General features: G+C 46.9%; 1 protein-coding gene and 1 long non-coding RNA gene across 2 annotated transcripts; both read right to left on the reverse strand.

The window, feature by feature from the left end:
- Window positions 1-12139: 12139 nt before the first annotated feature.
- On the reverse strand, window positions 12140-20847 carry LOC137313351 (NACHT, LRR and PYD domains-containing protein 3-like). Its single transcript, XM_067979477.1, has 7 exons — window positions 20802-20847; window positions 15280-16876; window positions 13635-13721; window positions 13308-13478; window positions 12933-13103; window positions 12500-12667; window positions 12140-12327 (listed from the first exon to the last, which is right to left on the reverse strand). Exons 1-7 carry the CDS (start codon window positions 20845-20847, stop codon window positions 12240-12242), a joined length of 2328 nt encoding a protein of 775 aa, XP_067835578.1. The 3' UTR covers window positions 12140-12239.
- A 663-nt stretch (window positions 20848-21510) lies between these two features.
- LOC137313333 (uncharacterized) lies at window positions 21511-35895 on the reverse strand. Its single transcript, XR_010961029.1, has 4 exons — window positions 35840-35895; window positions 33370-33445; window positions 24456-24551; window positions 21511-21628 (listed from the first exon to the last, which is right to left on the reverse strand). It is a non-coding gene; the product is annotated as an uncharacterized lncRNA (long non-coding RNA).
- Between the last annotated feature and the right edge of the window lie 36194 nt (window positions 35896-72089).

The following is a 72089-nucleotide window of genomic DNA, read 5'->3' on the forward strand; positions in this document are numbered from 1 at the left end:
TGGTCAACTATTGTAGACAGTGGATACCCAATATTGCAGTGGAAACCAAGCGGCTAACGCCATATACTAGTATGGAGAGCGAGTTCCAACTAGACCCTGATGCCGTGGAAGCATTTGAAAGGTTGAAGAAAGCCTTGTTACAAGCCCCCGCCTTGGGAAGTCCCTTCTATGACAGACCGTTTCAGCTTTACTGTACCATCCTTACGGACTGCTCAACAGCCGTCTTGACTCAGAAGCATGGGGACAAACATAGACCGGTGGCGTACTACTCCTCAAAATTAGATCCAGTAGCCTTAGGACATCCCTTCTGTACCCAGATTCTGACCGCTATTTATAATAGCTTACAATCGGCTGCCAATTTGACTCTACAGCAAGATATCACGGTATATAGTTCGCACTCGGTAACGACACTGTTGGGACAATTGCAGACCCAACTCCTTACCATGGCCCGACAAAATAAGTATGACATTTATCTACTGAACAATCCAAAACTGCAGTTTAAACATTGTACTACCATCAACCCAGCATGCTTCCAGATACATACTACGCCGGCCAGTGCAGCAAGGCTAAGTCCTGCTGAAATTATATATGGTAGGCCTCTCAAGACCCCATGGAACCAAAACGTTCTGAAAACCGTTCACTTTCACCACATGACGACAGAAATGACTAACTATATTTTTTCACTAACCAAGGTATTGAGAAGCCTCCACTCCCGGGTTCGAGCCGCCTACGTCGAACTTCCTACTATAGCCAGTCCATATAAAATCAAGTCCGGAACGTACGTATTGATCAGGAATTGGACAAGGAAAGGACTGGAACCTCGTTGGGAAGGGCCCTACCAAGTCCTACTCACCACCCCTACTGCTGCTAAAGTAGAGGGGAAGAGCGCTTGGGTTCACCTCTACCACTGTAAAACTATCAGTAAAACTTAAAATGCTAACTTCTCTTTTCTTCCAAGAAATCTTCCCTATACAGATGTGTCGTGACCAGCCATGAGGGCCTTGCTATGGATCTTCTGCCTTGGACTCTTGCCGACCCTGGCAGTAACCAGAAAAAGAACATGTCGACAGGACCAGCCTGAACGCATACACCATCTATGCCAAGGAAGACGTACTTCGGTGCAACGATGATGACCCAGAAGGATTCGGAAAGTGGGACGTCACCAGGATAGACGGATATACCTGGCTCCTGAGGCAGCCCCACCATACACTAGAGTTGGGAGGTCGATTAGATGGCGGTCTGCCGTGTCATTGGACTGAATAAAGTAGATGTGACCGAGTATTATGCCCTACCAAGAGGGGTCCAGGGACCGATGTACTGATTGGTTATCATGGAATGATAAAAGGAGGGAATGAGAACCTTAAGCTTAGGGACCCTAAAAGAATGCTGACATTACCCCTTGCTAAATAGCTCAGGACCACTGTATTGCAACATGCTGAGAGTAGAACAATAGAACAATGTGCTTCATTCATTACAAAGTATCCTGTTATGTCCTAACAGTGCAGGTGACTTGATAAGTTCAAGGGTCTGGTTGAGTTGTTTACTGGACATTGTGCAACTGGAACATTATGTGGTTTGGAGATGATTGTCTTGTTGAGTTGTTTACTGGACATTGTGCAACTGGAACAGGTTAATGATTACCTTGACCTTTAAGTGTTTTGAACTATGTAACCGGGGCGTGACTACCAGAATACTGCTTATGATTGGCCCTGATGATTGTCAGTTATGTTAGTGCTCTTGCAAAAATTGTATAAGAATGTAACCTTTTGACTGAAGTTTTTGCCTTGCTCTGCTGGACTCGAAGGACTCTGGTAGGAGTCACTGTCCATGCACTAGAGTAAAGCCCCGCGGAAAATAAAGATCTGTTTAATTCTGAAGGTGTGTTCGAGTCAGTGTTTGCTGAACCAGACTGAGGGAAAAGAATGCAGATCATCAATACTATCTAACAGGCTTGTGGGGCTGATTGGCCACCTCTTCCTGAGTAAAAGGCTCGAGGATTTGAATTGCCTCCTCTTGTTGCTACCTGACAGGCTTGAGGTGCATATTGTCCTCCTGTTCGTGTGGAACAGGCTCGAGAGTCCAAATGGCCTCCTCCTGTTCCTATATCACAGACTCCAATGGCTGAATGGCCAATTCAAATCCTCGAGCCTTTTACTCAGGAAGAGGTGGCCAATCAGCCCCACAAGCCTGTTAGATAGTATTGATGATCTGGATTCATTTCCCTCAGTCTGGTTCAGCAAACACAGACTCGAACACACCTTCAGAATTAAACAGATCTTTATTTTCCGCGGGGCTTTACTCTAGTGCCAACTAACAGGCTCGAGGGGCTGAATGGTCTCGTCCTTTTCCAATGTAATAGGCTGGAGGGGCTGAATGTCCTTTAGTTGCACTATAGCAGGCTTTAAGGAACTGAATGACCTTCTCCTGATCCTATCTAACATGTTTGTGGGGCTGATTGCCCACCTCTTCCTGAGTAAAAGGCTCAAGGATTTGAATTGCCTCCTCTTGTTGCTGTCTGACAGGCTTGAGGTGCAGATTGTCCTCCTGTTCGTGTGGAACAGGCTCGAGAGTCCAAATGGCCTCATCCTGTTCCAGTGTCATAGGCTTGAGGGGCTGCATGACCTCCAGTTCCTGCATCATAACAGGCTCCAAGTGCTGAAAAGCCTCATCCTGTTCCTTACTAACAGGATTGAGGGGCTGATTGGCTTCCTGTTACTGTCTGATAGGCTCGAAGGGCTCAATGGCCTCCTGCTGTTCCTGTACCGTACTTGCCGCCATTTTGTCTCAGATGGCAAAGGCACTTGCCGCCATTTTCTCGAAGATTTTGTCGAAGATATACCAGTGACTATTTTGCCCAAGATGGCCTCCGTACTTGCCGTCATGCGGACAGTGTGTAAATACACACATATACATATTTATGTTATAAATACAGGCTGTTGTTGCAGTACGAGTTGTTGTGGTCGAGATACAAATATAAAGACTGCCACTCTGCGATCTCTCTGGGGTGACTGGTTGCACTCTGGGATCAATGGGTGCACTCTGCAATCACTGTCGGGTCACTGTGGGTCACTGGAGAGGCTCTGCGCGGTACTTGCATCCATGTTGTCCAAATGTCAGCACCTACTAGCTGCCATTTTGTCCAAGTTGGCCAAAGTACTTGCTGCCATTTTGCCAAAGGTGGCTGCGGTACGTGTTGCCATGCTGGCCATGTGTAAATATACACATATATATATATATATATATATCGTATATCTATATGATACATATCTTATAAATACAAGTTGTTGTTGTTGTGGTCCTGGTCTAAATATAAAAACTGCCACGCTGGGATCACTCTGGGGTGCCTGGGTTCAGTCTGGGATGCCTGGGTGCAGTCTTGGACCACTCTGAGCTGACAGGATTCACTCTGGGATACTACATGCAATCCGGGATCACTCTGGGGTGACTGGGTGCAGTCTGGGATCCGTGATTGCACTCTGGGATCAATCTATGGTGACAAGGTGCACTCTGAGGTCACTGAGGGTTCACTGGGACATACTGGGATCAATGTTGTATCACTATCGACACTCTGCATGGTAATGTCCACCGTTTTGTCCAGGATGGCTGAGTGGTTGCTGCCATTTTATCCAAGATGGCTGCCGCATTGGCCGCCATTTTTCCATGTTGGTGGCCTTGCATGCCGAAATTTTGTCCAAGATGGCCGCCGTTCTTGATACCGTTTTGTCCAAGACCGCCGCCGTATTTGCCGCCATTTTGTCCAAGATGGCGGCAGTAGTTGACGACCTTTTGTCCAAGAAGGCTGCACGACTTGCGGCTTCTTTTCCAACATGGCCGCCGTTAAAGCCGCCATTTTAACCAGGAAGACCGCATAACAAACCCGCCTTTTGTCCAAGATGGCTGGCGTACTTACAGCCATGTGGGCAGTGTGTAAATTCATATATATATATAAATAATAAATACAAGTTGTTGTTGTTGTTGCAGTTGTCGTTGTGGTGGTGATCTAAGTATAAAGACTGCCACTCTGTGATCCATCTGGGGTGCCTATTGCCTCGCCGTGAGGGGACCGACCGGGGCCTTCTCCACAGGCTGCAACCAAACAGGGCCCACGTGAGTTTGCTCTGTTTATTGCCCTGGGGTTTAATTTCCTCTCTGGGCCCTGGCTTTGGGGCCTCGGTTTAACATGTTCCTGTTCGATTGTGGCCAGTCTTGAGAAGTGAATTAATCCAAATATTGCTCGCTGAACTGTCTCACATCTCCCAGTTCATATTGAATATGTTCACCTCAGCGACCATTAATTAGGATCCCCACAAGCCACTGAGTGAATGGATTAACACTTTCATACCAAATCATCAAAGAAGAAGAAGTCAGACAGCAAGTCATGCACAACAGTGATTTATTGACTTGGAATTCATAATTATCATTATTTAAACATAATTACTGGTATACTCAATTACATATTAACAGTTACAGACAGGGTCACCTCGCAATTTTAGTAATATAATTAATATGCAGATACTTAACACAATGAATAACCGATTGGAAAAGCAGCTGAGAGTATCATCGCAATTCAGCCTAAGCTGGATCACTGATTATCACATTATAGTTTAGATCAGTGTCTGACATGACTGCAGATTGGTGACATTAATTTCAGATTCACTATTTAGACATCTGATAATTTAACCACATTCGATCGCCAGTCAAGGGAATAGATTAGAGAATAAATTCACGTCAGGCGTGAGAGCAAAATGGGTGATAGTTAATCGGCAGCTCGTTTTCCACTCTGCCTGATTTTATTTTCCATTGACTGTTGCGATCACCGATGAGATGCTAACCCAGGGCCCACTCTGTCTGTTTCAGTGGACGGAACAGATCCAGCAACACGAACAGAAGAAGAGATGGGGAGTCACCTGGTGTTCCGATGAACATTGATCCAATCTTGACCCGGTGTGCCACTGCAGCCCAGTCTGAGCCCCACCCTGGGCCCTTCCTCTCTGCCCATTGACCCAGTGTCCCACGGCAGCCAAGACTGTACCCCACCCTGGCCCCTTCCTGTCTGTTCATTGACCCAGTGTTCCATTGCAGCCCAGACTGAGCCCCACCCTGGGCCCTTCCTGTCTGTACATTGACCCAATGCCCCACTGCAGCCCAGACTGAGCCCCACCCTGGGCCCTTCCTGTCTGTACATTGACCCAATGCCCCACTGCAGCCCAGACTGAGCCAAACCCAGGGCCGTTCCTGTCTGTATATTGACAGAGTGTCCCACTGCAGCCCAGATTGAGCCCCACCCTGGGAGCTTCCAGTCTGTACATGGAGGGAGTGTCCCACTGCAGCTCAGTCTGAGCCCCACGCTGCGCCCTTCCTGTCTGTACATTGGACCAGTGTCTCACTGCAGCACAGACTGAGCCCCACCCTGGGCCCTTCCTGTCTGTACATTGACCCAGTGTCTCACTGCAGCACAGACTGAGCCCCACCCTGGGCCCTTCCTGTCGGTACATTGACCCAGTGTCACACTGCAGCACAGACTGAGCCTCACCATGTGCCCTTCCTGTCTGTACATTGACCCAGTGTCCCACTGCAGCCCAGATTGAGTTCCACCCTGTGCACTTCCTGTCTATACATTGAACCAGTGTCCCACTGCAGCCCAGACTGAGCCCCACCCTGGGACCTTCCGGTATGTTCATTGACCCAGTGTCTCACTGCAGCCCAGACTGAGCCACACCCTGGGCCATTCCTGTCTGTGCATTGACCCAGTGTCCCACTGCAGCCCAGACTGTGCCCCACCCAGTGCCCTTCCTGCCTGTACATTGACCCAGTATCCCACTGCAACCCAGACTGAGCCCCACCCTGGGCCCTTCCTGTCTGTACATTGACCCAGTCTCCCACTGCAGCCCAGACTGAGCCCCACTCTGGGCCCTTCCTGTCTGTACATTGACCCAGTTTCCCACTGCAGCCCAGTCTGAGCCCCATTCTGGGCCCTTCCTGTCTGCACATTGACCCAGTGTCCCACTGCAGCCCAGACTGAGCCCAAACCTGGGCCCGTCCTGTATGTACATTGACCCAGTGTCGCACTGCAAACCGGACTGTGCCCCACCCTGGGCCCTTCCTGTCTGTTCATTGAACCAGTGTCCCACTGCAGCCCAGACTGAGCACCACGCTGGGCCCTTCCTCTATGTACATTGACCCAGTGTCCCACTGCTGCACAGACTGAGCCCCAACCTGCGACCTTGCTGTCTGCACATTGACACATTGACCCACTGCAGCCCAGACTGAACCCCACCATGGGTCCTTCTTGTCTGTACATTGACCCAGTGTCCCACTGCAGCCCAGACTGATTCCCACCCTGGGCCCTTCCTGTCTGTACATTGACCCAATGTCCCACTGCATCCCAGACTGAGCCCCACCCTTGCACCTTCCTGTCTGTACATTGAACCAGTGTCCCACTGCAGCCCAGACTGAGCCCCACCCTGGGAGCTTCCTGTCTGTACATTGAGGCAGTGTCCCACTGCAGCCCAGACTGAGTCCCACCCTGGGCCCTTCCTGTCTGTACATTGACCCAGTGTCCTACTGCGGCCCAGACTGAGCCCCACCCTGGGCCCTTCCTCTCTGTACATTGACCCAGTGTCCCACTGCAGCCCCACTCTGGGCCCTTCCTGTCTGAACATTGACCCAGTTTCCCACTGCAGCCGAGACTCAGCTCCACCATGGGCCCTTCCTTTCTGTACATTGACCCAGTGTCGCACTGCAGCCCACACTGAGATCCACCCTGGGCCCTTCCTGTCTCTACATTGACCCAGTGTCCCACAGCAACCCAGAATGAGCTCCACCCTCGGCCCTCACTGTCTGTACATTGACCCAGTGTCCCACTGCAGCCTAGACTGAGCTCCAACCTGGGCCCTTCCTCTCCTTTCATAGAACCAGTGTCCCACCGCAGCCCAGACTGAGCACCTCGTTGGGCCCTTCCACTCTGTACATTGACCCAGTGTCCCATTGCAGCCCAGACTGAGCCCCACCCTGCGCCCTTGCTGTCTGTACATTGTCCCAGTGACCACTGCAGCCCAGACTGAGCCCCACCCTGGGCCCTTCCTCTCTGCCCATTGACCCAGTGTCCCACTGCAGCCTAGACTGAGCCCACCTGGGACCGTCCTGTCTTCACAATGTCAATGTGTCCCACTGCAGCACAGACTGAGCCCCACCCTGGGCCCTTCCAGTCTGTACATTGACCCAATGTCCCACTGCAGCTCAGACTGAGCCCCACCCTTGCACCTTCCTGTCTGTACATTGACCCAGTGTCCCACTGCAGACCAGACTGAGCCCCACTCTGGGCTCTTCCTGTCTGAATATTGAACCTGTGCCCACTGCATCCCAGACTGAAACCCACCCTGGGCCCGTCCCGTCTGTACATTAACGCAGTGTCGCACTGCAACCCAGACTGTGCCCCAACCTGGGCCCTTATTGTCTGTTCATTGACCCAGTGTCCAACTGCAGCCCAGACTGAGCACCACGCTGGGCCCTTCCTCTCTGTACAATGTCCCATTGTCCCACTGCAGCCCAGAATGAGCCCCACCCTGCGACCTTGCTGTCTGAACATTGACCCAGTGACTCACTGCAGCCCAGGCTGAACCCCACCATGGGCCCTTCCTATCTGAACATTTACCCAGTGTCCCACTGCAGCCCAGACCGAGCCCCACCCTGGGCCCTTCCTCTCTGCCCATTGACCCAGTGTCCCACTGCAGCCTCGACTGAGCCCACACTGGGCCCTTCCTGTCTTTACAATGTCCCTGTGTCCCACTGCAGCCCAGACGGTGCCCCACCCTGGGCCTTTCCTGTCTTTACAATGTCCCTGTGTCCCACTGCAGCCCAGACTGAGCCCCACCCTGGGCCCTTCCTGTCTGTACATTGACCCAGTGTCCCAATGCAGCCCAGATTGAGCCACAAACTGGGCCCTTACTGTCTGTATATACAGACAGGAAGGACCCTGGGTGGTGCTCAGTATGGGCTGCAGTGGGACACTGGGTCAATGTACAGACAGGAAGGGCACATGGTGGGGCACAGTCTGGGCTGCAGTGGGACACTGGGACAATGCACAGACAGGAAGGGCCCAGGGTGGAGTTCATGTCTGGGCTGCAATGGAACACTGGGTCAATGTACAGACAGGAAGGGACCAGGGTGGGGCTCAGTCTAGGCTGCAGTGGGACACTGGGTCAATGTGCAGACAGGAAGGGCCCAGGGTGGGGCTCAGTCTGGACTGCAGTGGGACATTGGGTCAATGTACAGACAGGAAGGGCCCAGGGTGGGGCTCGCTCTGGGCTGCAGTGGGTCACTGGGTCAATGTACAGACACCCAGACTGAGCCCCACCCTGTGCCCTTCCTGTCTCTGCATTGACCCAGTTTCCCACTGCAGCCCAGACTGTGCCCCACCCTGTGCCCTTCCTGTCTGTATATTGACCCAGTGCCCACTGCAGCCCAGACTGAGCCCCACCCTGTGCCCGTCCTGTCTGTATATTGACCCAGTGCCCACTGCAGCCCAGACTGAGCACCACGCTGGGCCCTTCCTGTCTGTACATTGACCCAGTGTCCCACTGCAGCCAAGACTGAGCCCCACTCTGGGCCCTTCTAATCTGTGCATTGGCGCAGTGTCCCAATTCAGCCCAGATTGAGCCCCTCACTGGTCCCTTCCTATCTATACATTGATCCAGTGCCCCACTGCAGCCCAGACTGAGACCCAACCTGGGCACTTCCTGTCTGTTCATTGACCCAGTGTCCCACTGCAGCGCAGACTGAGCCCCACTCTGGGCCCGTCCTTTTCTGTACATTGACCCAGTGTTCCACTGCAGCCCAGACTGAGCTCCATCCTGGGCCCTTCCTGTCTGTACATTGACCCAGTTTCACACTGCAGCCCAGAAATAGCTCCACCCTGGGCCCTTCCTGTCTGTACATTGACCCAGTGTCCCACTGCAGCCCAGATTGAGCCCCACCATAGGCCCTTCCTGTCTGTACATTGACCCAGTGTCGCACTGTAGCCCCACTCTGGGCCCTTCCTGTCTGAACATTGACCCAGTTTCCCACTGCAGCCGAGACTGAGCTCCACCCTGGGCCTTTCCTTTCTGTACATTGACCCAGTGTCCCACTGCAGCTCAGACTGAGCCCCACCCTGGGCCTTTGCTGTCTGTATATTGACTCAGTGACGCACTGGAGCCCAAAGTGAGCCCCACCCTGGGCCCTTCCTGCCTGTACATTGACCCAGTGTCCCACTGTATCCCAGACTGATCTCCACCCTGGGCCCTTCCTGTCTCGACATTGACCCAGTGTCCCACTGCAGCCCAGCATGAGCTCCACCCTCGGCCCTCCCTGTCTGTACATTGACCCAGTGTCCCACTGCAGCCTAGACTGAGCTCCAACCTGGGCCGTTCCTCTCTTTTCATAGACCCAGTGTCCCACTGCTGCCCAGACTGAGTCCCAAACTGGGCCCTTCCTGTCTGTACATTGATCCAGTGTCCCACTGCAGCCCAGACCGAGCCCCACCCTGGGCCCTTCCTATCTGCCCATTGACACAGTGTCCCACAGCAGCCTAGCCTGAGCCCACCCTGGGCCCTTCCTGTCTTTACAATGTCCCTGTGTCCCACTGCAGCACAGACTGAGCCCCACCCTGGGCCCTGCCTGTCTGTGCATTGACCCAGTGTCCCATTGCAGCCCAGAGTGACCCCACCCTGGGCTCTTCCTGTTTGTACATTGACCCAGTGCCCCACTGCAGCCCAGACTGTGCCCCACCCTGGGCCCTTCCTGTCTGTACATTGACCCAGTTTCACACTGCAGCCCAGAAATAGCTCCACCCTGGGCCCTTCCTGTCAGTACATTGACCCAGTGTCCCACTGCAGCCAAGATTGAGCCCCACCATAGGCCCTTCCTGTCTGTACATTGATCCAGTGTCGCACTGCAGCCCCACCCTGGGCCCTTCATGTCTGAACATTGACCCAGTTTCCCACTGCAGCCGAGACTGAGCTCCACCCTGGGCCTTTGCTGTCTGTATATTGACCCAGTGACGCACTGGAGCCCAAAGTGAGCCCCACCCTGGGCCCTTCCTGCCTGTACATTGACCCAGTGTCCCACTGTATCCCAGACTGATCTCCACCCTGGGCCCTTCCTGTCTCGACATTGACCCAGTGTCCCACTGCAGCCCAGCATGAGCTCCACCCTCGGCCCTCCCTGTCTGTACATTGACCCAGTGTCCCACTGCAGCCTGGACTGAGCTCCAACCTGGGCCGTTCCTCTCTTTTCATAGACCCAGTGTCCCACTGCAGCCCAGACTGAGTCCCACCCTGGGCCCTTCCTGTCTGTACATTGATCCAGTGTCCCACTGCAGCCCAGACCGAGCCCCACCCTGGGCCCTTCCTCTCTGCCCATTGACACAGTGTCCCACAGCAGCCTAGCCTGAGCCCACCCTGGGCCCTTCCTGTCTTTACAATGTCCCTGTGTCCCACTGCAGCACAGACTGAGCCCCACCCTGGGCCCTGCCTGTCTGTGCATTGACCCAGTGTCCCATTGCAGCCCAGAGTGACCCCCACCCTGGGCTCTTCCTGTCTGTACATTGACCCAGTGCCCCACTGCAGCCCAGACTGTGCCCCACCCTGGGCCCTTCCTGTCTGTACATTGACCCAGTTTCACACTGCAGCCCAGAAATAGCTCCACCCTGGGCCCTTCCTGTCTGTACATTGACCCAGTGTCCCACTGCAGCCAAGATTGAGCCCCACCATAGGCCCTTCCTGTCTGTACATTGACCCAGTGTCGCACTGCAGCCCCACCCTGGGCCCTTCATGTCTGAACATTGACCCAGTTTCCCACTGCAGCCGAGACTGAGCTCCACCCTGGGCCTTTCCTTTCTGTACATTGACCCAGTGTCCCACTGCAGCCCAGACTGAGCCCCACCCTGGGCCTTTGCTGTCTGTATATTGACCCAGTGACGCACTGGAGCCCAAAGTGAGCCCCACCCTGGGCCCTTCCTGCCTCTACATTGACCCAGTGTCCCACTGTATCCCAGACTGATCTCCACCCTGGGCCCTTCCTGTCTCGACATTGACCCAGTGTCCCACTGCAGCCCAGCATGAGCTCCACCCTCGGCCCTCCCTGTCTGTACATTGACCCAGTGTCCCACTGCAGCCTAGATTGAGCTCCAACCTGGGCCGTTCCTCTCTTTTCATAGACCCAGTGTCCCACTGCAGCCCAGACTGAGTCCCACCCTGGGCCCTTCCTGTCTGTACATTGATCCAGTGTCCCACTGCAGCCCAGACCGAGCCCCACCCTGGGCCCTTCCTCTCTGCCCATTGACCCAGTGTCCCACTGCAGCCTAGCCTGAGCCCACCTTGGGCCCTTCTGTCTTTACAATGTCCCTGTGTCCCACTGCAGCACAGACTGACCCCCACCCTGGGCCCTGCCTGTCTGTGCATTGAACCAGTGTCCCATTTCAGCCCTGAGTGAGCCCCACCCTGGGCTCTTCCTATCTGTACATTGACCCAGTGCCCCACTGCAGCCCAGACTGTGCTCCACCCTGGGCCCTTCCTGCCTGTACATTGACCCAGTGTCCCACTGCAACCCAGACTGAGCACCAGCCTGGGCCCTTCCTGTCTGTACATTGACCCAGTGTCCCACTGCAGCCCAGACTGAGCCCCGCCCTGGGCCCTTCCTGTCTGTACATTGACCCAGTGTCCCACTGCAGCCCAGACTGAGCCCCACCCTGGGCCCTTCCTGTCTGTGCATTGACCCAGTGTCCCACTGCAGCCCAGACTGAGCCCCACCCTGGGCCCTTCCTGTCTGTACATTGACCCAGTGTCCCACTGCAGCCCAGACTGAGCCCCACACTGGGCCCTTCCTGTCTGTACATTGACCCAGTGTCCCACTGCAGCCCAGACTGAGCCCCACCCTGGGCCCTTCCTGTCTGTACATTGACCCAGTGCCCCATTGGTGACCATCCAGCCCCGGATATCCGGCAGAATCAGCGCTGTGGGACCGGGTGACTGAGTCTCGTGACCCTGTCGCTGGGCCTCTGACGTCACAATGGGAGACGACGCTCGCTCAGCTCGAGCTGGAAACCGTTAAAGGGCCGTTTTGAATTTAAACCTGGAGCGCGGCCGGTTAAAGGGGAGGGACAGAGAATCGGCCAAAAATGTTCATATAATGAGACCAGGAATGGTTATAAATTGAAATGTTCATGTAATGAGACCAGGAATGGTTATCAATTGAAATGTTCACATTTTCACACTAAGTCCGGGTCTGGATTCCCGCAGTGACTCCAGATGTCTCTTTCCGTTTGCACTGAACTGATTCTCCCACAGCCTGAAACAGATTAAAGATTAAACAGGAAATAAACAGATTGAACAACAGTGTAAATAACAGGGAGACTGGATTTAATATTTCAATTATAATTACAGACAAATATTACCCATAAAAGGGACTGAATCGCATTGATATTTTATTTATTACATTAAACATTAACAAAAACACTCACCAGATCCGCTCCAGACTCCTGCGGGTCAGTATGAGGGAGCAGAGAGCGGGGACAGATCGGTCTGTGAAGGAGTTTGATCCCAGGTTCAGACCCGTCAGTGACCGGTTTGTACTGAGAGCGGAGACGAGATCCTCGGTACAAGAATCTGTGAGACCGACACCATCCAGACTGGGGATCAGAGAGAGAGAAATAACAGGAATCAGGGTAAATCCCCAGTGTTTATTAATAACACTATTAATGATAATAATGTACAGTATTTATAATAACACTATTACTGATATTAATTAAAATTGGGGATTATTATTAGTAACAGTATTACTGATACTAATAATGTACAGTCTTCATTACTAACACTATTATTGATACTAATAATAATGTACAGTGTCAGACATCCAGTTATTTTTAACACAATCTCACACAGTCTGATGCTTACCGCAGTTCCTGTATTTTACAGTTCGGTTTCCTCAGAGCCGCAGAAAGTAGTTTCACTCCTGAATCTCCCAGTTTATTATAACTCAGGTCCAGAAAGGTCAGTGACCGGTTTGTACTGAGCGCGGAGGAGAGATCCTCTGCACAAGAAGCTGAGATATCGTTATCCCATAACCTGGAGATCAGAGAGAGGAGAGAGAGACAGAGACGAGCAGGGATAACAGGAATCTGAGTAAATTTCCAATATTTATTTGTGTTATTACTTATACTGACATTAATGTACAGTGTTTATTAATTGCACCATTATTGATACTAATAATAATGTACCGTGTTCGGCATCCAGTTATTATAACACAATCTCACACAGTCTGATACTTACTCCAGTTCCTTTATTTTACAGTTCGGGTTCCTCAGAGCCGCAGAGAGTAATTTCACTCCTGAATCTCCCAGTTTATTATTGCTCAGGTTCAGAACCGTCAGTGACCGGTTTGTTCTGAGAGCGGAGGAGAGATCCTCGGTACAAGAAGCTGTGAGATCGTTCGACCATAACCTGGAGATCAGAGGGTCAGAGACAGAGAGCAGAGATAACAGGAATCAGAGTAAATTCCCAGTATTTATTTGTATTATTATTACTTATACTGACATTAACGGACAGTGTCAGACATCCAGTTATGATAAACACAATCTCACACAGTCTGATACTTACCGCAGTTCCTGTATTTTACAGTCCGGTTTCCTCAGAGCCGCAGACAGTAGTTTCACTCCTGAATCTCCCAGATGATTATTACTCAGTCTAAACACAAACAGACAGAGAGTGAGAAACAAACTGAATCCAATCCCCGATCTGACACAATTTTTCTCTGACATTACTGGAAATACTGAAAAATCTTCAGGAAATTAATAACCAGATTTCCCTGTCACTGACAATGAATCTCAGTCTGTCCAACGCCCCATATATTCAGGGACTCTCAGTAAATGTATTTATTGAACAAAGTGCTGTCTGTGTGAAGCCTTTAAATGTCCCTCAGTCTGGTCTCATTCCCTGATGATCAGAATAACTCTCCTGGAGATCAGTGACCGGTCCCGTCATGTTTGGGGAAACTTGTCTCATTTCTGCTGCTTCTTAAAGCCCAGATTTTCTGGGAATGGGGCGATTTTCCCCGAATTAAATAATAAAGCGGTGATTACCTGTACTTTATGCAATATTATATTAATCTGTATAATACCTCGGGGTGAGTTATATTGTGAAACGGCGCTAACCGCTGCTGTAAAATCCGTCCCCCAGGATTTTAAGTAATAAGTAGAGTTTATTCTGTCGTGTTTACAAGTTTTCCATGTCCCTGTACTCCTGGTTTTTCGGGGAGGGAAGTCTCTAACGTTATTCCCATTAAACTGACTCTACATTTATTTCAGGTCTAACGGGCCCGACAGTTTTTGGGGAATTTTCTGACGTTCCCTCCCTGAGCGGGACCTCACACACAGGGGGACAGATGTTGGGAAATTCCCGGGTTCACTACCACTGGTTAACCAAGGAGCCTCCCGCTGTGTGTGGGGCCCCACCGCTGGCCGGTGTGTGTCAGTCCTCCTGGGCTAATATACCACTACCTGATAGATTGGAACATTTTTACCGGCAGATTTTAGTTCCCAAATCCCACTGAATTGTCGGCCTGGATTAATGAGCGAGGGGCCCGAATCCACGACCTTCTGACTCAGAGGCACGAGTGCTGCCAGCTGGGTGAAGAGATGGTGGATGGATTGGAGTGTGTGAAGGGCTGTGTCATTGATGAGTTAAGACAACGAACCAATACCCCTCGCGGAAAGCTCAGCTCGTCCACTGGCGGTTGACTGCCCGAAAGCTGTGTTTTGCTCTTTGTTACTGAATGTTTGGTGTTTGTGCTTCCCTCTCCGACACACGTTGACAGTCCGGTGACCGTCACTGGTTCCCACACCTCGGTAAGATGGTGGGATGTTCCGACACACGGACTGCTGCAGTGAGTGTCGGTCTGCGTGTAAGTAACAGTGAGAAGGAGTCTCTTCAATGGACGTATCTCAGGCAGTGAGAAAAACAATAAATATCATATATTGCAATTAAATTATCAGACTCTTCAAGTGATCTGTATTTACTGATCCGATAAAGACTGTAAAATCCCGACTTGTTCACAACGATCCATTTTAGATTATCCAGTACTTAGGGAATTACTAACCGATCCTCTTATCATTTGTCATATTTGTGTTGAATCTGCTTCTTTCTGGTTTAACTGAACTGTTTGTTTCCCTTCATTACGGAGCAACACCACGATCCGTGACTGTTCGACAATTGGCCGAACAGTTAGAGACAAATAAACAGTTACCTCAACACCCGGCATTTGTGCAGTGCGGGTCGCAGCCGCTGGAGTCCTTCACACTGAATGGAGCAGTGCTCCAGATTGAGGTGTTTTATTGTATCACAGAGTCCAATGACATGAGACAGGACCACACAGTCAATCGGAGTCAGTCCCAATCTACTAAATGTAAGTGTTTCCACAGATCCCACTGTGACCCGAACCAGCGTTTTATTCTGAGACTCAAACAGGTAGTGGAATGTATTCAGGAGGTCCCTTTTACCAGTTTCACTCTCTGTGTTTGCAAACTGTCCTTCAACTTTCTCCTTCACCCAGTCAATCACTCGGCAGATTGTTTGATGAAGAAATGGACCCAGAAACTCCTCCAGCGGCCGAGCTGACTGTGATGAGGAGAGACCAACAACAAAGCGGAGAAATATCTCAAATCTTCCATCTTTCTTGCTGTGGGCTTCAATGAGGAATTTCCGGATGTCCCATGGATCTGGAGTCAGGAATTGTGCGAGTGCGGCTACAAACTCTTGGATGGTGAGGTGCGGGAATGTGTAAACCACACTCTGGGCAGAATCATCTCTCTCCAAAAGTTCCATCATGAACCCAGACAGGAACTGAGAAGGTTGCAGATTGTACTTGATCAAATCTCCATTTCTAAACACAATCTTCTTCTCGGAGACTCCAGTGAAGGCCATCTCACCGATCTTCAGTAATACATCACGGGGGGATTCAATCTCTCGGCCATGGTTTTTCAGAATGTTGTAAATATAGTAGGAATATAGTTGGGTGATGGTCTTGGGAACTCGCTGCTGTTTCCTGTCTCTTTGTCTGAAGAAGGGACCCAGTGACAGACCAAGGATCCAGCAGTAGGAAGGGTTGTAACACATGGTGTATAGGATCTCGTTCTCCTCCACATGTTTGAAAACAGCTGCTGCCACCGCCTGATCTTCAAAATACTTGTTGAAATATTCCTTCCGTTCCTCACCATCAAATCCCATGATTTCAGCCCAGACACTTATCTCAGCCTTTTCCAATAAATGTAATGCAGTGGGGCGGCTGGTCACGAGCACTGAACATCCTGGGAGCAGCTTGTGCTGTATTAAACTGTACACAATGTCAGACACTTCACACCAGTCTTCAGGGTCTGTGCACATGTACTGAGGTTCTGTATTTCTCCGATTGTCAGCAAAATCGATACTCTCCTTGAATTCATCTAAACCATCGAATATAAACAGTAATCCCTCTGGGTTCTTCCAGAGCTCTCCCAGAATATTCCCAAAGTAAGGATACAGATCCAGTATCAGATTCCTCAGGTTTATTATACAGTTAATAGCGTTCAAATCCCGGAATTTAAAACTGAAAACAAATTGAAAGTGTGGGTATATTTTCCCAGTGGCCCAGTCATGAACAATCTTTTGTACCATTGTTGTTTTTCCAATCCCCGCGACTCCGCTCACTGCTGCTGAACTCCCAGATTTGGATTCTCTCCGGGAAAAACTGCTCTGGAACAATTGATCAGTTCGGATTTTTTCTAGTTCTCTCCTGAGATGTTTCTTTCTCCACTCTTCATGGTCTCGGCCTCTTGCCAGCAGTTCATGTTCTACAAGTTTCCGATCTCGAACAGTAGAAATGACCGTTAGCTCAGTGTATAGATTGACCAGCTGGAAAATCTTAACCTTCTCCTTTATTAGGATCGTGTTCACCATCAGTGTTTCAGTTTGGACCCGGAGTGTTTCCTTGTGTTTCTGTTGAACATCTTCAATTAGAACAGACAGAAAGTGGTTCTCAATGTTAGTTGTATTGACATAAAATCAAATTCTCAATCTCACTTTACTATTCAGTAAAATGTTGCGAGATTTAATTCACAGCTTCAATAAAGGTGCGAGCAGGAAATTAAACTCAGTTACTGAAAACCTCGCTTGAAAGTGAACAAGGGCTGAGAAAAGTTTCAAATCCTCACTTGATTCTAATATTTACTGAACATGGAGATTTCTATGAAGGTGATATTTTCTGTCTGATGGTTAATACTATCAGCCCTGCCCCGTACTATCGACATCTCATTACCAATCCAAACGTGATTATACGACAGCAGAGGTTCGAGGGATTAATCTATGAAACAGTCAGTGGTGCTGACCTTCTGCGGAAATGGGAAATAAGGTATTTGCTATCAGTGGGAGAGGGACAGACTGGGAATGGACAAAAATCCCACTGTTATTGTATCAGACCTCGGGCAGGTCATCTTGGATATTGTGGGCACTTGTAGAGGGACAGACTGGGAATGGACAGAAGTTCCACTGTTATTGTATCAGATCTCGGGCAGGTTATCTGGGATATTGTGGGCACTGGGAGAGGGACAGGCTGGGAATGGACAGAAGTTCCACTGTTATTGTATCAGACCTCGGGCAGGTTATCCGGTTTATTGTGGGCACTGGGAGAGGGACAGACTGTGAATGGACAGAAGTTCCACTGTTATTGTATCAGATCTTGGGCAGGTTATCTGGGATATTGTGGGCACCGGGAGGGGGACAGACTGTGAATGGACAGAAGTTCCACTGTTATTGTATCAGACCTCGGACAGGTTATCTGGGGTGTTGTGTGCACTGGGAGAGGGGCAGATTGAATGGACAGGAGTTAAGTTGCTATTGTGTCAGAACTCGGGCAGGTTATCTGGGGTATTACGTACATTTGTATGTTAACCTGTTCACAGGTAACGATTACTGCCATTCTGAAGGTACAGAGGGGAATCAGAATGATGATGTCAGGTACTCGGACTATAGGTTGAGGGAATGGTGAGAGGGTTTGGTGTATTTTGTTTGTGCAAGCGAATTCGGGATTGAAATGTTTCAATGGAATTCACAACATTAATAAGAACATAAGAAATAGAAGAAGGAGTAGACCATACGGCCCCTCGAACCTGTGCCACCATTCATTAAGGTCATGGCTGATATATCTCAAATCCACTTGCCCACCCTGTCCACATATACATTGATTCCATTCGTGTCCAAAAATCTATCGATCTCAGTCTTGAATATACTCATCGGAAACAGGAAACAGACTCACAATCAACAAAATAATGAATAATGGAGAAGGGAAGTCAGGGTAATTTTCTCACCCAAAGGGCCCGAGTGCCTGGGAAGGACACTACAGGGGCAGTGTAAGTGGGGTCAATAGATAATTGAACGTGTTTCTGTGGATACACTGAGAGGAGGGGTAGGTGGGATCATCTCTCTAACAGGGATAGGCTTATTTAGAGACAGGAAAAGGTCACTTGGTCCAATCATTCTTCTGTTATATTGTGTTTCAGAATTTGCGAACAATTTTTCAGTCGTTTTACACCTACATCGAATGTGCTTTCATAACAGTCCTGTTATATCACCGATTAGAATTAATAATACAACGACATCACTCAGTGCAATGTTAGGGTCGAAAACAGTCACAGTTCATTTCAACTGTTCTCCCAATAATTATGCTCCGTTGTTTCATATTGGTCTGAATTTCCGATAATGCAGGTTTGAGAAATTGCATTGGGTCTGAAAAGACCCTGAGTTAAAGGACTATTCTTTGAGTAGAATAAGTTCTCTCTTTCACTGCCATTAGGAAGCCAGCCCACAACTTTCGAATTACCCTTAACATTGTGTTTCCCTCATATTTCTACACGGATTAATGATCTATTGTGTGAACATCAGCACATCTTCTCAGATCAGATCGAACACGTTGACGTCTCGTTCTGTGCTGTAAAATGATAACATTTTTAATATTTCGCATTTCTCCACCTAGTTCCCGACAGATGATTGTGAGCAGATTTCTGGGGGCGCAGGTAAACCGTGACGTCTGGCTCAAAGCACTGTTCATTAATTGTGAGCCCAGAGCATCTTTGGGGCACATTGGTGTTGTGCATAGGATTCAAAATATATCAGGATCCAGCCAGGTGTGTATGGAGATTCACAAAATATCAGGATCCTGCCAGGTGTGTATGGGGATTCACAGTGTATCAGGATCCTGCCAGGTGTGTATGGGATTCACAGTATATCAGGGTCCTGCCAGGTGTGTGTGGGGATTCAGAGTGTATCAGGGTCCTGCCAGGTGTGTGTGCGGAGTCACAGTGTATGAGGATCCAGCCAGGTGTGTATGGAGATTCACAAAATATCAGGATCCTGCCAGGTGTGTATGGGGATTCACAGTGTATGAGGATCCTGCCAGGTGTGTATGGGGATTCACAGTGTATCAGGATCCTGCCAGGTGTGTATGGGATTCACAGTATATCAGGGTCCTGCCAGGTGTGTGTGGGGATTCAGAGTGTATCAGGGTCCTGCCAGGTGTGTGTGGGGATTCACAGTGTATGAGGATCCTGCCAGGTGTGTATGGGATTCAAAGTATATGAGGATCCTGCCAGGTGTGTGTGGGGATTCAGAGTGTATCAGGGTCCTGCCAGGTGTGTGTGGGGATTCACAGTGTATGAGGATCCTGCCAGGTGTGTATGGGATTCACAGTATATGAGGGTCCTGCCAGGTGTTTGTGGGGATTCAGAGTGAATCAGGATCCTGGCACTTGTGTATGGGGATTCACAGTGTATCAGGATCCTGCCAGGTGTGTATGGAGATTGCCAGTGTATCAGGATCCTACCAGGTGTGCATGGGGATTCACAGTGGATCAGGATCCTGCCAGGTATTATGGGGATTCACTGTGGATCAGGATCCTGACAGCTGTGTATGGGGATTCGCAGTGTATCAGGATCCTGCCAGGTGTGCATGGGGATTCACAGTGTATCAGGATCCTGCCAGGTGTGTATGGGGATTCACAGTGTATCAGGATCCTACCAGGTATGTATGGGGATTTCACAGTGCATCAGGATCCTACCAGGTGTGTATGGCGTTTCACAGTGTATCAGGATCCTGCCAGGTGTGTATGGGGATTCACTGTGGATCAGGATCCTGCCAGGTGTGTATGGGGATTCACTGTGGATCAGGATCCTGCCAGGTGTGTATGGGGATTCACTGTGGATCAGGATCCTGCCAGATCTGTATGGGATTCGCAGTGTATCAGGATCCTGCCAGGTGTGTATGGGGATTCACAGTATATCAGGATCCTGCCAGATATATATGGGGATTCACAGTGCATCAGGATCCTGCCAGGTGTGTATCGGGATTCACAGTATATCAGGATCCTACCAGCTGTGTATGGGGATTCACAGTGTATCAGGATCCTACCAGCTGTGTATCCAGTTTGATTAATTGGAGTAAATGTACCAATAAATCAAAATTCTGAGTGACTGTTAACTTCAATCTACACAAAATATTCTTTGCCTGTGAGGCCATGGCAACTCACAGATGTGTGTGAAGTGCTTCAGTGTATTAGCATCCTGCCAGGTGAGTGTGTTTTCACAGGATTAATGACAAATCAAATGAATATTTATCCTCTTTCATTCGTCCTTTGAATTTCTGATTCCCAGATTCTGACAATCTCTAAATAAACGGCTAAAGTCAAACATTCTGATTCTCAGAAGTGAAATAAACGTTTGAAATCATAATTTCATCACTTACTTTTCAGGTGACTGGGTATTTCAGATAAACCTCGTCCGATGTTCATATAATCAAATGGATCAGGACCTGTTTAATTCAATTAGATTTCATGAAATCAGATCTGTGTAATATTATAGTAAATTCTGCAGTGTTTCAATCTGAAATTGAATTCAGTGTGTGATTTTACCGTACCAAGTTCCTGCATCTCTGTCAGTATTTTGTCCAACTTTGGTACCACATGGTGCATTTTCACAAAGGATTCCCACATCACCCTTCGGGCCCGAGAGCCTTTCTCCATCACCAGATTTAGGAGAAGTTTGGAACTGTCCGCCCTGTTTCCCTTCTCCACGAGATCAACGACTGTCTGTAAAGAATAATAATTAATATATTTGTCCCTCCTTTTCCCAGTCCCACTAAAGCTGCTTCTCTTTTTTTTCCAGTCCCACACAAGAGTTATACCTGAACCGTTCCCCTGTCCTTTGTAAAGACACTGACCGATCCACTGGGTATTTTCACCTCTTCCTATCATTGTTTCAGATTCACTGTATTTTCAGTTTGATCCATTTCTTTCCTATTTGACCTGTTTCTCTTCTGTCACAATCTATGATTCTAAGATCTGATATCCTGTTAGTTCTGTGATGTTTAAATAATCCAACATCATTCTGTGTCCCTCCCACTTACCCGATGTTCCTGTCCACTGAAATGCCTCTCGTATGTTAACAACGAGCTGACTCCGTCCACCACTTCTTCAATCGCCTGTTCTAGTCTGTCCCGGTAGAATTTCGTCAACTGGAACAGCTGGTAATCGTCGCACTTTGTCAGGAACTCAGTGATTGCAGTTTTCGGATCTGTGAACAAAAATGGAGAAAAATAAACACATTATCGACTTTCTATCCGGGCGGCTACATTTCCTCTTATACCAAACGGCTGAAGCCTCCTGTGAGGCACATTATCAAACACCTTCTGAAAACCCATATGCACCGCGTGTGCTGCATCCCAACGATCTATACAGTCACCTCTCAACAAAGCTGTATCAGATTTGCCGAATACAACTTTTCTGCAGCGAATCAATTCCAGCCTCCCCTGATCATCCCCTGTATCTCTCAATGTTCACTAATTCGACCTGGAATTGCAGATTCGAGGAGTTTGCCCACAACTGATGGAGACTAATTGGTCTCCAGTTACCCTTTGACCCTCTCTCCCTATTTTATCAGGGACATTACTTGGGCTCCTTCAGTCCACCTGGATATTTTTGATAACAATCGAGGATTGAGAAATTGTGGTCAGGGCCCCTCCCAACTCCTCTCTGACTTCCTTTAACAGCCTCGGGTGCGTTATTTCTGGGCCCAGTGATTTATCCACCTCGGCGATGTTTCTCAGATCCAAATCCTTCTCTACGGTTGTCTCTGACTATGGGCCCACATCCTTCTGCAGTACACCAACATTTTCACTTCGACCATCATTTTTAGAAACGAAAGAAAATATTCTGTATCTCCCCAAAACTTCATCTCCAACTAGTTTCCCCTCGTTCCCCCTCTATCTCACCTCCACTGCTGGCGGGTCTGAAAATCCAACCGAGAATTGTGCTATTTCCCTTCCTACATATGGATTCTATCTGAACACAGCTCCCTGCACCATCCTTATGTTCAAAACCTCTCCTTCTCTCTGTTCTACTTTAAGATTCTCCTTAAAACCTATCTCTTTGTCCAAGCTTTTGGGTCACCCGTCCTAATATCTCCTTATTTGACTCGGTTTCAACTTTTGCTTGATAATCGCTCGGGTGAAGCGCCCTGGGTCGTTTTACTGCATTAAAGGTGCTTTATAAATGCAAGTTGTTGTTGTTCTAGCTCTGTAATGGAACCTTTTATTAATATTGGCGTCCAGAGCTAATTTTCTCTCCCCTCAAAATGTTATAACCAGGAACATTTCGCTCTGTATCCTGTGAAAACTCAGATTCTGTCTTATAAATACCAGATCATATCTCTTATGCTTCTGACTTTCCAAATGTGTTTGGAATGGTATTTTATATTCACAGACATAAAACAGAACCATAACTCCGATTTTTTGGAATGTTCATCCGTTTTCGTTTCTTTGCTTTTTTTCAAATTTCAAGTGACGTCATCTCTCTGTACTTCAAAACCACTTTCATTTTTACCTGCGAAGAACTTTTCACGATTTCATAAATCTTCTGTTCCCGCTCCAACAGTTTTATTAATTCCACTCTCCAGTCTCAGACCCGAATATTTCACATTCTTCTCCCCTACTACATTCACCCAGTCTGTAAAACCATTGTTGTTCGGTTCAGACCGTGACCGTCCCTTCCCTTCTCCCTGAACTCACTCTACTCCCCAAGACCGTGAACCCTTCCCTCCTGCTCCATTCACTCAGTCTGTAAAACCATTGTTGGTCAGTTCAGACCGTGACCGTCCCTTCCCTTCTCCCTGAACTCACTCTAGTCCCCAAGACCGTGAACCCTTCCCTCCTGCTCCATTCACCCAGTCTGTAAAACCATTGTTGGTCGGTTCAGACCGTGACCGTCCCTTCCCTTCTCCCTGAACTCACTCTATCCCCAAGACCGTGAACCCTTCCCTCCTGCTCCATTCACCCAGTCTGTAAAACCATTGTTCCTCGGTTCAGACCGTGACCGTCCCTTCCCTTCTCCCTGAACTCACTCCAGTCCCCAATACCGTGTACCCTTCCCTCCTGCTCCATTCACCCAGTCTGTAAAACCATTGTTGGTTAGTTCAGACCGTGACCGTCCCTTCCCTTCTCCCTGAATTCACTCCAGCGCTCCAAGACAGTGAACCCTTCCCTCCTGCTCCAGCCACACATTCACCTGTCTCATATTTCGCCGCTAACACGGCACAATGCAAACCATTCTGGAGATCACTACCTGGAGGCGTTGTTTTTTTAAACTACTACTGCCTCAGTCTTAATATTCCCTCTATAAATGTATTTCGATCCGTGTTATGGGTTCCGACCATGACTATTTTCTGCTCTCCTTTCCTTCCCAGAGATGGTCCCACCAGTTCCTGGAAATTCTTCCTTCTGGCACCAGGGAGGCAACTTACCATCAGGGACCTGCTCAGTGCTGCAGAAGAGTCTCTCTATTCCCCGACTATAGAATCTCCCACCACTATCACTCTCCTCTTCCTGTGTCCCACCTGCCTCTCAACCCCCGCCCCACTCAGGGCGTCCCCCTGCTCCCTGGTCTCACACTGTTACTCCGCTGATTCACTGTCTCTTTGACACCAGGGAGGTAACTTCCCATTCAGGGCTGCAGAAGAGTCTCTCTATTCCCCTGACTGTAGAATCTCCCACCACTATCGCTCTCCTATTCCTGTGTCCCACCTGCCTCTCATCCCCCGCCCCACTCGGGGTGTACCCCTGCTCCCTGGTCTCACACTGTTACTCAGGAAGACCATCCTCCGAGTCACTGTCTCTATCCTCCTTACAGTCCCCAACATTGGTACCTACTGTACAGTTCCAGTACTCAGGAGATCCCTCCACCTGTGACTGCACTATCCGTCCAGATGGTCACTCACTTCCCACTATCTACACAGTATCTGTGCTGTTACCTCTTCCTGTGTGAGCTGCAGGTTCCTGTTTGCGATCTGAACCCTTTGTCAGGATAGATTTGAAGATTTGATATTTTGATGAATTTTCTGAACCTACCTGTGTCCATTTTCATTCTTGTTGAAGATGTTTGACCTTCTCCCCTGTTTGGACCTTCAGCCATGTTGGTGACAGAAGTTCCCAGATTCTGATGCTCTGTAATAAATATAATATTCATAGTAAGGTTGGACAGAAATATTAAAATGAGCAGGAGAGCGTTCCCTTGTTAAACATGATACCGAGTCCCTTCTCCCCCATCAGTACAACAGCTGTTAGCTCTGGGATCGAGCATTTCTCAAGTGTTATGATCAATGCTCCACATCAGGTGCAACACAGACAGCTGCCCAGTGAAATCCAGTGAGTCCCGCTGATCTCCACAACCCAGTTCCAGACGGGCACCCGTCAGCCGAGTCTCTGAACTGGGTGCGCCCATTGGTAAGATTAACTCACATAGTACAGGCCAGAACCAGCCTCATTACTGAGGTAGTGAATAATCTGGAGGGAAATATTGAGCAGGGTGATCATTGATTAATTAAATGACCCTCACTCGGTTTTACACAGTCTGGGGGTATTGCATTATCTTATTCACAGACTTGCGTTGAATATTTTGATTTGTTCAGCTTCGTTATTAAATTTAGATACTTCATGCAAATGATATATTTCGACGAACACAATAAAAAGCTGGGTGGGATTCCTCTGGTTTCAATGGACAGTGACATTATCCGGGTGTTCATGGAGATGTGTCCTTGTTGGTGCTTCAATGAGAATATTTTTACAATATCTCCCATGGTGTCAGCACCTGACGAATGAGCACTGTGGATGGTGAGGAGATTTACCACTGTTCTAATATTGACACTAATGAGCACTGCAGGAGGTGAGGAGATTTATCACGATTCTAATGTTTCCACCAATGAACACTGTAGGAGGTGAGGAGATTTACCACTGTTCCAATATTAACACTAATGAGCACTGTAGGAGGTGAGGAGATTTACCACTGTTCTAATATTAACACTAATGAGCACTGTAAGAGGTGAGGAGACTTACCACTGTTCAAATATTAACATTAATGAGCACTGTAGGAGGTGAGGAGATTTACCACTGTTCTAATATTAACACGAATGAGCACTGTCGGAGATGAGGAGATTTACCACTGTTCCAATATTAACACTAATGAGCACTGTAGGAGGTGAGGAGATTTACCACTGTTCCAATATTAACACTAATGAGCACTGTAGGAGGTGAGGAGATTTACCACTGTTCCAATATTAACACTAATGAGCACTGTAGGACGTGAGGAGATTTACCACTGTTGTAATATTAACACTAATGGGCACTGTAGGAGTTCAGGAGATTTACCACTGTTCAAATATTAACACTAATGAGCACTGTAGGAGGTGAGGAGATTTACCACTGTTCTAATATTAACACTAATCAGCACTGTAGGAGGTGAGGAGATTTACCACTTTTCGAAAATTATCACTAATGAACACTGTAGAAGGTGAGGAGATTGACCACTGTTCTAATATTAACACGAATGAGCACTGTCGGAGGTGAGGAGATTTACCACTGTTCTGATATTAATACTAATGAGCACTGTAGCAGGTGAGGAGATTTACTACTTTTCAAAAATTAACACTAATGAGCACTGTCGGAGGTGAGGAGATTGACCACTGTTGTAATATTAACACAAATGAGCACTGCAGGAGGTGAGGAGATTTACCACTGTTCTAATATTAACACTAATCATCACTGTAGGAGGTGAGGAGATTTACCATTGTTATAATATTAACACTAATGAGCACTGTAGAAGGTGAGGTGATTTACCACTGTTATAATATTAACACTAATGAGCATTGTAGAAGGTGAGGAGATTTACCACTGTACTAATATTAACAATAATAGCACTGTAGGAGGAGAAGAGATTTACCACTGTTCTAATATTAACATTAATGAGCACTGTATGAGGTGAGGAGATTTACCACTGTTTTAATATTAACACTAACGAGCATTATAGGAGGTGAGGAGATTTACCACTGTTCTAATATGAACACGAATGTGCACTGTAGTAGGTGAGGAGATTTGCCAATGTTCAATATTAACAATAATGATCACTGTAGGAGGCGAGGAGATTTACCACTGTTCTAATATTAACAATAATGAGCACTGTAGGAGGTGAGGAGATTTGCCACTGCTCCAATATTAACACTAATGAGCACTGTAGGAGGAGAGGAGATTTACCACTGTTATAATATTAACACTAATGAGCACTGTAGAAGGTGAGGAGATTTACCACTGTTCTAATATTAACACGAATGAGCACTGTAGGAGGTGAGGAGATTTACCACTGTTCTGATATTAATACTAATCATCACTGTAGGAGGTGAGGAGATTTACCAGTGTTATAATATTAACACTAATGAGCACTGTAGAAGGTGAGGAGATTTACCACTGTTATAATATTAACAATAATGAGCACAGTAGGAGGTGAGGAGATTTACCACTGTTATAATATTAACACTAATGAGCACAGTCGGAGGTGAGGAGATTTACCACTGTTATAATATTAACACTAATGAGCACAGTAGGAGGTGAGGAGATTTACAACTGTTATAATATTAACACTATTGAGCAATGCAGGAGGTGAGGAGATTTATCACTGTTATAATATTAACACTAATGAGCACTGTAGAAGATGAGAAGATTTACCACTGTTATAATATTAACACTAATGAGCACAGTAGGAGGTAAGGAGATTTACCACTGTTATAATAATAACACTATTGAGCACTGCAGGAGGTGAGGAGATTTACCACTGTTCTAATATTAACACTAATCATCACTGTAGGAGGTGAGGAGATTTACCACTGTTCTAATATTAACACTAATGAGCACTGTAGGAAATTCGGAGATTTACCACGATTCGAAAAATAACACTAATGAGCACTGTAAGAGGTGAGGAGATTTACCACTGTTCTGATATTAACACTAATGAGCACTGTAGGAGGTGAGGAGATTTACCACTGTTCTAATATTAACACTAATGAGCACTGTTGGAGATGAGGAGATTTACCACTGTTCCAATATTAACACTGATGAGCACTGTAGGAGGTGAGGAGATTTACCACTGTTCTAATATTAACACTAATGAGCACTGTAAGAAATTAGGAGATTTACCACTTTTCGAAAAATAACACTAATGAGCACTGTAAGAGGTGAGGAGATTTACCACTGTTCTTATATTAACACTAATGAGCACTGTAGGAGGTGAGGAGATTTACCACTGTTCTAATATTAACACTAATGAGCACTGTCGGAGATGAGGAGATTTACCACTGTTCCAATATTAACACTAATGAGCACGGTAGGAGGTGAGGAGATTTACCACTGTTCCAATAGTAACACTAATGAGCGCTGTCGGAGGTGAGGAGATTTACCACTGTTCCAATATTAACACTAATGAGCACTGTAGGACGTGAGGAGATTTACCACTGTTGTAATATTAACACTAATGGGCACTGTAGGAGTTCAGGAGATTTACCACTGTTCAAATATTAACACTAATGAGCACTGTAGGAGGTGAGGAGATATACCACTGTTCTAATATTAACAGTAATCAGCACTGCAGGAGGTGAGGAGATTTACCACTGTTCCAATATTAACACTAATGAGCACGGTAGGAGGTGAGGAGATTTACCACTGTTCCAATAGTAACACTAATGAGCGCTGTCGGAGGTGAGGAGATTTACCACTGTTCCAATATTAACACTAATGAGCACTGTAGGACGTGAGGAGATTTACCACTGTTGTAATATTAACACTAATGGGCACTGTAGGAGTTCAGGAGATTTACCACTGTTCAAATATTAACACTAATGAGCACTGTAGGAGGTGAGGAGATATACCACTGTTCTAATATTAACAGTAATCAGCACTGCAGGAGGTGAGGAGATTTACCACTTTTCGAAAATTAACACTAATGAACACTGTGGAAGGTGAGGAGATTTACCACTGTTCTAATATTAATACGAATGAGCACAGTCGGAGGTGAGGAGATTTACCACTGTTCTGATATTAATACTAATGAGCACTGTAGCAGGTGAGGAGATTTACTACTTTTCGAAAATTAACACTAATGAGCACTGTCGGAGGTGAGGAGATTGACCACTGTTGTAATATTAACACAAATGAGCACTGTAGGAGGTGAGGAGATTTACCATTGTTATAATATTAACACTAACGACCATTGTAGAAGGTGAGGAGATTTACCACTGTTATAATATTAACACTAATGAGCACAGTAGGAGGTGAGGAGATTTACCACTGTTCCAATATTAACATTAATGAGCACTGTAGGAGTTGAGGAGATTTACTACTGTTCGAATTTTAACACTAATGGGCACTGTAGGGGTTCAGTAGATTTATCACTGTTCAAATATTAACACTAATGAGCACTGTAGGTGGTGAGGAGATTTACCACTTTTCTAATATTAACACTAATCAGCACTGTAGGAGGTGAGGAGATTTACCACTTTCGAAAATTAACACTAATGATCACTGTAGGAGGTCAGGAGATTTACCACTGTTCTAATACTAACACAAATCAGCACTGCAGGAGGTGAGGTGATTTAACACTGTTCTAATATTAACACTAATCATCACTGTAGGAGGTGAGGAGATTTACCACTGTTATAATATTAACACTAATGACACTGTAGAATGTGAGGAGATTTAGCACTGTTATAATATTAACACGAATGAGCACTGCAGGAGGTGAGGAGATTTACCACTGTTATAATATTAACACTAATGAGCACTGTAGAAGGTGAAGAGATTTACCACTGTTATAATATTAACACTAATGAGCACAGTCGGAGGTAAGGAGATTTACCACTGTTATAATATTAACACTAATGAGCACAGTAGGAGGTGAGAAGATTTACCACTGTTATAATGTTAACACTATTGAGCACTGCAGGAGGTGAGGAGATTTACCACTGTTCTAATATTAACACTAATCATCACTGTAGGAGGTGAGGAGATTTACCACTGTTCTAATATTAACACTAATGAGCACTGTAGGAAATTAGGAGATTTACGACTTTTCGAAAAATAACACTAATGAGCACTGTAAGAGGTGAGGAGATTTACCACTGTTCTGATATTAACACTAATGAGCACTGTAGGAGGTGAGGAGATTTACCACTGTTCCAATATTAACATTAATGAGCACTGTAGGAGTTGAGGAGATTTACCACTGTTCGAATATTAACACTTATGAGCACTGTAGGACGTGAGGAGATTTACCACTGTTGTAATATTAACACTAATGGGCACTGTAGGGGTTCAGTAGATTTACCACTGTTCAAATATTAACACTAATGATCACTGTAGGAGGTCAGGAGATTTACCACTGTTCTAATATTAACACAAATGAGCACTGCAGGAGGTGAGGTGATTTACCACTGTTCTAATATTAACACTAATCATCACTGTAGGAGGTGAGGAGATTTACCACTGTTATAATATTAACACTAATGACACTGTAGAATGTGAGGAGATTTGGCACTGTTATAATATTAACACTAATGAGCACTGCAGGAGGTGAGGAGATTTACCACTGTTATAATATTAACACTAATGAGCACTGTAGCAAATTAGGAGATTTACGACTTTTCGAAAAATAACACTAATGTGCACTGTAAGAGGTGAGGAGATTTACCACTGTTCTGATACTATCACGAGTGAGCACTGTAGGAGGTGAGGAGATTTACCACTGTTCTATTATTAACACTAATGAGCACTGTAGGAAATTAGGAGATTTACGACTTTTCGAACAATAACACTAATGTGCACTGTAAGAGGTGAGGAGATTTACCACTGTTCTGATATTAACACTAATGAGCACTGTAGGAGGTGAGGAGATTTACCACTGTTCTAATATTAACACTAATGAGCACTGTCGGAGGTGAGGAGATTTACCACTGTTCCAATATTAACACTAATGAGCACTGTAGGACGTGAGGAGATTTACCACTGTTCAAATATTAACACTAATGAGCACTGTAGGAGGTGAGGAGATTTACCACTTTTCGAAAATTAACACTAATGATCACTGTAGGAGGTCAGGAGATTTACCACTGTACTAATATTAACACAAATGAGCACTGCAGGAGGTGAGGTGATTTACCACTGTTCTAATATTAACACTAATCATCACTGTAGGAGGTGAGGAGATTTACCACTGTTATAATATTAACACTAATGACACTGTAGAATGTGAGGAGATTTAGCACTGTTATAATATTAACACTAATGAGCACTGCAGGAGGTGAGGAGATTTACCACTGTTATAATATTAACACTAATGAGCACTGTAGAAGGTGAGGAGATTTACCTCTGTTATAATATTAACACTAATGAGCACAGTAGGAGGTAAGGAGATTTACCACTGTTATAATATTAACACTAATGAGCACAGTCGGAGGTGAGGAGATTTACCACTGTTATAATGTTAACACTATTGAGCACTGCAGGAGGTGAGGAGATTTACCACTGTTCTAATATTAACACTAATCATCACTGTAGGAGGTGAGGAGATTTACCACTGTTCCAATATTAACACTAATGAGCACTGTAGGAGGTGAGGAGATTTACCACTGTTCCAATATTAACACTAATGAGCACTGTAGGACGTGAGGAGATTTACCACTGTTGTAATATTAACACTAATGGGCACTGTAGGAGTTCAGGAGATTTACCACTGTTCAAATATTAACACTAATGAGCACTGTAGGAGGTGAGGAGATTTACCACTGTTCTAATATTAACACTGATCAGCACTGTAGGAGGTGAGGAGATTTACCACTTTTCGAAAATTAACACTAATGAACACTGTAGTAGGTGAGGAGATTTACCTCTGTTCTAATATTAACAAAATGAACACTTTCGGAGGTGACGAGATTAACCACTGTTTTGATATTAACACTATCGAGGATTGTAGGAGGTGAGGAGATTTACCACTGTTCTAATATGAACACGAATGAGCACTGTAGTAGGTGAGGAGATTTGCCACTGTTCCAATATTAACAATAATGAGCACTGTAGGAGGCGAGGAGATTTACCACTGTTCTAATATTAACACTAATGAGCAGTGTAGGAGGTGAGGAGATTTGCCACTGTTCCAATATTAACAATAATGAGCACTGTCGGAGATGAGGAAATTTACCACTGTTCCAATATTAACAATAATGAGCACTGTAGGAGGTGAGGAGATTTATCACTGTTGTAATGTTAACACTAATGGGCACTGTAGGAGTTCAGGACATTTACCACTGTTCAAATATTAACACTTATGAGCACTGTCGGAGGTGAGGAGATTTACCACTGTTCTAATATTAACACTAATCAGCACTGTAGGAGGTGAGGAGATTTACCACTGTTCTAATATTAACGCTAATGAGCACTGTAGGAGTTGAGGAGATTTACCTCTGTTCTAATATTAAAACTAATGAACACTGTCGGAGGTGAGGAGATTTCCCACTGTTCTGATATTAACACTAATGAGCAAGGTCGGAGGTGAGGAGATTAATCAATGATCTAATATTAACACTAATGAGCACTGTCGGAGGTGAGGAGATTTACCAATGATCTAATATTAACACTAATGAGCACTGTAGGAGGTGAGGAGATTTTCCACTGATCTTATATTAACACTAATGAGCACTGTCGGAGGTGAGGAGATTTACCACTGTTCCAATATTAACACTAATGAGCACTGTAGGAGGTGAGGAGATTTACCACTGTTCTAATATTAACACTAATGACACCCCACTAACCCAGTCCTGCGATGTGAGAACTCCCAAGTTCCATGTCACTACGTCAATGAATCAGCTGCTTCTCTTGTCCCTTACCAATCACATTAGTTTTAACAATTACAATTCCCCAAACTCTTGGTATAGCTTCACTTTGAATGAACTGTCCATGAAATCGTTCAACTGGAGACCGTCCCAGAGAGATTTATGAACAATAACCTCCTGCAGGCGGCGTTATCATTTGACTGCATTCCTGACACAGATGTTCTTTCCTCCCGGGCTTACCGCTATCACAGGTACCTTTCTGCAGCCAATTCGGATCACACCACGTGTGAATGAACGGGAGTCAGTGAATATGATTGGTCCTGACTGCATCCCACCGCCGTGCTGAAGAACGAGCTGTCGCCCAGACAAACTATGGCAGTGCACCGATTATACTGACTTTACCCGCCAATGCACAAGCTGGACCTGCTGTGTCCAGTGCACAGAATCAAGGACTAATTGGACCCGGACAATCAGCGCCCTATCAGTCACCTCTCAATCATCAGCAAAGTGATGGAGGGAGTTGGTCCATCAAGTAACATTCGCTCGTCAATAATCTGCCCGCCAGCGCTCAGAACTAATTCCGCCAGAACCACTCGGTTTCAGACTTCTTTCTGGTGTCAATCCATAAATGGATGCGAGAGAGGAGAACCAGAGGAGAAGTGAGAGGAACTCATCCCGTCAACAAGCGGCGTTTGATCGGGTGCTGCACCAAAGAGCTCCAGCAAACTGAGGTCAACGGGAGTCAAAGGGAAAACCTCCAGTGGCTGGAATCATCCGGGCCACCGCATTGGGTTATGTTGGTGGTTGGGGACTGTGTTAAATGTTGCAAAGTGTCAACCTCCAACTGTTTGTTCATAAGCGATGTAATAATTCAGAAATATCTTCCAATAATATTTTAAACAATAGAATTTTAGCGGAAGAGAATAGATTGAGGTTTTTGTCTCTTAAATGACCCTTCCACGAATGTTAATTTCAGGAAATAAGCAACCTTTACATTCTGATCCGTGAGTAATTCCCCGACTTTCAATATAATTGAATTACTTCACCATAAACGGTGAATTCCCCATTGGTCTACTTTGAAACACAATCATTGTGCTCAGTATATTCGGGGACCTTACCTTGTGCTCCGGCTCCTGATCCTGGTTCCAGAGTGTCCGGGTAAGTTAGTGGGGTCTTCAGGTTAATGAACACACCCTGGGTAAAGATCAGTTACACGTCACCGTCATAAACACGACCTTCAGCCTGATCAGTGCAATCGTCCCCGCCCTGTTCTCTGGTGTGGGGCTCGGTCTGAATCACGCACCGTCTCATTCAAATTGAAATAGTCTGATAAATTACTGATATTTTAACCAAAGTCATTAATTCTTTGTGTGGAAAAAAATACCAAATCAACCCACCCCCCACCCCAGCTCTTGCATCTGTGGTTCAGAAGACCCCGCGGTGAAACTGTGTTCTGTAGCCGGATTCAGTTCCATGTCCTCAATTCGATTTTAATACTCAGTATAAAACCTGTTTATTATCGAACCATAAAAGGACACAGATGGCAATGGGCCAAGCTCGCTGTTAGTTTATTGGGGTCAAACACCAGAGGGAAGGATTAAGTGAACTCTTTGAGTTGAAACGTTTCGTGTTTGGAATTATCTCCCCTTTTGATAATTGACTGTTTCATTGTCCCGATTCCAGCTCTGTATAAATGTAACACATTGCGATCCCGGCTCTATTAATCTCAGTATTGGGTCTATTATAATGCTAATCTGATCCAATTGCCCTGAATTTGTACCATTCCTGTCACATGACTGGTTACACTTTATCTTCCAATCATGGCCATTTATTACCAACAGAGCAATGAATATAATCTCCGGCAGATAGTCTCCAGTTAATGAGTAACAGTCTCGGCCTTGATCAGGATATTCACACCCTTCAGTATCAGGATCCAGGTTTCACTTACTGGAACTGATTCAGCAAATCTGTACGGTAAACAAGTGACTTTTCAGTTCATCGGCCTGTTAATCTTTATTGGGGATGATGGAATTTCACCTTTTCATTTAATCTTTGTTGTAAAAGTTTAGCAGCGGGTTCAATTTATTGTGAGGCTGAGAAACTCTGAACATGAAATTCACTTCCAAATTAGTATTTGTATTTAATAGAAATATTAAAGTCCATTGCGACTCCTCCATGTCTGATTCCACTTCTTGCTTCTCTCACCTCCCACTCCAGTTACGGCTCCCCCTGCTTCGTGTGTGAAATCCCTATCTTTTACCTGTCTACTCTCTCCACCGATTCTGTACCTGACCGCTAATGTTTGTTTCCCCCCTCCCCCAACAGAGACCGGTTCCATATCTGTGACTCCCCTTGTTTCCATTCACTCTGCTCTATGTCTGATTCTGCTCTAACTTGCCTTCCCCAGATGCACTCTCCATACCACCTGCACCTATATTTATTCTGAGGCTGCGAAACTCAACATTAGCATTTGTATTTAATATTAATATTAAACGTTGATATTACCTCGTGCGACTCCTCCGTACCTTATCCCCCTTCCTGCTTCTCCGTGTTGCCGCTCCCAGTTTGTTTATAGATCCCCTGATTCGTGTCTGACATCCCTCCCTTTTACCTGTCTACTTCCCCCACCCATTCTGTGCCCGACCGTTAATGTTTCTTACACTTAATATGTATTTATACACATTTTTCCCATTTGCCTTTCTATTATTTGCACTTTTTTCATATTTCCTTTTTGCAGCTCATAATATTTCCTCTGCCTTCCTTTGTTGTTTTCTATATCTCTCCCAGTCCTCTGGATTACCACTTTACTTGGTATTTGTGCAAGTCACTTCCTTTAGCTTTATACTGCCTCTTATCTCACACGTTCACCATGGTTGCTTGACTACATGTGGAATGTTTTGCTCTTTAGGGATATGTTTTGGATGAACAGCTCTGTTCTATCCACAAAACAAAAGAGCAGACTGAATCCAGCCAATTCCCGCCCTCCCAGCCACCTCTCAATGATCAGTAACCTGATGGACGGACTCATCAATCGGGCCATCAAGAAACATTCACTCATCAATAATCTGTACAGCGACGCTCAGTTCGGGCGGTGCCTCAAATCCCCGGATCCCCACTTCTTCACAGATACAAGAGTTGAATGCTAGAGAAGAAGTGACTGTAACTCGCCTGGACAACAAGGCAGCGTTTGTCTGGGTTTGGCACCAAGGAGCCCCAGCATCCTGAGATCAATGTGGGTCAAAGGGTAAACCGTCCCGTTGCTGGAAACATTGGATTTCGGTGACGGTTAGAGGCTGTGATATACTTTGAAAAGTCTCAACCTTTAACAGTGTCATAAACGAAGATTATCTTTGAATACTCGTTAAAACGCAGAATTTTAGTGAGGAGTTTACATTTGGTAATTTGGTTCTGTTAAATGGCGCTTCTTCCATTAAGTTCACTTGTGTAAAAAAAACAATCGTTTCTTACTTGATCCAATATGGGTACAACTTTTCAATCTCATTGAACTAATACACAATTACACGGCAATGGATCAGTTCTGCTGCATTAAAACACTGTAATTGTGCTCAGTATATTCGGGGTCCTTACCTTGTGCTGAGGCTCCTGATTCTGTTTCCACAGTGTCGGGGAAGTTAGTGTTCTGGGGTCTGCAGGTTAATGAACACAACCTGTGTAAAGATCAGTTACACATCACCGTCATAAACACGACCTTCAGCCTGATCAGTACAATCCCTCCCCGCCCTGTTCTCTGTGTGGGTCTCGGTCTGAATCACACACCGTCTCATTCGGATTGAATTGTTCTGATAAATTACTGATCTTTTAACCAAAGTCATTAATTCTATGCGTGGTAACAATGATTAAATTGTCCCCCAGCTCTTCCATCTGTGGTTCAGGTGACCCCACAGAGAAACTGTGTTCTGTCGCCGGATTCAGTTCCGTGTCCTCAATTCGATTTTATTGCTCATCATAAAACTTATTTATTATCGGAAAATAAAAGGGCAAAGACAGCAAGGGGCAAAGCTCGTTGTTAGTTTATTGGCGTCAAACACCAGAGGGAAGGACACAGTGAACTCTCTGAGTTAAAACGTTAAGTGTTTGGAATTATCTTGCCTTTCGATCAGTAGCTGTTTCTTTATCCCTATTCTAATTCCGTGTAAATGAATTGCATTCGGATCCGGGCTTTATTAATCTCAGTATCAGGCCCTTTATAATGTCAATCTGATCCTTATTGCCCTGAATTTGTACCATTGCCGTCACAAGTTATTTTCCTATTAACAACAGAGCAATGATTACGCAGGCAGAAAGGAAATGGCTGACTGCCAGGCAGAGTAAAAGGACTAGGCATGTCGAGCAGGAGTCCCGTGGGGCCATCTCCCTCTCGACAGATATACGGCTTTGGATACTTTTGGGGGAGTTGGCTTAACAGGGGAAAGCAGCAAGAGCCAAGTTCGTGGCACCACGGGTGGCTCTGCTGCACAGGAGAGGACGAAAGAAGTGGCAGGGCTATATTGATAGAGCATTCAGTTGTAAGGGGAACAGATAGGCGTGTCTGTGGCGGCAAATGTGACTCCAGGATGGTATGTTGCCTCCCTGGTGCTTGGTTCAAGGATGTCACGGAGCGGCTGCAGGGCATTCTGGAGGGGAATGGTGAACAGCCATTAGTCGTGGTCCATATTGGTACCAACGACATAGGTAAAAAGGGATGAGGTCCTGCAAGGTGAATTTAAGGAGTTCGGAGATAAATTAAAAAGCAGGACCTCAAAGAATTACTACCAGTGCCACGTGCTAGTGAGTATAGGAATAGGAGAATAGACCGGATGAATGCGTGGTTGCAGGGATGGTGTAGGAGGGAGGGATTTAGATTCCTGGGACATTGGGACCGGTTCTGGGGGAGGTGTGCGTTGTACAAGCGGGAGGGGTTACAGCCGAGCAGGACCGTGACCAATGTCCTCGCGGGTGGTTTTGCCAGTGCTGTTGGAGAAGGTTTAAACTGGAGTGGCAGGAGGATGGGAACCTGAGCGGGGAGTCAGAAACGAGTAAAGTTAGAGCAGCAAGAGAGGGGAAGACCTATGGGAAATTTTCAATTCAAATAGTACAAACAGTTGTTCAAGAACAAGTGAAAGGGAAAAGCATAGAGCATCAGAAATGAAGTGTACTTTAGGCACTACAGATAAAGTGAAAACTCGAAGGCGTCAAACGATTAACCCAGCATCAAAGCTGAAGGTCAGGCTAGGGTGTATGGCCCAACTAAGAGTTCTAAATACAAATGCACGGAGTATAAGGAATACATTAAATGAACAACAGGTTCAAATTCAAATTGGAGGGTATGACATGATAGCTATTACTGAGACATGGCTGCAGGATGGTTAGGATTGGGAACTAAATATACTGGATTATAAGATCTACAGGAGAGATAGGGAAAATGGAAGAGGGGGAGGAGTAGCCTTAGTGATAAGAGATGAAATCACTTTAATGATAAAGGAGGATATAACGAGAACTAAGCAGCAACAAAGACCTTATGGGTTGAATTGAGAAATCGGCAAGGATCTAAGACTATAGTGTGAGTTTTGTATAGGACCCCTGGCAGCAGCTCTGAAGTGCTAAATTGTGTAAATGCAGAGATTAGACAAGCGTGTAACAAAGACATAGTGGTCCTAATGGGGGCCTTTAACCTTCACATAGATTGGGAAAAGCAGACTTGCAACTGTCAGAAAGGGAGTGAATTTCTTGAGTGTGTCCGGGACAGTTTTCGACAGCAGTATGTCCTAGATGCAACAAGAGGGCAAGCCATACTAGATTTAGTAATGAGTAATGAACCAGATTTAGTTAACAGCTTAACTGCGTGAACATCTATCCAACAGCGTTCATAATATGATCGAGTTCAAGGTAGTGTTTGAAAGGGGAAAAAAGTGAATCAGCTGCTAAGATTCGAGACTTGGGAAAGGCCGACTTCAATGGGATGAGACAGAGACTGTCCACATTAAACTGGGCAAATCTGTTCATGGGTAAAACGAATGATGATCAGTGGGAAATGTTTAAATAAACCATACAGAATCGGTTTATAGCCCTGAGGGGCAAGAACTCTACTTGCCAAAAAAAACAGCCATGGACAATTAAAGAGGTAAGGGACAGTATAAGTCACAAGGAAAGGGCATCCAAAAAGGCAAACAATGGCGAATAGGAAAGAAACAAAGATCAATAAGTGGTCACAAAACAGATGGTAAGAGCTACAAAAAGAGAGTATGAAAATAAACTTGTATGGGATATCAAAACCAATACGAAGAACTTTTACAGTTATATTAGGAAAAAGAGGGTGGTCAGGAGCAGTGTTGGCCCCTTAAAAACTGAAAGTGGGGATATCGTCATTGACAATGGGGAAATGGCGGACATGTTGAATAATTACTTTGCGTGAGTATTTACAGTGGAAAAAGAGGATAGCATGCCGGAAATCCCAAGAAAACTAATATTGACTGGGGAACAGGGACTCAATAAAATTAACATAAGTAAAACAACAGTAATGAAGAAAATAATAGCACGAAAGTGTGTCAAATCCCCAGGAACAAATAGTTATCATCCCAGGGTTTTAAAGGAAGTAGGTGAGCACATTGCAGATGCCCTACCTATAATCTTTCAAAGTTCTCTAGATTCAGGAACCGTCCCTCTAGATTGGAACATTGTACATGTCACTCAGCTTTTTAAAAAAGGAGAGAGAGGGAAACCAGGGAATTATACACCAGTTAGCTAACATCTGTTGTGGGGAAAATGCAGGAATCTATAATTAAGGATAGGGCGACTGAACACCTCGAGAATTTTCAGTTAATCAGAGAGAGCCAGCATGGATTTGTGAAAGGTAGGTCGTGCCTGACAAACCTGATTGAATTTTTTGAAGAGGTGACTAAAGTAGTGGAGAGGGGAATGTCAATGGATGTTATTTATATGGACTTTCAGGAGACATTTGATAAAGTCCCACATAAGAGACTGTTAGCTAAGATAGAAGTCCATCGAATCGAGGGAAAAGTACGGACTTGCAGGCGACAGAGAGTAGGGATAATGTGTAGGTAGTCACATTGGCAGGATGTGACTAGTGGAGTCCCTTAGGGATCTGTCTTGGGCCCTCAATTATTCAAAATATTTATTAACGACGTAGATGAAGGCATAGAAAGTCGCATATCTAAGTTTGCCGATGTCACAAAGATTGGCGGCATTGTAAGCAGTGTAGATGAAAACTTAAAATTACAAAGGGATATTGATAGATTTGGTGAATGGGCAAATCTGTGGCAAATGGAAGTCAATGTAAGCAAATGTGAGATCATCCACTTTGGATCAAAAGTGGATAGAACTGTGTACTTTCTAAATGGTAAAAAGTTAAAAACAGTAGATGTCCAAAGGGACTTCAGGGTTCAAGTACATAGATCATTGAAGTGTCATGAACAGCTGCAGATAATAATCAATAAGGCGAACGGAATGCTGGCCATTTATCTGAAGGACTAGAGTACAAGGGGGCAGAAGTTATGCTGCAGCTATACAAAACCCTGGTTAGTCCGCAACTGGAGTACTATGAGCAGTTCTGGGCACCGCACCTTCGGAAGGACATATTGGCCTTGGAGGGAGTGCAGCGTACGTTTACTGGAGTGATACCCGGACTTCAAGGGTTAAGTTACGAGGAGAGATTACACAAATTGGGGTTGTATTCTCTGGAGTTTCGAAGGTTAAAGGGTGATCTGATCGAAATTTGTAAGATATTAAGGGGAACAGATAGGGTGGATAGAGAGAAACTAATTCCGCTGGTTGGGAATTGTAGGAGTAGGGGGCACAGTCTAAAAATTAGAGCCAGACCTTTCAGGAGTGAGATTAGAAAATGTTTCTACACGCAAAGGATGATAGAAGTTTGGAACTCTCCTCCGCAAACGGCAATTGATACCAGCTCAATTGCTAAATTTAAATCTGAGATAGATAGCTTTTTGTCATCTAAAGGTAATAAGGGATATGGGCCAAAGGCGGGTATCTGGAGTTAGATCACAGATCAGCCATGACCTTATTAAATGGTGGAGCAGGCACGAGGGGCTGAATGGCCTACTCCTGTTCCTAAATTCCTATCTTCCTAAATACCAGCTAGTGCCAATCTGACTTCGTTTGTATCTTTAAGTATAGTGTAACGGTGATTTAATAGGAACAGCAAATGAACCCTCTCCGTGCCTCTCACCATAACAAGCTTGCCCCTCAGTAAGATGGCTGCTTGATTGGCAGCCGTTACGTTTCAGGATCAGGGTGGCCATTTTGTCTTAGCTTCATGGCGGCCAATTTGTTCAATATGACCATCTTGCCTCCCAGTAAGTTGGCCGCCTTGCCCCTCAGTTAAATGGCCGCATTGCCCCTCTGTCAGATGTCCTGCTTGCGCCACAGTAAGATGACTGCCTTACTGGTGTCCACTTTGTTGCAGGTTCATGGCGTTGAAGTTGTTGTTCAGAGATTCATGGTTTCATGGTAACTACGGCAGCAGAGAAGACCATTCGGCCCACTGTGTCAGTGCCAGCTCTTTGAAAGGGTTGTCGAATTAATCCCATTTCCCACTCTGCTCTTTCCCTACAGCCATTGTGAAGGCTTTATAATTGTAGTTGTATTATGGAAATACATATCTATGTATATATGCAAATTGATGTTGTCGTAATTGGTGTAATATATAAATACAAGTTGTTGTTGTTTTCGATAAAGATTGTCTCAATCTTTTACTCTTTAGAATCTTCTCCTTTAATAACTGGGCTTTGTTTCTGTGTAAAGGAATGTTGCTGAGAGATTGTCCCTGGAACTGAGTGAGGGATCATGCTGTGTATTAGTTTTTTAAAAAAACTTTTTTGCTTTGTCTGTTTCAAAAGTCATGAATTTGTTTGAACTCTTTGGCTAATTGGAAAAAGCCACAAACTGTAAGTTGAACACAAACTCCAGGCTTTTTGTCCACTGCTAATTAAAACAAGAGAAAAGAGCAAAGGGAAAGTTCGTTCACCTTCGCAAACTGCAACAAGAAGGGTGAAGTAGAAAAAATGCCCGGGCTTTTTGTTGCCTGCTCCAGGAACAGAAGAGAAAAGAAGCACAGGGGCAATTTAGAACCTGCAGCAAACACTAACCAGGACATGCAGACAGACCAGCACCTTTTAGGGGAGGGGTGAGGGTGAGTGCTGAGTGAGGGAGTGAGTGGCAAAGCAGGAGGGAAAACCCTGAGAACTTGTATTAGAGAGAGAGAAAAGCATCATTTGCTCTTCAGTCTGCCCTGTGTGTCTTTCTGTCTCTCTCTCTCTCCCATCTTTTCTCTCTTTTCTTTCGATTCTCTGCTTTGTAACTGAGGATTTTGTTTGTCAGTGGTGTTTGCTGGGAGATTGCCTGCCTGTGTAATGGAATGAGTGAGTGAGTGAGTGTGAATGTGTATGAGTGAGTGAGTGTGAGGGAGCCCTGGGCTCCTGCTATGCCTTTGTAATCGCTTGCTTTGTTTTAATCAATTCCATTTCACTATCTTTCTCTTCCTGCAGAGGAATATTTTTTGTGGAAATGCTGTAACATGAAGATGTGCAAAGAAAATTTTTGGTAGGACGTTGATTCCTTGGACAGGAAACTTTCTCTCCACAGGGGACTGACCGAGGCCTTCATCACAGGCTGCACGCAATTAACCTCACATGAGTTGTGTTTGGGTCACCGTGAGATCAATGGGACCACTGTGGGATCACGGGTTGCTGTGGGATCTCTGGGACACGGCAAGTTCACTGGGATATTATGGGATCACTGGGACACTGTGGGATCGGGACAATGTGGGATCATTGGGTTGCTGTGAGATCACTGGGACACTGTGGGATCATGGGTTATTCTGAGATCACTGGGACACTGTGGGATCATGGATTACTGTAGGATCACTGGGACACTGCATGTTCACTGGGATATTGTGGGATCACTGAACACTGTGGGATCAGAGGGACACTGCTGGTTCACTGGGATATTGTGTTATCACTGGGACACTGTGGATCAGTTTAAAAAGGATAATGGAATGTTGGCCTTTATTTCAAGAGGGCTGGAATATGAAGGGATGGAAATTAAGTTACAGCTGTAAGGAACTCTGGTTAAACAACACCTGGAGGACTTCATTGAGTTTTGGGCACTGCGCCTCAGGAAGGATATTGGAGGGGGTGCGGCGCAGATTCACCAGAATGATATCAGGGCGGAAAGGGTTAAATTATGAGGCCAGGTTGCATGGACAAGGCTTGTATTCTTCTTAATATAGAAGATTAAGGGGTGATCTAATTGAGGTGTTTAAGATGATTAAAGGAGTTGATAGGGTAGATGGAGAGAAACTACTTCCTCTGGTAGGAAATCCAGAACAAGGGGGCATAACCTTAAAATTAGAGCTTGGCCGTTCACGGGTGATTTCAGGAAGCACTTCTTGACACAAAGGGTAGTGGAAATCTGGAACGCTCTCCCACAAAAGTCTGTTGAGGCGGGGGGTCAATCAGACATTTTAAAACGGAGATTTATAGATTTTTATTAAGCAAGGGTATTAAGGATTCTGGAACCAAGGCGGGTAGAAGGAGTTAAGATGCAGATCAGCCATGATCTAATTGAATAGCGGAACAGGTTCAAAGAGCTGAATTGTCTACTCCTGTTCCTATGTAACAGCGTCGTGGGGCTGAATGACCTCGTTTGTTCCTATGTAACATGCTCGAGGGGCTGAATGACCTCCACCCGTTGCTATGTAAGAGGCTCGATGGACGGAATGTCCTCCTGTTCCTGTGTAACAGGCTCGAAGGGCTGAATGGCCTCGTCCTCTTCGAGTGTAATAGGCTCGAGGGGCTGAATGGACTGTTCCTGTTTCTGTATCACAGGCTCGAGGGGCAATGGCCTCCTCCTGTTCCTGTGTAGCAGCCTTGAAGGGCTGAATGGCCGCCGCCTATTCCGACCTAACAGGCTTGAGGGGCTGAATGGCCTCGTCCTTTTCCAGTGTAATAGGCTCAAGGGGCTGAATGGCTTTCAGTTGCAATATAACAGGCTTGAGGGGCTGAATGGCCTCCTCCTGATACTATCTAACAGGCTTCTGGAGCTGGTTAGCCTCCTGTTCGTGTCTAACAGTCTCGAGTGGCTAAATGGCCTCGTCCTGTACCAGTGTTATAGGCTTGAGGGACTGCATGACCTCCAGTTCCTGTATAACAGGCTCCAGGGGCTGAAAAATCTCAACCTGTTCCTATCTAACAGGCTTGAGGGACTGATTGATCTCCTGTTACTGTGTGACAGGCTCGAAGGGCTCAATGGCCTGCTGCTGTTCCTGTTTAACAGCCTTGAGGTGCTTGCCGCCATTTCATCCAAGATGGCTGCCGTACTCGCTGTCATTTTGTACAAGTTGGCCGCCGGACAAACAGCCATTTTATCCAAGATGGCCGTCGTAATTGCCGCCATTTTTCCAAGATGGCTACCGTACTTGCCGGCATGCGGGCGGTGTGTAAATACACACATATATATGTTATGAATACAGATTGTTGTTGGTGTAATAGTAGTTGTTGTGGTGGTGGTCTGAATATAAAGGTTGCCACTTTGGGTTCACTCTGGTGTGACTAGTTTCATTGTGGGATCAATGTGTGCAATCTTCATTCACTGTAGGGTCGCTGTGGGATCACTGGGGAGGCTCTACGCGGTACTTACCGCCATTTTGTCCAAGATGGCCAAAGTACTTGCTGCCATTTTGCCAAAGGTGGCTGCTGTAGGTGCTGCAATGCTGGCCGCGTGTAAATACACACACATATATATCATATATTTCTATGATACATATCTTATAAAGACAAGTTATTGTTGTGGTCATGTTCTAAGTATAAAGACTGCCAAGCTGGGATCACTGTGAGGTGACTGTGTGCATTCTGGGAACCCTGGGTGCAATCTGGGACCACCCTGAGCTGACTGGATTCACTCTGGGATGCTGCGTGCAATCCGGGATCACTCTGGGGTGACTGGGTGCATGCTGAGATCCATCGGTGCACTCTGGAATCATTCTATGGTGACGAGGTGCACTCTGGGATCACTGAGGGTTCATTGGGACATTCTAGGATCACTGTCGACACTCTGCATGGTAACTTCCGCCGTTGTGTCCAAGATGGCTGCTGAGTTGTTGCCATTTTATCCAAGATGGCTGCCGCACTGGTCGCCATTTTGTCCAAGATGGAAACCGTATTTGCGCTCATTTTGTCGAACATGGCCGCAATAGTTATCACCATTATGTTCAAGATGACCGCCGTACTTGCAGCTTTTTTTCCAAAATGGCCGCCGTTATTGCCGCCATTTTGACCAGGAAGGCCGCTGGACAAATCCGCGTTTTGTCCAAGAAGGCTCCTGTACTTGCAGTCATGCGGGCCGTGTGCAAATACACATATATATGTTATAAATACAAGTTGTTGTTGTGGTAGCAGTTGTTGTGGTGATGGTCCAGCTATAAAGACTGTCACTCTCGGATCACTGTGGGGTGAATGGCTGCATTCTGGAATCCCTGGGTGTACTCTGGGATCGCTGTGGGGTGACTAAGTGCACTCGAGATCCCTGAGTGCACTCTGGGATCACTCTGCGGTGACTGGATGCATTCTGGGATCCCTGGACGCACTCTGGGATCACTCTGCAGTGACCGGATGCACTCTGGGATCACTCTGAGGTGACTGGTTTGACTCTGGGATACTGCGAGCACTCGGGGATTATTTCGGGGTGACTGTGTTCACTCTGGGATCCTTGGGTGCACTTTGGGATCACTCTGTGGGTCGAGGTGCACTCTGGGATCACTGTGGCTTCACTGGGACTTTCTGGGATCACTGTCGTATCACTGTCGACATTCTGAGTGGTAATTGCCGCCATTTTCTCCAAGATGGCCGCTGTGCTTGCCGCCATTTTGTCCAAAATGGCTGACATACTAACGGCCATTTTGTCCAAGATGGCCGCAATAGTTGCGGCAATTTTTTCAATGAAAGCCGCCGTACTTTCCGCCATTTTTTCCAAAATGCCAGCCACGCTGTCCGTGTCTTAATGCACATATATATATATATATATATATATGTTCTATATATTATAAATACATGTTGTTGTTGCAGTAGTAGTTGTTGTGGTGGTGCTCTAAATAAAAACGCTGCAACTCTGCGATCCCTCTGGGGTGACTGGGTGCACTCTGGGATCCCTTGGTGCAGTTTGGGATCAAAATGGGGTGAATGAGTACACTCTGGGACCACTGTGGGGATACTGGGAGATTCTGCAGTCACTGTGGTATCACTGGGGACATTCTGTGTGGTACTTTCCGTCATTTTTTCCAAGATGGCTGCCGCACCAACGATATTTGTCCAAGAAGGCCGACGGATATTCCGCGATTTTGTCCAAGATGCCGCCGTGCTGGTCATGTGTAAATACACATATATATGTATATAATATATATATATATATATTTATTATGAATACAAGTATTTGTTGTTGTCGTAGTAGTTGTTGTGGTGGTGGTCTAAATATAAAGATTGCCACTCAGGGATCCATCTCGGATGCCCATTGCCTCCCCGAGAGGGGACCAGCCGAGGCCTCCTCTAGAGGGAACCGACGAAGGCCTCCCCTATAGGGACCGACCGAGGTCTCCCCCAGAGGGGACCGACCGTGGCCTCCTTCACAGGCTGCAACCAAGCAGGGCCCACGTGAGTTTGGTCTGTTTATTTCCCTGGGGTTTAAATTCCTCTCTGGGACCTGGTTTTGGGGATTCGGTTTAACATGTTCCTATTCGATTGTGACATATGTCTAGAAGTGAATGATGCCTAATATTGCTCGCTGAACTGTCTCACATCTCCCAGTTCAGATTGAATGAGTTCACCTCACCGACCATTAATTAGGATCCCCACAAGCTACTGAGTGACTGTGTTAACGCTTTCTTACCAAATCATCAAAGAAGAAGAAGTCAGACTGCAAATCATGCACAACAATGGTTTCTTGACTTGGAATTCATAATTACCTTTATTTAAACATTGAGTATATCAATAATAATAACATAAAAACAGTTCTCGATAGGGTCACCAAGCAATTTAGAAACAAAATTAATATGCAGATACTGAAAACAACGAATAACCGATGGTAAAAGCAGATGAGATTATCACCGTCATTCAGCATTAGCTGGAACACTGATTATCACATTATAGTTTAGATCAGTGTCTGAAACGACTGCAGATTGATAAGATTAATTTAGGATTAACCATTTACATATCTGACAATTCAACCCCATTAGATCGCCAGTCCACGGAACAGATTAGAGAATAAATTCACATTGGGCGTCAGAGCAAAACTGGCGAAAGCGAATAAGCAGCTCGTTTTCTACTCTGACTGATTTTATTTTCGATTGACTGTTGCTTTCAACGAAGAGATGTTAAACCAAGGCCTACTCTGTCTGATTTAGAGGACGGAACAGATCCAGCAGCAATAACACAAGAAGATATGGGGAGTCCCTGGTGTTCCGATGAACATTGATCCAACAATGACCCAGTGTCCCACTGCAGCCCAAACTGAGCCCCACCCTGGGCCCTTCCTGTCTGTACATTGACCCAGTGTCTCATTGCAGCCCAGACTGAGCACCAAACTGGGATCTTCCTATCTGATCATTGACCCAGTGCCCCACTGCAGCCCAGACTGAGCCCCACCCTGGGTCCTTCCTGTCTGTACATTGAAACAGTTTCCCATTGCAGCCCAGACTGAGCCCCACCCTGGGCCCTTCCTCTCTGTACATTGACCCAGTGTCCCACTGCAGCCCAGACTGAGCCCCACCCTGGGTCCTTCCTGTCTGTACATTGATCCAGTGTCCCACTGCAGCCCAGACTGAGCCCCACCCTGGGCCCTTCCTCTCTGTACATTGACCCAGTGCCCCATTGGTGACCATCCAGTCCCGGATATCCGGCAGAATCAGCGCTGGGGGACCGGGTGACTGAGTCTCGTGACCCTGTCGCTGGGCCTCTGACGTCACAATGGGAGACGACGCTCGCTCAGCTCGAGCTGGAAACCGTTAAAGGGCCGACAGGATTTAAACCTGGAGCGCGGCCGATTAAAGGGGAGGGACAGAGAATCGGCCAAAAATGTTCATATAATGAGACCAGGAATGGTTATAAATTGAAATGTTCATATAATGAGACCAGTAATGGTTATAAATTGAAATGTTCATATAATGAGACCAGGAATGGTTATAAATTGAAATGTTCATATAATGAGACCAGGAATGGTTATAAATTGAAATGTTCATACAATGAGACCAGGAATGGTTATAAATTGAAATGTTCATATAATGAGACCAGTAATGGTTATAAATTGAAATGTTCACACTCCCACACTCAGTCTGGGTCTGGTATCCCGCAGTGACTCCAGGTGTCTCTTTCCGTTTGGACTGAACTGATTCTCCACCAGCCTGAAACAGATTAAAGATTAAACAGGAAATAAACAGATTGAACAACAGTGTAAATAACAGGGAGACTGGGGTTAATATTTCAATAATAATTACAGACAAATATTACCCATAAAAGGGCCTGAATCCCAGTGATATTTTATTTATTACATTAAACATTAACACAAACACTCACCCGATCCGCTCCAGACTCCTGCGGGTCAGTATGAGGGAGCGGAGAGTGGGGACAGATCGGTCTGTGAAGAAGTTTGATCCCAGGGACAGACCCGTCAGTGACCGGTTTGTGCTGAGAGCGGAGACGAGATCCTCGGTACAAGAATCTGTGAGACCGACATCATCCAGACTGGGGATCAGAGAGAGAGAATTAACAGGAATCAGGGTAAATCCCCAGTGTTTATTAATACCACTATTATTGATAGTAATACTGTATACCTTTATTAGTAACACAATTACTGATACTACTAATAATAGTTTATTAATAACACTATTATTGATACTAATAATAATGTACAGCGTTTATTAATAACACTATTTCTGATACTAATAATAATGTAAAGTGTTTATTAATAACACTATTACTGATACTAATAATATAGTGTTTACTAATAACACGATAACTGGTACTAATAATAATGTACAATCTTTATTATTCACATTATTACTGAAACTAATAATGTACACTGTGTATTAACTCCATTACTGAAAGTTATAATAATGTGTGTAATATACATCCAGTTATTATAAACACAATCTCACACAGCCTGATACTTACCACAGTTCCTGTATTTTACAGTCCGGGTTCCTCAGAGCCGCAGACAAAAGTTTCACTCCTGAATCTCCCAGTTTATTACCACCCAGGTTCAGAACCGTCAATGACCGATTTGTACTGAGAGCGGAGGAGAGATCCTCGGCACCAGAATCTGTGAGACACTATTCAAACTGGGTATCAGAGAGAGAAAAATAACAGGAATCAGGGTGAATCCTCAGTGTTCAATAATAACACTATTACTGATACTAATAATAATGTAAACAATTTTACAACACCAAGTTATAGTCCAGCAATTTTATTTTAAATTCACAAGCTTTCGGAGACTTCCTCCTTCCTCAGGTAAATGTTCAGGAGCTCCTTGAAGCCGACGCATTTATACATATAGAACAATACATGGTGTATCACTTCGGGGAACACTTCAGCAGTCATGGACATTCATCCACCGACCTTCGGGTAAGCGTACTCCAAGGCGGCCTTCGAGACACACGACAACGCAAAATCGTCGAGCAGAAATTGATAGCCAAGTTCCGCACCCATGAGGACGGCCTCAACCGGGATCTTGGGTTCATGTCACGCTACACGTTACCCCACCAGCGAACAAATGTTATCTGTTTTTAATATAATGGGTCATTTGCTGGCTCTCTCTGCCTTCCGGATGTTTCTGCCTCTCTCTGTGTTTTTTTTTCTCTGTTTTTTTTCCCTGTTTGTTTTTTTGTTGAATGTGTATTCGGAGGTTCTGCAGGTAACACCTCTCTGTCTGAACACGGTGATTGCCTTGGCAACGGGCAGTTGCAGGGGCAGTCTGTAAACACCATGTATTATTGTTCAATATGTATAAATGCGTAGGCTTCAAGGAGATCTTGAAACATTTGCCTGAGGAAGGAGAAAATCTCCGAAAGCTTGTGAATTTAAAATAAAATTGCTGGACTATAACTTGGTGTTGTAAAATTGTTTACAATTGTCAACCCCAGTCCATCACCGGCATCTCCACATCATGAATCAGCACAGACCAGGGATCAGGGCCTTTCCCCAGTAAACTATCAGAGAATCAGCACAGACCAGGGATCAGGGCCTTTACCCAGTAAACTATCAGTGAATCAGCACAGACCGGGGATCAGGGCCTTTACCCTGTAAACTATCAGAGAATCAGCACAGACCAGGGATCAGGGCCTTTACCCTGTAAACTATCAGTGAATCAGCACAGACCAGGGATCAGGGCGTTAACCCAGGAAACTATCAGAGAATCAGCACAGACCGGGGATCAGGGCCTTTACCCAGTAAACTATCAGTGAATCAGCACAGACCAGTGATCAGGGCCTTTACCCTGTAAACTATCAGAGAATCAGCACAGACCAGGGATCAGGGCCTTTCCCCAGTAAACTATCAGAGAATCAGCAAAGACCAGGGATCAGGGCCTTTACCCAGTAAAGTATCAGAGAATCAGCAAAGACCAGGGATCAGGGCCTTTACCCAGTAAACTATCAGAGAATCAGCAAAGACCAGGGATCAGGGCCTTTACCCAGTAAAGTATCAGAGAATCAGCAAAGACCAGTGATCAGGGCCTTTAACCAGTAAACTATCAGAGAATCAGCACAGACCGGGGATTAGGGCCTTTCCCCAGTAAACTATCAGAGAATCAGCAAAGACCAGGGATCAGGGCCTTTCCCCAGTAAACTATCAGAGAATCAGCAAAGACCAGGGATCAGGGCCTTTACCCAGTAAAGTATCAGAGAATCAGCAAAGACCAGTGATCAGGGCCTTTAACCAGTAAACTATCAGAGAATCAGCACAGACCGGGGATTAGGGCCTTTCCCCAGTAAACTATCAGAGAATCAGCAAAGACCAGGGATCAGGGCCTTTACCCAATAAACTATCAGAGAATCAGCACAGACCGGGGATCAGGACCTTTACCCAGTAAACTATCAGTGAATCAGCACAGACCAGGGATCAGGGCCTTTACCCAGTAAACTATCAGTGAATCAGCACAGACCAGGGATCAGGGCCTTTACCCAGGAAACTATCAGTGAATCAGCACAGACCGGGGATCAGGGCCTTTACCCAGTAAACTATCAGTGAATCAGCACAGACCAGGGATCAGGGCCTTTACCCAGTAAACTATCAGTGAATCAGCACAGACCAGGGATCAGGTCCTTCACCCAGTAAACTATCAGAGAATCAGCACAGACCAGGGATCAGGGCCTTTACCCAGTAAACTATCAGAGAATCAGCACAGACCGGGGATCAGGGCCTTTACCCAGTAAACTATCAGCGAATCAGCACAGACCAGGGATCAGGGCCTTTACCCAGTAAACTATCAGTGAATCAGCAGAGACCGGGGATCAGGGTCTTTACGCAGTAAACTATCACTGAATCAGCACAGACCAGGGATCAGGGCCCTTACCCAGTAAACTATCAGAGAATCAGCACAGACCAGGGATCAGGGCCTTTACCCAGTAAACTGTTAGAGAATCAGCACAGACCAGGGATCAGGGCCTTTACCCAGTAAACTATCAGAGAATCAGCACAGACCGGGGATCAGGGCCTTTACCCAGTAAACTATCAGTGAATCAGCACAGACCAGGGATCAGGGCCTTTACCCAGTAAACTATCAGTGAATCAGCACAGACCGGGGATCAGGGCCTTTACCCAGTAAACTATCAGAGAATCAGCACAGACCAGGGATCAGGGCCTTTACCCAGTAAACTATCAGAGAATCAGCACAGACCAGGGATCAGGGCCTTTACCCAGTAAACTATCAGAGAATCAGCACAGACCGGGGATCAGGGCCTTTACCCAGTAAACTATCGGTGAATCAGCACAGACCGGGGATCAGGGCCTTGACCCAGTAAACTATCAGTGAATCAGCACAGACCAGGGATCAGGGCCTTTACCCAGTAAACTATCAGTGAATCAGCACAGACCGGGGATCAGGGCCTTTACCCAGTAAACTATCAGTGAATCAGCACAGACCAGGGATCAGGGCCTTTACCCAGTAAACTATCAGTGAATCAGCACAGACCAGGGATCAGGGCCTTGACCCAGTAAACTATCAGTGAATCAGCACAGACCAGGGATCAGGGTCTTTACCCAGTAAACTATCAGAGAATAAGCACAGACCAGGGATCAGGGCCTTTACCCAGTAAACTATCAGAGAATCAGCACAGACCAGCGATCAGGGCCTTTACCCAGTAAACTATCAGAGTATCAGCACAGACCAGGGATCAGGGTCTTTACCCAGTAAACTATCAGTGAATCAGCACAGACCAGGGATCAGGGCCTTTACCCAGTAAACTATCAGAGAATCAGCACAGACCAGGGATCAGGGCCTTTACCCATTAAACTATCAGAGAATCAACAAAGACCAGGGATCAGGGCCTTTACCCAGTAAACTATCAGTGAATCAGCACAGACCAGGGATCAGGGTCTTTACCCAGCAAACTATCAGTGAATCAGCACAGACCAGGGATCAGGGCCTTTACCCAGTAAACTATCAGTGAATCAGCACAGACCAGGGATCAGGGCGTTAACCCAGGAAACTATCAGAGAATCAGCACAGACCAGGGATCAGGGCCTTTACCCTGTAAACTATCAGAGAATCAGCACAGACCAGGGATCAGGGCCTTTCCCCAGTAAACTATCAGAGAATCAGCAAAGACCAGGGATCAGGGCCTTTACCCAGTAAACTATCAGAGAATCAGCAAAGACCAGGGATCAGGGCCTTTACCCAATAAACTATCAGAGAATCAGCACAGACCGGGGATCAGGGCCTTTCCCCAGTAAACTATCAGAGAATCAGCAAAGACCAGGGATCAGGGCCTTTACCCAATAAACTATCAGAGAATCAGCACAGACCGGGGATCAGGACCTTTACCCAGTAAACTATCAGTGAATCAGCACAGACCAGGGATCAGGGCCTTTACCCAGTAAACTATCAGTGAATCAGCACAGACCAGGGATCAGGGCCTTTACCCAGTCAACTATCAGAGAATCAGCACAGACCAGGGATCAGGGCCCTGACCCAGTAAACTATCAGTGAATCAGCACAGACCAGGGATCAGGGCCTTTACCCAGTAAACTATCAGTGAATCAGCAAAGACCAGGGATCAGGGCCTTTACCCAGTAAACTATCAGAGAATCAGCACAGACCGGGGATCAGGGCCTTTACCCAGTAAACTATCAGAGAATCAGCACAGACCAGGGATCAGGGCCTTTACTCAGTAAACTATCAGTGAATCAGCACAGACCGGGGATCAGGGCCTTTACCCAGTAAGCTATCAGTGAATCAGCACAGACCGGGGATCAGGGCCTTTACCCAGTAAGCTATCAGTGAATCAGCACAGACCAGGGATCAGGACCTTTACCCAGTAAACTATCAGAGAATCAGCACAGACCTGCGATCAGGGCCTTTACCCAGTAAACTATCAGTGAATCAGCACAGACCGGGGATCAGGGCCTTTACCCAGTAAACTATCAGAGAATCAGCACAGACCGGGGATCAGGGCCTTTACCCAGTAAACTATCAGAGAATCAGCACAGACCAGGGATCAGGGCCTTTACCCAGTAAACTATCAGAGAATCAGCACAGACCAGGGATCAGGGCCTTTACCCAGTAAACTATCAGTGAATCAGCACAGACCGGGGATCAGGGCCTTTACCCAGTAAACTATCAGTGAATCAGCACAGACCAGGGATCAGGGCCTTTACCCAGTCAACTATCAGTGAATCAGCACAGATCAGGGATCAGGGCCTTTACCCAGTAAACTATCAGAGAATCAGCACAGACCGGGGATCAGGGCCTTTACCCAGTAAACTATCAGAGAATCAGCACAGACCAGGGATCAGGGCTTTTACCCAGTAAACTATCACTGAATCAGCACAGACCGGGGATCAGGGCCTTTACCCAGTAAACTATCAGTGAATCAGCACAGACCAGGGATCAGGGCCTTTACCCAGTAAACTATCACTGAATCAGCACAGACCGGGGATCAGGGCCTTTACCCAGTAAACTATCAGTGAATCAGCACAGACCGGGGATCAGGGCCTTTACCCAGGAAACTATCAGTGAATCAGCACAGACCAGGGATCAGGGCCTTTACCCAGTAAACTATCAGAGAATCAGCACAGACCAGGGATCAGGGCCTTTACCCAGTAAACTATCAGAGAATCAGCACAGACCAGGGATCAGGGCCTTTACCCAGTAAACTATCAGTGAATCAGCACAGACCGGGGATCAGGGCCTTTACCCAGTAAACTGTCAGAGAATCAGCACAGACCAGGGATCAGGGCCTTTACCCAGTAAACTAATAGAGAATCAGCACAGACCGGGGATCAGGGCCTTTACCCAGTAAACTATCAGAGAATCAGCACAGACCAGGGATCAGGGCCTTTACCCAGTAAACTATCAGAGAATCAGCACAGACCAGGGATCAGGGCCTTTACCCAGTAAACTATCAGAGAATCAGCACAGACCGGGGATCAGGGCCTTTACCCAGTAAACTATCAGTGAATCAGCACAGACCAGGGATCAGGGCCTTTACCCAGTAAACTATCAGAGAATCAGCACAGACCAGGGATCAGGGCCTTTACCCAGTAAACTATCAGTGAATCAGCACAGACCGGGGATCAGGGCCTTTACCCAGTAAACTATCAGTGAATCAGCACAGACCGGGGATCAGGGCCTTTACCCAGTAAACTATCAGTGAATCAGCACAGACCGGGGATCAGGGCCTTTACCCAATAAACTATCAGAGAATCAGCAGAGACCGGGGATCAGGGCCTTTACCCAGTAAACTATCAGTGAATCAGCACAGACCGGGGATCAGGGCCTTTACCCAGTAAACTATCAGTGAATCAGCACAGACCAGGGATCAGGGCCTTTACCCAGTAAACTATCAGAGAATCAGCACAGACCAGGGATCAGGGTCTTTACCCAGTAAACTATCAGAGAATCAGCACAGACCGGGGATCAGGGCCTTTACCCAGTAAACTATCAGTGAATCAGCACAGACCGGGGATCAGGGCCTTTACCCAGTAAACTATCAGTGAATCAGCACAGACCAGGGATCAGGGCCTTTACCCAGTAAACTATTAGTGAATCAGCACAGACCAGGGATCAGGGCCTTTACCCAGTAAACTATCAGTGAATCAGCACAGACCGGGGATCAGGGCCTTTACCCAGTAAACTATCAGTGAATCAGCACAGACCAGGGATCAGGGCCTTTACCCAGTAAACTATCAGAGAATCAGCACAGACCAGGGATCAGGGACTTTTCCCAGTAAACTATCAGAGAATCAGCACAGACCAGGGATCAGGGCCTTTACCCAGTAAACTATCAGAGAATCAGCACAGACCTGGGATCAGGGCCTTTACCGAGTAAACTATCAGAGAATCAGCACAGACCGGGGATCAGGGCCTTTACCCAGTAAACTATCAGTGAATCAGCACAGACCAGGGATCAGGGCCTTTACCCAGTAAACTATCAGAGAATCAGCACAGACCAGGGATCAAGGCCTTTACCCAGTAAACTATCAGAGAATCAGCACAGACCGGGGATCAGGGCCTTTACCCAGTAAACTATCAGTGAATCAGCACAGACCAGGGATCAGGGCCTTTACCCAGTAAACTATTAGTGAATCAGCACAGACCGCGGATCAGGGCCTTTACCCAGTAAACTATCAGTGAATCAGCACAGACCAGGGATCAGGGCCTTTACCTAGTAAACTATCAGTGAATCAGCACAGACCAGGGATCAGGGCCTTTACCCAGTAAACTATCAGAGAATCAGCACAGACCAGGGATCAGGGCCTTTACCCAGTAAACTATCAGAGAATCAGCACAGACCAGGGATCAGGGCCTTTACCCAGTAAACTATCAGTGAATCAGCACAGACCGGGGATCAGGGCCTTTACCCAGTAAACTATCAGTGAATCAGCACAGACCAGGGATCAGGGCCTTTACCCAGTAAACTATCAGAGAATCAGCAAAGACCAGGGATCAGGGCCTTTACCCAGTAAACTATCAGTGAATCAGCACAGACCAGGGATCAGGGCCTTCACCCAGTAAACTATCAGTGAATCAGCACAGACCAGGGATCAGGGTCTTTACCCAGTGAACTATCAGTGAATCAGCACAGACCAGGGATCAGGGCCTTTACCCAGTAAACTATCAGTGAATCAGCACAGACCAGGGATCAGGGCCTTCACCCAGTAAACTATCAGTGAATCAGCACAGACCAGGGATCAGGGCCTTTACCCAGTAAACTATCAGTGAATCAGCACAGACCAGGGATCAGGGCCTTTACCCAGTAAACAATTAGTGAATCAGCACAGACCGGGGATCAGGGCCTTTACCCAGTAAACTGTCAGTGAATCAGCACAGACCAGGGATCAGGGTCTTTACCCAGTAAACTATCAGAGAATCAGCACAGACCGGGGATCAGGGCCTTTACCCAGTAAACTATCAGAGAATCAGCACAGACCAGGGATCAGGGTCTTTACCCAGTAAACTATCAGTGAATCAGCACAGACCAGGGATCAGGGTCTTTACCCAGTAAACTATCAGTGAATCAGCACAGACCGGGGATCAGGGCCTTTACCCAGTAAACTATCAGAGAATCAGCACAGACCAGGGATCAGGGCCTTTACCCAGTAAACTATCAGTGAATCAGCACAGACCAGGGATCAGGGCCTTTACCCAGTAAACTATCAGAGAATCAGCACAGACCAGGGATCAGGGCCTTCACCCAGTAAACTATCAGAGAATCTGCACAGACCGGGGATCAGGGCCTTTACCCAGTAAACTATCAGAGAATCAGCACAGACCAGGGATCAGGGCCTTTACCCAGTAAACTATCAGTGAATCAGCACAGACCAGGGATCAGGGCCTTTACCCAGTGAACTATCAGAGAATCAGCACAGACCGGGGATCAGGGCCTTTACCCAGTAAACTATCAGAGAATCAGCACAGACCAGGGATCAGGGCCTTTACCCATTAAACTATCAGAGAATCAGCACAGACCAGGGATCAGGGCCTTTACCCAGTAAACTATCAGAGAATCAGCACAGACCAGGGATCAGGGCCTTTACCCAGTAAACTATCAGTGAATCAGCACAAACCAGGGATCAGGGCCTTTACCCAGTAAACTATCAGAGAATCAGCACAGACCAGGGATCAGGGCCTTTACCCAGTAAACTATCAGAGAATCAGCACAGACCAGGGATCAGGGCCTTTACCCAGTGAACTATCAGTGAATCAGCACAGACCAGGGATCAGGGCCTTTACCCAGTAAACTATCAGAGAATCAGCACAGACCAGGGATCAGTGCCTTTACCCAGTAAACTATCAGAGAATCAGCACAGACCAGGGATCAGGGCCTTTACCCAGTAAACTATCAGTGAATCAGCACAGACCAGGGATCAGGGCCTTTACCCAGTAAACTATCAGTGAATCAGCACAGACCGGGGATCAGGGCCTTTACCCAGTAAACTATCAGTGAATCATCACAGACCAGGGATCAGGGCCTTTACCCAGTAAACTATCAGAGAATCAGCACAGACCAGGGATCAGGGTCTTTACCCAGTAAACTATCAGTGAATCAGCACAGACCAGGGATCAGGGCCTTTACCCAGTAAACTATCAGTGAATCAGCACAGACCGGGGATCAGGGCCTTTACCCAGTAAACTATCAGTGAATCAGCACAGACCAGGGATCAGGGCCTTTACCCAGTAAAATATCAGAGAATCAGCACAGACCAGGGATCAGGGCCTTTACCCAGTAAACTATCAGAGAATCAGCACAGACCAGGGATCAGGGCCTTTACCCAGTAAACTATCAGTGAATCAGCACAGACCAGGGGTCAGGGCCTTTACCCAGTAAACGATCAGTGAATCAGCACAGACCAGGGGTCAGGGCCTTTACCCAGGAAACGATCAGTGAATCAGCACAGACCAGGGATCAGGGCCTTTACCCAGTAAACTATCTGTGAATCAGCACTGACCAGGGATCAGGGCCTTTACCCAGTGAACTATCAGTGAATCAGCACAGACCCGGGATCAGGGTCTTTACCCAGTAAACTATCAGTGAATCAGCACAGACCAGGGATCAGGGCCTTTACCCAGTAAACTATCAGAGAATTAGCACAGACCGGGGATCAGGGCCTTTACCCAGTAAACTATCAGAGAATCAGCACAGACCAGGGGTCAGGGCCTTTACCCAGTAAACTATCAGTGAATCAGCACAGACCGGGGATCAGGGCCTTTACCCAGTAAACTGTCAGTGAATTAGCACAGACCAGGGATCAGGGCATTTACCCAGTAAACTATCAGAGAATCAGCACAGACCAGGGATCAGGGCCTTTACCCAGTAAACTATCAGAGAATCAGCACAGACCAGGGATCAGGGCCTTTACCCAGTAAACTATCAGAGAATCAGCACAGAACAGGGATCAGGGCCTTTACCCAATAAACTATCAGTGAATCAGCACAGACCGGGGATCAGGGCCTTTACCCAGTAAACTATCAGAGAATCAGCACAGACCAGGGATCAGGGCCTTTACCCAGTAAACTATCAGAGAATCAGCACAGACCAGGGATCAGGGTCTTTACCCAGTAAACTATCAGTGAATCAGCACAGACCAGGGATCAGGGCCTTTACCCAGTGAACTATCAGTGAATCAGCACAGACCAGGGATCAGGGCCTTTACCCAGTGAACTATCAGTGAATCAGCACAGACCAGGGATCAGGGCCTTTACCCAGTGAACTATCAGTGAATCAGCACAGACCAGGGATCAGGGTCTTTACCCAGTAAACTATCAGTGAATCAGCACAGTCCAGGGATCAGGGCCTTTACCCAGTAAACTATCAGTGAATCAGCACAGACCGGGGATCAGGGCCTTCACCCAGTAAACTATCAGAGAATCAGCACAGACCAGGGATCAGGGCCTTTACCCAGTAAACTATCAGTGAATCATCACAGACCAGGGATCAGGGCCTTTACCCAGTAAACTATCAGTGAATCAGCACAGACCAGGGATCAGGGCCTTTACCCAGTAAACTATCAGTGAATCAGCACAGACCGGGGATCAGGGCCTTTACCCAGTAAACTATCAGTGAATCATCACAGACCAGGGATCAGGGCCTTTACCCAGTGAACTATCAGTGAATCAGCACAGACCAGGGATCAGGGCCTTTACCCAGTAAACTATCAGAGAATCAGCACAGACCAGGGATCAGGGCCTTTACCCAGTAAACTATCAGAGAATCAGCACAGACCAGGGATCAGGGCCTTTACCCAGTAAACTATCAGAGAATCAGCACAGACCAGGGATCAGGGCCTTTACCCAGTAAACTATCAGTGAATCAGCACAGACCAGGGATCAGGGCCTTTACCCAGTAAACTATCAGAGAATCAGCACAGACCAGGGATCAGGGCCTTTACCCAGTAAACTATAAGAGAATCAGCACCGACCAGGGATCAGGGCCTTTACCCAGTAAACTATCAGACAATCAGTACAGACCAGGGATCAGGGCCTTTACCCAGTAAACTATCAGTGAATCAGCACAGACCAGGGATCAGGGCCTTGACCCAGTGAACTATCAGTGAATCAGCACAGACCAGGGATCAGGGCCTTTACCCAGTAAACTATCAGTGAATCAGCGCAGGCCAGGGATCAGGGCCTTTACCCAGTAAACTATCAGTGAATCAGCACAGACCAGGGATCAGGGCCTTTACCCAGTAAACTATCAGTGAATCATCACAGACCAGTGATCAGGGCCTTTACCCAGTAAACTATCAGAGAATCAGCACAGACCAGGGATCAGTGCCTTTACCCAGTAAACTATCAGTGAATCAGCACAAACCAGGGATCAGGGCCTTTACCCAGTAAACTATCAGTGAATCAGCACAAACCAGGGATCAGGGCCTTTACCCAGTAAACTATCAGTGAATCAGCACAGACCAGGGATCAGGGCCTTTACCCAGTAAACTATCAGAGAATCAGTACAGACCAGGGATCAGGGCCTTTACCCAGTAAACTATCAGTGAATCAGCACAGACCAGGGATCAGGGCCTTGACCCAGTGAACTATCAGTGAATCAGCACAGACCAGGGATCAGGGCCTTTACCCAGTAAACTATCAGAGAATCAGTACAGACCAGGGATCAGGGCCTTTACCCAGAAAACTATCAGAGACTCAGCACAGACCGGGGATCAGGGCCTTTACCCAGTAAACTATCAGAGAATCAGCACAGACCGGGGATCAGGGCCTTTACCCTGTAAACTATCAGAGAATCAGCACAGACCAGGGATCAGGGCCATTACCCAGTAAACTATCAGTGAATCAGCACAGACCGGGGATCAGGGCCTTTACCCAGTAAACTATCAGTGAATCAGCACAGACCGGGGATCAGGGCCTTTACCCAGTAAACTATCAGTGAATCAGCACAGACCAGGGATCAGGGCCTTTCCCCAGTAAACTATCAGTGAATCAGCACAGACCAGGGATCAGGGCCTTTACCCAGTAAACTATCAGTGAATCAGCACAGACCAGGGATCAGGGCCTTTACCCAGAAAACTATCAGAGAATCAGCACAGACCGGGGATCAGGGCCTTTACCCAGTAAACTATCAGAGAATCAGCACAGACCAGGGATCAGGGCCTTTACCCAGTAAACTATCAGAGAATCAGCACAGACCAGGGATCAGGGCCTTTACCCAGTAAACTATCAGTGAATCAGCACAGACCGGGGATCAGGGCCTTTACCCAGTAAACTATCAGAGAATCAGCACAGACCAGGGATCAGGGCCTTTACCCAGTAAACTATCAGAGAATCAGCACAGACCAGGGATCAGGGCCTTTACCCAGTAAACTATCAGTGAATCAGCACAGACCAGGGATCAGGGCCTTTACCCAGTAAACTATCAGAGAATCAGCACAGACCAGGGATCAGGGCCTTTACCCAGTAAACTATCAGTGAATCAGCACAGACCAGGGATCAGGGCCTTTACGCAGTAAACTATCAGTGAATCAGCACAGACCAGGGATCAGGGCCTTTACCCAGTAAACTATCAGTGAATCAGCACAGACCAGGGATCAGGGCCTTTACCCAGCAAACTATCAGTGAATCAGCACAGACCAGGGATCAGGGCCTTTACCCAGTAAACTATCAGTGAATCAGCACAGACCGGGGATCAGGGCCTTTACCCAGTAAACTATCAGTGAATCAGCACAGACCAGGGATCAGGGCCTTTACCCAGTAAACTATCAGTGAATCAGCACAGACCGGGGATCAGGGCCTTTACCCAGTAAACTATCAGAGAATCAGCACAGACCAGGGATCAGGGTCTTTACACAGTAAACTATCAGTGAATCAGCACAGACCAGGAATCAGGGCCTTTACCCAGTAAACTATCAGTGAATCAGCACAGACCAGGGATCAGGGCCTTTACCCAGTAAACTATCAGTGAATCAGCACAGACCAGGGATCAGGGCCTTTATCCAGTAAACTATCAGAGAATCAGCACAGACCAGGGATCAGGGCCTTTACCCAGTAAACTATCAGAGAATCAGCACAGACCAGGGATCAGGGCCTTTACCCAGTAAACTATCAGTGAATCAGCACAGACCAGGGATCAGGGCCTTTACCCAGTGAACTATCAGTGAATCAGCACAGACCAGGGATCAGGGCCTTTACCCAGTAAACTATCAGAGAATCAGCACAGACCAGGGATCAGGGCCTTTACCCAGTAAACTATCAGAGAATCAGCACAGACCAGGGATCAGGGCCTTTACCCAGTAAACTATCAGTGAATCAGCACAGACCAGGGATCAGGGCCTTTACCCAGTAAACTATCAGAGAATCAGCACAGACCAGGGATCAGGGCCTTTACCCAGTAAACTATCAGAGAATCAGCACAGACCGGGGATCAGGGCCTTTACCCAGTACACTATCAGAGAATCAGCACAGACCGGGGATCAGGGCCTTTACCCAGTGAACTATCAGTGAATCAGCACAGACCAGGGATCAGGGCCTTTACCCAGTAAACTATCAGTGAATCAGCACAGACCAGGGATCAGGGCCTTTACCCAGTAAACTATCAGAGAATCAGCACAGACCAGGGATCAGGGCCTTTACTCAGTAAACTATCAGTGAATCAGCACAGACCAGGGATCAGGGCCTTTACTCAGTAAACTATCAGTGAATCAGCACAGACCGGGGATCAGGGCTTTTACCCAGTAAACTATCAGAGAATCAGCACAGACCAGGGATCAGGTCCTTTACCCAGTAAACTATCAGAGAATCAGCACAGACCAGGGATCAGGGCCTTTATCCAGTAAACTATCAGTGAATCAGCACAGACCAGGGATCAGGGCCTTTACCCAGTAAACAATCAGTGAATCAGCACAGACCGGGGATCAGGGCCTTTACCCAGTAAACTATCAGTGAATCAGCACAGACCAGGGATCAGGGCCTTTACCCAGTAAACTATCAGAGAATCAGCACAGACCAGGGATCAGGGCCTTTACCCAGTAAACTATCAGAGAATCAGCACAGACCAGTGATCAGGGCCTTTACCCAGTAAACTATCAGAGAATCAGCACAGACCATGGATCAGGGCCTTTATCCAGTAAACCATCAGTGAATCAGCACAGACCAGGGATCAGGGCCTTCACCCAGTAAAGTATCAGAGAATCAGCACAGACTGGGGATCAGGGACTTTACCCAGTAAACTATCAGTGAATCAGCACAGACCAGGGATCAGGGTCTTTACCCAGTAAACTATCAGTGAATCAGCACAGACCAGGGATCAGGGCCTTTACCCAGTAAACTGTCAGAGAATCAGCACAGACCAGTGATCAGGGCCTTTACCCAGTAAACTATCAGAGAATCAGCACAGACCAGGGATCAGGGCCTTTACCCAGTAAACTATCAGAGAATCAGCACAGACCAGGGATCAGGGCCTTTACCCAGTAAACTATCAGTGAATCAGCACAGACCAGGGATCAGGGCCTTTACCCAGTAAACTATCAGTGAATCAGCACAGACCGGGGATCAGGGCCTTTACCCAGTAAACTATCAGTGAATCAGCACAGACCAGGGATCAGGGCCTTTACCCAGTAAACTATCAGAGAATCAGCACAGACTGGGGATCAGTGCCTTTACCCAGTAAACTATCAGTGAATCAGCACAGACCAGGGATCAGGGCCTTTATCCAGTAAACTATCAGTGAATCAGCACAGACCAGTGATCAGGGCCTTCACCCAGTAAACTATCAGTGAATCAGCACAGACCGGGGATCAGGGCCTTTACCCAGTAAACTATCAGTGAATCAGCACAGACCGGGGATCAGGGCCTTTACCCAGTAAACTATCAGTGAATCAGCACAGACCAGGGATCAGGGCCTTTACCCAGTAAACTATCAGTGAATCAGCACAGACCAGGGATCAGGGCCTTTACCCAATAAACTATCAGTGAATCAGCACAGACCAGGGATCAGGGCCTTTACCCAATAAACTATCAGTGAATCAGCACAGACCAGGAATCAGGGCCTTTACCCAGTAAACTATCAGTGAATCAGCACAGACCAGGGATCAGGGCCTTTACCCAGTAAACTATCAGAGAATCAGCACAGACCAGGGATCAGGGCCTTTACCCAGTAAACGTTCAGTGAATCAGCACAGACCAGGGATCAGGGCCTTTACCCAGTAAACTATCAGTGAATCAGCACAGACCGGGGATCAGGGCCTTTACCCAGTAAACTATCAGAGAATCAGCACAGACCAGGGATCAGGGCCTTTACCCAGTAAACTATCAGAAAATCAGCACAGACCAGGGATCAGGGCCTTTACCCAGTGAACTATCAGTGAATCAGCACAGACCAGGGATCAGGGCCTTTACCCAGTAAACTATCAGTGAATCAGCACAGACCAGGGATCAGGGCCTTTACCCAGTGAACTATCAGTGAATCAGCACAGACCAGGGATCAGGGCCTTTACCCAGTAAACTATCAGAGAATCAGCACAGACCAGGGATCAGGGCCTTTACCCAGTAAACTATCAGTGAATCAGCACAGTCCAGGGATCAGGGCCTTTACCCAGTAAACTATCAGTGAATCAGCACAGACCAGGGATCAGGGCCTTTACCCAGTAAACTGTCAGAGAATCAGCACAGACCAGGGATCAGGGTCTTTACCCAGTAAACTATCAGAGAATCAGCACAGACCAGGGATCAGGGCCTTTACCCAGTAAACTATCAGAGAATCAGCACAGACCAGGGATCAGGGTCTTTACCCAGTAAACTATCACTGAATCAGCACAGACCAGGGATCAGGGCCTTTACCCAGTAAACTATCAGTGAATCAGCACAGACCGGGGATCAGGGCCTTTACCCAGTAAACTATCAGTGAATCAGCACAGACCAGGGATCAGGGCCTTTACCCAGTAAACTGTCAGAGAATCAGCACAGACCAGGGATCAGGGTCTTTACCCAGTAAACTATCAGAGAATCAGCACAGACCAGGGATCAGGGCCTTTACCCAGTAAACTATCAGAGAATCAGCACAGACCAGGGATCAGGGTCTTTACCCAGTAAACTATCACTGAATCAGCACAGACCAGGGATCAGGGCCTTTACCCAGTAAACTATCAGAGAATCAGCACAGACCGGGGATCAGGGCCTTTACCCAGTAAACTATCAGTGAATCAGCACAGACCAGGGATCAGGGCCTTTACCCAGTAAACTATCAGAGAATCAGCACAGACCAGGGATCAGGGCCTTTACCCAGTAAACTATCAGTGAATCAGCACAGACCAGGGATCAGGGCCTTTACCCAGTAAACTATCAGAGAATCAGCACAGACCAGGGATCAGGGTCTTTACCCAGTAAACTATCACTGAATCAGCACAGACCAGGGATCAGGGCCTTTACCCAGTAAACTGTTAGAGAATCAGCACAGACCAGGGATCAGGGCCTTTACCCAGTAAACTATCAGTGAATCATCACAGACCAGGGATCAGGGCCTTTCCCGAGTAAACTATCAGAGAATCAGCACAGACCGGGGATCAGGGCCTTTACCCAGGAAACTATCAGTGAATCAGCACAGACCAGGGATCAGGGCCTTTACCCAGCAAACTATCAGTGAATCAGCACAGACCAGGGATCAGGACCTTTACCCAGTAAACTATCAGTGAATCAGCACAGACCAGGGATCAGGACCTTTACCCAGTAAACTATCAGAGAATCAGCACAGACCGGGGATCAGGGCCTTTACCCAGTAAACTATCAGAGAATCAGCACAGACCGGGGATCAGGGCCTTTACCCAGTAAACTATCAGTTAATCAGCACAGACCAGGGATCAGTGCCTTTACCCAGTAAACTATCAGAGAATCAGCACAGACCGGGGATCAGGGCCTTTACCCAGTAAACTATCAGTGAATCAGCACAGACCAGGGATCAGGGCCTTTACCCAGTAAACTATCAGAGAATCAGCACAGACCAGGGATCAGGGCCTTTACCCAGTAAACTATCAGTGAATCAGCATAGACCGGGGATCAGGGCCTTTACCCAGTAAACTATCAGTGAATCAGCACAGACCGGGGATCAGGGCCTTTACCCAGTAAACTATCAGAGAATCAGCACAGACCGGGGATCAGGGCCTTTACCCAGTAAACTATCAGTGAATCAGCACAGACCAGGGATCAGGGCCTTTACCCAGTAAACTATCAGTGAATCAGCACAGACCAGTGATCAGGGCCTTTACCCAGTAAACTATCAGAGAATCAGCACAGACCAGGGATCAGGGCCTTTACCCCGTGAACTATCAGTGAATCAGCACAGACCAGTGATCAGGGCCTTTACCCAGTAAACTATCAGAGAATCAGCACAGACCAGTGATCAGTGCCTTTACCCAGTAAACTATCAGTGAATCAGCACAGACCAGGGATCAGGGCCTTTACCCAGTAAACTATCAGAGAATCAGCACAGACCAGGGATCAGGGCCTTTACCCAGTAAACTATCAGTGAATCAGCACAGACCGGGGATCAGGGCCTTTACCCAGTAAACTATCAGAGAATCAGCACAGACCAGGGATCAGGGCCTTTACCCAGTAAACTATCAGTGAATCAGCACAGACCAGGGATCAGGGCCTTGACCCAGTAAACTATCAGTGAATCAGCACAGACCAGGGATCAGGGCCTTTACCCAGTAAACTATCAGAGAATCAGCACAGACCGGGGATCAGGGCCTTTACCCAGTAAACTATCAGTGAATCAGCACAGACCAGGGATCAGGGCCTTTACCCAGTAAACTGTCAGTGAATCAGCACAGACCAGGGATCAGGGCCTTTACCCAGTAAACTATCAGAGAATCAGCACAGACCAGGGATCAGGGCCTTTACCCAGTAAACTATCAGTGAATCAGCACAGACCAGGGATCAGGGCCTTTACCCAGTAAACTATCAGTGAATCAGCACAGACCAGGGATCAGGGCCTTTACCCAGTAAACTATCAGTGAATCAGCACAGACCAGGGATCAGGGCCTTTACCCAGTAAACTATCAGAGAATCAGCACAGACCGGGGATCAGGGCCTTTACCCAGTAAACTATCAGTGAATCAGCACAGACCAGGGATCAGGGCCTTTACCCAGTAAACTATCAGAGAATCAGCACAGACCAGGGATCAGGGCCTTTACCCAGTAAACTATCAGAGAATCAGCACAGACCAGTGATCAGGGCCTTCACCCAGTAAACTATCAGAGAATCAGCACAGACCAGGGATCAGGGCCTTTACCCAGTAAACTATCAGAGAAACAGCACAGACCAGGGATCAGGGCCTTTACCCAGTAAACTATCAGAGAATCAGCACAGACCAGGGATCAGGGCCTTTACCCAGTAAACTATCAGAGAAACAGCACAGACCAGGGATCAGGGCCTTTACCCAGTAAACTATCAGTGAATCAGCACAGACCAGGGATCAGGGCCTTTACCCAGTAAACTATCAGAGAATCAGCACAGACCAGGGATCAGAGCCTTTACCCAGTAAACTATCAGAGAATCAGCACAGACCAGGGATCAGGGCCTTTACCCAGAAAACTTTCAGAGAATCAGCACAGACCAGGGATCAGGGCCTTTACCCAGTAAACTATCAGAGAATCAGCAAAGACCGGGTATCAGGGCCTTTACCCAGTAAACTATCATTGAATCAGCACAGACCAGGGATCAGCGCCTTTACCCAGTAAACTATCAGAGAATCAGCACAGACCAGGGATCAGGTCCTTTTGCCCAGTAAACTATCACTGATTCAGCACAGACCAGGTATAAGGGCCTTTACCCAGTAAACTATCAGTGAATCAGCACAGACCAGGGATCAGGGCCTTTACCCAGTAAACTATCAGTGAATCAGCACAGACCGGGGATCAGGGCCTTTACCCAGTAAACTATCAGAGAATCAGCACAGACCGGGGATCAGGGTCTTTACCCAGTAAACTATCAGAGAATCAGCACAGACCAGGGATCAGGGCCTTTACCCAGTAAACTATCAGAGAATCAGCACAGAGCAGGGATCAGGGCCTTTACCCAGTAAACTATCAGAGAATCAGCACAGAGCAGGGATCAGGGCCTTTACCCAGTCAACTATCAGTGAATCAGCACAGACCAGGGATCAGGGCCTTTACCCAGTAAACTATCAGTGAATCAGCACAGACCGGGGATCAGGGCCTTTACCCAGTAAACTATCAGTGAATCAGCACAGACCAGGTATAAGGGCCTTTACCCAGTAAACTGTCAGTGAATCAGCACAGACCAGGGATCAGGGCCTTTACCCAGTAAACTATCAGTGAATCAGCACAGACCGGGGATCAGGGCCTTTACCCAGTAAACTATCAGAGAATCAGCACAGACCAGGGATCAGAGCCTTTACCCAGTAAGCTATCAGAGAATCAGCACAGACCAGGGATCAGGGCCTTTACCCAGTAAACTATCAGTGAATCAGCACAGACCGGGGATCAGGGCCTTTACCCAGTAAACTATCAGAGAATCAGCACAGACCAGGGATCAGAGCCTTTACCCAGTAAGCTATCAGAGAATCAGCACAGACCAGGGATCAGGGCCTTTACCCAGTAAACTATCAGAGAATCAGCACAGACCAGGGATCAGGGCCTTTACCCAGTAAACTATCAGAGAATCAGCACAGACCAGTGATCAGGGCCTTTACCCAGTAAACTATCAGAGAATCAGCACAGACCAGGGATCAGGGCCTTTACCCAGTAAACTATCAGTGAATCAGCACAGACCAGGGATCAGGGCCTTGACCCAGTAAACTATCAGTGAATCAGCACAGACCGGGGATCAGGGCCTTTACCCAGTAAACTATCATTGAATCAGCACAGACCAGGAATCAGGGCCTTTACCCAGTAAACTATCAGTGAATCAGCACAGACCAGGGATCAGGGCCTTTACCCAGTAAACTATCAGTGAATCAGCACAAACCAGGGATCAGGGCCTTGACCCAGTAAACTATCAGTGAATCAGCACAAACCAGGGATCAGGGCCTTAACCCAGTAAACTATCAGAGAATCAGCACAGACCAGGGATCAGGGCCTTTACCCAGTAAACTATCAGTGAATCAGCACAGACCAGGGATCAGGGCCTTTACCCAGTAAACTATCAGTGAATTAGCACAGACCAGGGATCAGGGCCTTGACCCAGTAAACTATCAGTGAATCAGCACAGACCAGGGATCAGGGCCTTAACCCAGTAAACTATCAGAGAATCAGCACAGACCATGGATCAGGGCCTTTACCCAGTAAACTATCAGTGAATCAGCACAGACCAGGGATCAGGGCCTTTAGCCAGTAAACTATCAGAGAATCAGCACAGACCATGGATCAGAGCCTTTACCCAGTAAGCTATCAGAGAATCAGCACAGACCAGGGATCAGGGCCTTTACCCAGTAAACTATCAGTGAATCACCACAGACCGGGGATCAGGGCCTTTACCCAGTAAACTATCAGAGAATCAGCACAGACCAGGGATCAGAGCCTTTACCCAGTAAGCAATCAGAGAATCAGCACAGACCAGGGATCAGGGCCTTTACCCAGTAAACTATCAGAGAATCAGCACAGACCAGGGATCAGGGCCTTTACCCAGTAAACTATCAGAGAATCAGCACAGACCAGTGATCAGGGCCTTTACCCAGTAAACTATCAGAGAATCAGCACAGACCAGGGATCAGGGCCTTTACCCAGTAAACTATCAGTGAATCAGCACAGACCAGGGATCAGGGCCTTGACCCAGTAAACTATCAGTGAATCAGCACAGACCGGGGATCAGGGCCTTTACCCAGTAAACTATCATTGAATCAGCACAGACCAGGAATCAGGGCCTTTACCCAGTAAACTATCAGTGAATCAGCACAGACCAGGGATCAGGGCCTTTACCCAGTAAACTATCAGTGAATCAGCACAAACCAGGGATCAGGGCCTTGACCCAGTAAACTATCAGTGAATCAGCACAAACCAGGGATCAGGGCCTTAACCCAGTAAACTATCAGAGAATCAGCACAGACCAGGGATCAGGGCCTTTACCCAGTAAACTATCAGTGAATCAGCACAGACCAGGGATCAGGGCCTTTACCCAGTAAACTATCAGTGAATTAGCACAGACCAGGGATCAGGGCCTTGACCCAGTAAACTATCAGTGAATCAGCACAGACCAGGGATCAGGGCCTTAACCCAGTAAACTATCAGAGAATCAGCACAGACCATGGATCAGGGCCTTTACCCAGTAAACTATCAGTGAATCAGCACAGACCAGGGATCAGGGCCTTTACCCAGTAAACTATCAGAGAATCAGCACAGACCATGGATCAGGGCCTTTACCCAGTAAACTATCAGAGAAACAGCACAGACCAGGGATCAGGGCCTTTACCGAGTAAACTATCAGAGAATCAGCACAGACCGGGGATCAGGGCCTTTACCCAGTAAACTATCAGAGAATCAGCACAGACCAGGGATCAGGGCCTTTACCCAGTAAACTATCAGAGAAACAGCACAGACCAGGGATCAGGGCCTTGACCCAGTAAACTATCAGAGAATCAGCACAGACCGGGGATCAGGGCCTTTACCCAGTAAACTATCAGAGAATCAGCACAGACCGGGGATCAGGGCCTTTACCCAGTAAACTATCAGAGAATCAGCACAGACCGGGGATCAGGGCCTTTACCCAGTAAACTATCAGAGAAACAGCACAGACCAGGGATCAGGGCCTTGACCCAGTAAACTATCAGAGAATCAGCACAGATCGGGGATCAGGGCCTTTACCCAGTAAACTATCAGTGAATCAGCACAGACCAGGGATCAGGGCCTTTACCCAGTAAACTATCAGAGAATCAGCACAGACCCTGGATCAGGGCCTTTACCCAGTAAACTATCAGTGAATCAGCACAGACCGGGGATCAGGACCTTTACCCAGTAAACTATCAGTTAATCAGCACAGACCAGGGATCAGGGTCTTTACCCAGTAAACTATCAGTGAATCAGCACAGACCAGGGATCAGGACCTTTACCCAGTAAACTATCAGTGAATCAGCACAGACCAGGGATCAGGGCCTTTACCCAGTAAACTATCAGTGAATCAGCACAGACCAGGGATCAGGGCCTTTACCCAGTAAACTATCAGTGAATCAGCACAGACCAGGGATCAGGGCCTTTACCCAGTAAACTATCAGAGAATCAGCACAGACCGGGGATCAGGGCCTTTACCCAGTAAACTATCAGAGAATCAGCACAGACCGGGGATCAGGGCCTTTACCCAGTAAACTATCAGTTAATCAGCACAGACCAGGGATCAGTGCCTTTACCCAGTAAACTATCAGAGAATCAGCACAGACCGGGGATCAGGGCCTTTACCCAGTAAACTATCAGTGAATCAGCACAGACCAGGGATCAGGGCCTTTACCCAGTAAACTATCAGAGAATCAGCACAGACCAGGGATCAGGGCCTTTACCCAGTAAACTATCAGTGAATCAGCACAGACCGGGGATCAGGGCCTTTACCCAGTAAACTATCAGTGAATCAGCACAGACCAGGGGTCAGGGCCTTTACCCAGTAAACTATCAGTGAATCAGCACAGACCAGGGATCAGGGCCTTTACCCAGTAAACTATCAGAGAATCAGCACAGACCAGGAATCAGGGCCTTTACCCAGTAAACTATCAGAGAATCAGCACAGACCGGGGATCAGGGCCTTTACCCAGTAAACTATCAGTGAATCAGCACAGACCAGGGATCAGGGCCTTTACCCAGTAAACTATCAGTGAATCAGCACAGACCAGTGATCAGGGCCTTTACCCAGTAAACTATCAGAGAATCAGCACAGACCAGGGATCAGGGCCTTTACCCAGTGAACTATCAGTGAATCAGCACAGACCAGTGATCAGGGCCTTTACCCAGTAAACTATCAGAGAATCAGCACAGACCAGTGATCAGGGCCTTTACCCAGTAAACTATCAGTGAATCAGCACAGACCAGGGATCAGGGCCTTTACCCAGTAAACTATCAGAGAATCAGCACAGACCAGGGATCAGGGCCTTTACCCAGTAAACTATCAGTGAATCAGCACAGACCGGGGATCAGGGCCTTTACCCAGTAAACTATCAGTGAATCAGCACAGACCAGGGATCAGGGCCTTGACCCAGTAAACTATCAGTGAATCAGCACAGACCAGGGATCAGGGCCTTTACCCAGTAAACTATCAGTGAATCAGCACAGACCAGGGATCAGGGCCTTTACCCAGTAAACTATCAGAGAATCAGCACAGGCCAGGGATCAGGGCCTTGACCCAGTAAACTATCAGTGAATCAGCACAGACCAGGGATCAGGGCCTTTACCCAGTAAACTATCAGTGAATCAGCACAGACCAGGGATCAGGGCCTTTACCCAGTAAACTATCAGAGAATCAGCACAGACCAGGGATCAGGGCCTTTACCCAGTAAACTATCAGTGAATCAGCACAGACCGGGGATCAGGGCCTTTACCCAGTAAACTATCAGAGAATCAGCACAGACCGGGGATCAGGGCCTTTACCCAGTAAACTATCAGAGAATCAGCACAGACCGGGGATCAGGGCCTTTACCCAGTAAACTATCAGTGAATCAGCACAGACCATGGATCAGGGCCTTTACCCAGTAAACTGTCAGTGAATCAGCACAGACCGGGGATCAGGGCCTTTACCCAGAGAACTATCAGAGAATCAGCACAGACCAGGGATCAGGGCCTTTACCCAGTAAACTATCAGAGAATCAGCACAGACCAGGGCTCAGGGCCTTAACCCAGTAAACTATCAGTGAATCAGCACAGACCAGGGATCAGGGCCTTTACCCAGTAAACTATCAGAGAATCAGCACAGACCAGGGATCAGGGCCTTTACCCAGTAAACTATCAGAGAATCAGCACAGACCAGGGATCAGGGCCTTTACCCAGTAAACTATCAGTGAATCAGCACAGACCAGGGATTAGGGTCTTTACCAAGTAAACTATCAGTGAATCAGCACAGACCGGGGATCAGGGCCTTTACCCAGTAAACTACCAGAGAATCAGCACAGACCAGGGATCAGGGCCTTTACCCAGTAAACTATCAGTGAATCAGCACAGA

Source organism: Heptranchias perlo, unplaced genomic scaffold, assembly GCF_035084215.1.
Source record: "Heptranchias perlo isolate sHepPer1 unplaced genomic scaffold, sHepPer1.hap1 HAP1_SCAFFOLD_47, whole genome shotgun sequence".
NCBI lineage: Eukaryota > Metazoa > Chordata > Chondrichthyes > Hexanchiformes > Hexanchidae > Heptranchias > Heptranchias perlo.

Bases quoted from the DNA above. Each gene is read 5' to 3' on its own strand.
- LOC137313351 (XM_067979477.1), bottom strand. From the start codon at position 20,847: ATGAACATCGGACGAGGTTTATCTGAAATACCCAGTCACCTGAAAA. The intron at 13,479-13,634 runs GTAAGTATCAGA...TCTGATCTCCAG, and splicing joins TGTAAAATACAGGAACTGCG to GTTATGGTCGAACGATCTCA. The intron at 12,328-12,499 runs GTGAGTGTTTTT...AATCTGTTTCAG, and splicing joins AGGAGTCTGGAGCGGATCTG to GCTGTGGGAGAATCAGTTCA.